Below are 72,089 nucleotides of genomic sequence, written 5' to 3' on the forward strand. Positions count from 1 at the left end.
TCCTGAGACTTACACTGTTCTCCTAGAAAGTTCAGAAACTTTCTTCCTTCTTTTTTACAGCAGTTATAATAAATGTCTCCTGTTCAAATATACATTAAAATGATTTCTTTTTCTTAACTTGAAACCATTTCTTCAAACTGTTGCTTAGCAAAATCACGATCTCAGAAAATCTGCCTTTAAGTTGGAAGCCAAGAAGCAATAACAATACGCATCAGCATGTTTCCCATTCAGTACAGATGCACCAGGAACATAATGCATACCCTCATCATTATTTTTATTCTCTTATACTGTGATCTCAGCAGATTTATTCTATATATCTATAATTACCAGAAACAATCTTTCAGTATAAATGCTCTTATACAAAGGTGTTTGAAGGTAAAAGAGTGATGATGGAAAGTAGAGGTGTTTAGTCAAAAGAATATTAATTTTAATATAGTCCCATTCTCTCCCATACTGATAGAGTGACTTACATGCAAAGGTAGTAGTTGTGTGCAGGCAACACTCCAAACTTCTGTGCATTTATCAGCCAAGTTAAGCAGCTGCATTCCTAAACAAGAAAGTGTGTTCATTCCCTCCTATACTCTCTTGATGCAGAAAGATTTTTGAACCTGCTGTCAATGGAGAACAGTTCAAAACAGAGGCGTCAAGGATTTCAGGGATTCACTCTTCATCTATGCACCCAACATATATTGACACAGTGACATAGAGAAGGTGCCTCAGATGCTTCCAATAGAGCCTGATCACCCTGGGTTCTTGCTCACCACCATACACTGCTGCTGCCTCATCCATGGGACTGCTGGTCTGGTTAGCCCCAGCCTAAACCAGCTCTTGCTTGGTTCATTCCAGTCCTTCTCTTTCAGGGGTGCTGGGACAAGGAGCGAAGACAGCAAACGCAAGTGAATGGACACCTCCCATGATATGAGCCCTTCTCTAACCTAAGGGGAGACAGCTGGTCTGGGTATCTTGCTCGTTGGCACAAACTCAAAGGCTTTTCACCACTTAACTCACTTCCAGAGTCCTCTTGCACATCGAGATCACCACAGGTCAGGAACTTTGGGATTACATCTGCACAGCTGCAGAATTAAGTCTTCCCTTCCCCATGCGTTTCTTGCTACAAATACCAACTCTTTTTGGAATATAAAGGGTCAGACTACAGATGACAGTATAGTCCTGTCAGTCTTGATTTCTCAGACTGAATTAAAACAAGAGATTAGAGGTGTTTCCAGGCAAGTTTCTTGTTGCTGTTTTGTAATCCTTAACATGTGTCTAGCTGTGCTGGAGATAGTCAGGACTCCCACAGCTTTTATTAGGTCTGATATTGCAAAAGCTGTATATTTCTTCAAGTTCTAAAATCAGGAAATAGGGGATTATAAGAGTCAACTTTATGGGAGAATGGAACATGAACATTTAAAGTTGTTTCAGGAAGAGAAGCTTTTCAACATAGAATAAACCAACAAGTGAAATTAGTGACCAGCTGTTTGTGCACTTTCCATTACCATACCAATACTCTGAAAACTTCTTCACATCCAAGGGGAGAATGAGTGGTCTCCTTGGCCCAGAGATCCTCAATAGAAAAATAATCTTTTCAACTTTGTGGTCCTTCTCACATGAGTATGAACTCTCTGCTTCCCAGCTAGTGGCTGATTTCTGTGCCTGATGAACACTTAAAATACACAGCTCACTTCCAGAACTGCACATAAGAAACAGTTCAAACACACAGGTGATCTCAAAGAATCACCTTGGGTTTTAATTCCTTTCCAACTTCCACATCCCTGCCCTACTTTAAACAATCTCTTACAAAAAAAAAGGATAGAAAGACACAGCACTTTGTATGGCTTCTATAATGCTCCTATTGATTCCTGTACTTCAGTTGCAGCTATTTTTCCACTTTCTCACCTCTTGCCTCCAATACTTTGCTGTAGAGAGTGACTTCTCTATTTCTTGCTTCATTTAATAATCCAAACCCATCGTGTCCCAATATCTTCTCTGTTTCTCCAGCAAGAAAATACTGCGTTCATCCAGCCTCGCCACAGGTTCCTGCAGTTTTAGCGAGCAACACTGGTGCAACACAATGACAACCTCTCCCTTTGAGCCAGATTTTCAGTCCCTGCTCTCTCTTAACATTCAACACAAAGATGTTATTAAAGCTACTTGCAAGCAGTACCAGAAAAAGCAGTACTTTTCTCAGAACTCTGTGCTGAGAGCACACTAATTTCTTCCTGTAGAAATGGACTCACTGCACCTCAACACTTAACTACTTTTTAGCATCTACAAATCAATTAGATACCTACGCAGTCAATTTCCACCCAAACACATGCTCAGTCATTCATCAGCGAACACATTTAAGGAGAACACAGCATAGGTTAAGTTCTGTTTAAAACCATGCCATTTAACTCTCCATTTAGCAAGCATTAGATTCAAGCGGATTTCCAGTTGTTATCTCTTCTTATAGAGCTTTCAAGGCTTTCACATTATCTGAAGTTCAGCTGAACAGATCTGCAACTGAACTACCTCCTGCACAAAATGCAACGTAGTCCTATTTCACATTTGACCTCTAGGTTTATATTAATCTTATAAAAGAGCTCTTCAAGCTCAAAAAAATGATTTAGAATTTTAACTGTCTGTTGTGCCAAGTGCTGACTATTGAATAAAATAAGTTACTCATACTAAGCAGCACTCTGAAGATGCATTTATAAACAAACATGAAAATATCAAAGCTATACCTAAATATGTAATTACAGAATTTGTTCCTAAAAGTTATTAGCTTCTTGTTGACTTATTGTTATTATTTACGAAATGCACAATGCACCAGCATTAAGACTGCATGGTACTTTGTGGTTGTTTAGGAGCTGGATGTGATCTCTGTGGATAAAAACTGTTAGAAACTGATTTTTAAAATCTTTCAGCTGTATCTGTATTGAATTTAATGACAGAAATTTGTTAGGGGATGGGACAGGGGCAGACAAGTGCCAAACACAGCCCCTAACACTCTTTACGCCAAATTCCCAGCCAGGATTCCTGGCAGATAGCCTGAAAGAAGGATTTGTGATCCCAGAACAGCTTCACTGCACAAACTAAGAATCAGTGTCTCTAAATTAATTCCCCTCCAGACCACCCTTAAAGGAGGATTTGTAGGGTGCAGGACTTGAGGACAACTTCTTTAGATGGCAGACCAGGGCACCATGTACCCTGTTATCATCTGGTAGCCACACCTCATCTTTCAGGCACAAGAGGGAAAGTCTTTGCAGTAACCATGTCCAGCCCTGACCTTAAAACCTTAAATTTCTGTCCAGCTGCCTACAGTCTCAGCTGCTCCTCAACCTAGACTCAGTATTGTTGCAAGGACTTCACTTCCTGGCTTTTATAACTTCTTTTACTTTGTTGTATCTCTTGGAGCTTCCAGTCTCCTGTCCTTTCTCCCAGCCTTCAATCATACATTTATCTGCAATTTAAACAAAAATTACCGTGAAAACTGTCCCTTCAGATTGCCTCTAGACATTGTTTTTCTCTGGCAGTAGTATCTAAGACAGTCTAGGAAGTTACTGTCACTCTACACTGATCCTGGTCAGAGTTTTCCACAAATGCTTACATTGAATTAACCTGTCCTTGATCATGTTTCTCATCTCCCTCAAAGTTTTGGATCTTAGAGTTGTAAAGTACTGAAATAAAACAAGGCAACAGAAAATATAGTGCTGCAAGCAGAAGTAGAATGAATTCACATTAGAAGAAATAAACAACTAATAATTCTAATTTACAAGGCCATTCAGGAAGATGCACTATAATAGATAGCTTCTGTTCTATATGGAAAGCACAGAGACAAAAGAGTGGCTAACAAAATCTTCAGCCACTGTTGGGTAATACCCTAGTATTAACATGTTAACTATATTATCCTGTCCAATGTCACAACAGACTTACAATACTAATCATTGCAAAGTCATTCATTGCAACCTATAGCAGACATGTTTTGACTTACATGAGCATTCCCTTTAGAGAACACAAAGCTATTCCAGCACATTAAACATTTTCTGAAACCTCTTAGCTAATATCAAAGCTAAAGCCCTGTAATTGACTGTCAAGACAGTTTTCTTGATCATGGCACTCAAAAGGTTTAGACTATGCAACAAAAAAAGTATCACCTGGATATACACGACTGGGAATTCTCTAGACTAAACTTAATACCCTTTAGGAAATTTCCAGCGATTGAAAACCATTTATTTCATGTTTACATGGAACAATGCAGTAAACAGGCAGAAAAGAGCTGCCATAAACTCCAGGTAATTTTGAACTGTTGGTGGCAGAACAAGTTAGCCCATGCAATACACCAAACAGAAGCAACTATACTGCTTGCTGTACCCAACATACCTCCCTTTCAAACTAGATTAAGTCCTCCTACATGGTTGTTCATACTTTCAGCTCTGGCAACTCGAGTGAAAGTAAGAACATGCTGTATAACCAAGACTTGCTGCCTTCAACACAAAGACATCTACCTTAATATCAAATCCTAGCAGAGACAAAGTCAGCCAAGATCAATCTAATTTGAGCTAAATCAAGGTCAGTCACTAGGAATGGCCATTTAATTTTACTTCCCTCAAGATATTGTTACGTAGGGCTTATTAGGGAAATGAGAGGGACCCAAAGTCACAGTATTTTTGCTGATCTTTGGCTGATCTATTTTGCATGGAAATGACAAGGTAGAACTCATTTCACCTTGTCTAACCTTGCCATCTAGATTCCTTTAACCTCCTCTAAAACACACCTTTAAAATCGGATCAGCCTATATACATTTACAGTGTTAAGAGTTTGGGAGAGCTTCATCTCGCCTAAGCATCAGACTGCTTACAAAGCTTCCAAAGCTTCACCACAAGCAGTGCTGAATTAAATTAAACCCCTTGTATTAGTACAAGGACACTTTGCATTTCAGAGCAGGCTTTTTTCCCCCCCTCCCCATTGCATGCCTGTTATTGTCCAACCAAAAGAAAGAAATAAAACCAGGATGTTCAAGTTCCCCTTTTCATCCTGTTTCGTAATTTGGCCTTCACAAGCACAGATACAATGACTAGAAACAGAGTACACTTAAGAGCATTTTCTGTGATTATTAGGAAGTTAAAAGCTAGAAGTGTAGGTTGTTTAAAACAGATATTTTCACTTTTCCCTAGAAAAGCTCTCCAAATTACAAGAAGAGTAAAACAAGTAGGCACTACAGAAGTGTAACAGATCCTAAAGGAAAAGTTATAACAACCTGCAGAATTTGTAAATATTATAATCTTATTTCTGTAACTTTTTCTTAAATCACCAAGGAGAACTGAAGGAATAATCATATCCCAGAGATTTTCAGTGTTGGCAGCAGACTGTCATTAATTTTACATGACAGCATAAAACCTGTCATAAATTAACATATTTCACTAACTCCTACTGGTCTTTTCCATAAAAACAGGTAAGCTTAGAAATAATTGATTTTGCAGCTTTTCTAAAGAGATCAAAAATGTGTTTATCATGAATGCGTACAATATTGGTGGTACTTAACTGTGTTTGATTTTCTGGTACTAAATGTCATCCCATTATACAACACATACAATTACAGTTGGATATAGCTTTATGTTCTTAAACATGTTTTGTGATTGCTACTGCAGCAGTATTAACTCACACAGACCAGCAAGGAGCCTGTGATACATAGGAAGACACTGCATGATGAATCAATTCAGGTGTTGAGGCACGAGCCTATTACCAAAGAGAGAAATTAAGATGCAGGGCAAGGGAGACAAAGATGTATCAGATGATCAGATTTGAAGAGATGGAAAGTTATTAAAGCAGAAACACAGAAGAAAACTAGAATATTTTTAGTACTATGGTGTTGATTAAATACTGTACTGAACATGAGAGCAATTCAGTGTTTTTCTTTTCCTAGATGGCATTCCCATCACAATTAAGCTGAAAAGATAAATGCTCTGCACTTCAGATGTGATGTGGTGCTCACTCAGTGAATTGCTGTGACCCGTAAAAGCAAAGCTCAGCTTCAAGCTCTGATCCCATGAGAAGCAAGTATAGGGTTCAAGGGTCAAAACTCTTGTCATTGGCAGAGCCTCAGTGATGCCAATGGGATCCTAAGCAAAAAACTGTGGCTTCAGACATGCACGACTACGTGCTTCCAGCAGGTGAGGTATCTTCTGACACAGCCCAGTCTAAATATTTGAATCAATCTATTAAATCTACAAAAAAGGGTATGTGTTAAGTTTTCATGGCTAGGAGACCAAGGCTTTTAGACTTAATCAAGAAAAAAAGATGCTTTTAACTGAAAGAGAAGTGACAGATCTAAAGAACAACAGAATATTTCATTGGAAGTGGCCTGCAACAATCTTCTAGTCCAACTGCCTGACTACTTCAGGGCTGATCAAAAATTAAAGCATGTTACTAAGGGCATTGTCCAAATTCCTCTTAAAACTGACAGGCATAAGGCATCAACCACCTCTTTAGGAAGCTTGTTCCAGTGTACCATAGGTCTGATTTTGTTCTTCAGCTGTAATAATTTTTACACTAACATTTTTCAGTGGGCTTATGTATCCTACAGATGCACTGATAGCTAATGCCTATTCAGCCCGATTTGGCTCTTCCCAGTTAAATTTCTCCATCTTCAGAGTAAAGCAGAGCTGTACTGACACTGGGCTGGTCCTTCTTGACCTTCCAAAGGGTGTCTGAGAAAGTTAAATGTACCAGCTTTCAGAGTGATAGGGAAGCCTTAAAAAGCACAGGTTTCTGATCACCCAAAGGCTCTCCTTTTATGTCCCTCACTTCTGCAAGCTCTGTATATTTGTGTAAATTCACAGATGTCTGAAATGCTACTAACTTGAGGCACATGCTCGTGAGCAAAATCAATTGTGCCACCAGGAAAGTAGTAGATGGGCAGCAGTTTACAGAGTCCATGAACCAGCAAATTGCTGTTTGTTGAGGAGCTACTTTCCTTTGCCCATGATGGATACCACAGCTTTATTAAGAAGCCACACACTCCAGCCTTGTTTCACAGCCCATAGAAGTTCTGCTTCAACACTAATTAGCTCTCATCAATCTGCAGTTCAAACAGCTGTGGTAAATGGGATTGTTCCTCAATTTACCACACTTCTGGCTGGTTACTGAACTCTCCACAGAAGGCTCTCCCTTCCTTCTTAAATGCTTAATGGTTCTCAGCATTTTTTTTTTCCCCTTGTTAAGAGCTTAGACAAATAACAAGTCAGAGGATTTGGGGTTCATTGCCCAGAAAACACATACGGAAGAAACTCAAGGAGTTCCCCAAAACAGAACTTACTAGAATATAGCAGTTCTGAGTTTATGTTTAACACTTTCTTTTGGTCTTCTCAGAGCAGTCCACTGCAATAAATTTGTAGGTATCTAACATACTAGCTTGCAATAGATGACAAGTAATAAGAGAAAGGCACTGAATTCTACCTGCAATGTGAGTTTTGGGCCCTCCTTTTGGTGTGACAAGAGGAGGATCCAAGCATGCAGATCTATAGCACAGTGGCCTGAACACAAAAATACAGTTAGAAATGACACGAGTTGTCCTCTTGAGATCACTGTAAGCAGCACAAGGCTGTTATTTACCCTTCCTGGTTGCTGTAAAATAATCCAATCCAGAAGAGAAGTTTTACACTTAAGCCATCTCATCAGGTGTCCCACAAGCAGATGATCCTGCCCGCTGTTACTGCCTCTGTTACTGGTGCTTCTCAGCAAGACACACACACACCAGCAAAGTACTTCAGACAGTGCTCCCATTAAAGATGAGGGTGACCCATCCTAGGCAGTCTCTCATCTGTCCATACATTCTTTCTATGGCACATACCAAAGCTTCATTGCCAGTGGTCTCCAGGCTTCACAGGCTCATGAACACTGCTGCATTGCCTGCAGCATGCCACACGCTTCTGTGCAAGTTTCCTATGCCTGGAAGCAATAACAGAAGGCCTAGAAGTCCTTTACTGGACAATCAGTAAAGCCAATATCATGGAGAAAACGTGATCCAGCTGGTCATGGATACTTTCTTTGGTGTGCTGGGTCAGGAGGCTTTGTTTCCATTAATGTTTCCTTTCTCATCAATTCTGAAATCATTAGAAGCAATATAGAGAGCTGAAGAAATAATTCATAAAATTTCAGCTCATCCCTGGAGATGTTATAGTGTTGCTGAAAAGGACGCTAACACACCAAGTGTAAGCCAACTGTCAGTTTCGGTGAAACTGCAGAGTTTAGAAAATCAGGGTTGCAGACCCTGATCTGCAGACAGTGCTTGTGTGTCAGGCACTTTACTCACTTGAAGATATTTAATTAATCCCATAAATAAGAGACAATTTTAAGAAGTACCAAATTCCAGACCAGACAATGCATCTTGTATCATGGAAAATAGAATTTTCTTTACCATCTTTGCCACTTATCTCCGGCAGAAGCAATAGAGGGTGCTGCCCCAAAAAAATGGAGAGCTGTCACTCAGTATTCCACAAACAGAAGAGATAAATCCCACTCCAAGAAGAGCATGCTATACTTGACAAAAGGATAATGTAACTATTCAAAGAGCAGAACTTAAATATGTGAAGTGAGCTTGTTTACTAGACAAGTAACTATTATTTTATAAGTATTTAATGAATTGCACTGCCCTGTGAGCATATAATTTGCTTCTAAATTATAAGGTCTGTGGTGAGGGTATGTTTGCCTGGCCCTTTCCCAGTTGAGTAGCATTGTATACAATTTTGACACTTTAGAAAGGACTAAGTAATAGTGATATAGTCCTGCCCTTTCCTACTCTCATTAGGAAAGGGAAAGCAGGGAAAAATAAAGAGCTTTTTATTCTGCCTCCCTATTCCCCAACCCCAAATTCCTGCTATCTACTTAGTTGTCATTCCAGCACAGGCTGTAGATGTGTCCACCAAAAGAAAAAAAAATCCTTAAGTGACATCATAACCAGCTCTAAAAGAGTAGTTAATATTCTTAGAATCTGACTGTGCAGTTGCTTCTCACTGATTAAATGCATTTAGAAAAGAGCTAAATTAGATAGGACTAATTTGCTTTATTAAAGAATATAAGCACTAAGGATCAGATCAGGAGTGAAATGCTAGTTTCCATCCATGATTACTCAAAGTGCTCAGAAAAGCACATATAAGCATTAATACCCATAAATTATATTTGCAAGTGTTTGCTATAGTAGTGGTAGGAAAATAGGTACTAACCTACATTCTTATAGTGGAATCAATAATGATGTGCAATGTTCTATCTCAACAAATAGCTGGAACCTTCACATTTTCTGGGTGAACTTACATGCTCCATAGCACCTATGGGTTATAGCACAGAAAAGGTTAATCATTTGCTTCAGGCAGAGTGCAAAAGAACAAACCCCTTTTTTCTTAAGAATATAGTTTACATAGGCTCTACACTTCCATTTAGTTGTCTTTTCAAGGATCTTGAAATGCTTGAAAATAAAGTGAATTAGGACATCATGTTTTGATAAGACCAAAATGTTTTGTTCAAATACCATTTTTTTGAAAAAACAAAAGATCACATTGGAGGAAAGAGTTCAAACCTTTCCCAAGTGGAAGTTCACCAAACGCAGGTTTCTCTGTGCTTCATTTTCCTCAGAATGGCATTTGACAACAGAAATTCATTCTCTCCAAGAGCTTCCAGCTAGCTCATACATCAAGGATTTCTTTTCTTTTTCCAATGTGACCAGGTGGATGATTTTCAAGTAAGGTCCAACTGCGAGTACAACCAGAGGCTGGGCAGGTATTCCACAGTTTCAGTAGCTTTGCAGATAGACAGCAGTCATTTCTAGGAATAAAATTAAACTTCAGAAATTCTTGGGGTCTTCCTTTGTTTCCTTCAGAATCCACAAAACAGGAATTTTAGCAGAATAGGACGTTTTTCAGAAATCAGCCTGAACATCTTCCAGTAGCTTCTCTGCAGACCCAGAAACCCAAGAACAATGAAACAATGACACCCCCAGACACTTTACCAAGAAACAGTTTTGGAAACATAGACTTAAATAAATCCTCTGAACTGTAGAAAAAGCATAGAAAGCATTTTGCTTGTAAACTTTTTATTCATGCCATAGAAATCTACTGAAGAGTATTTTTATTGGAGTCTGAATTCAACTAATATACGAGTTCAGTTCCATGCATTACTATCCCCACAAGTCTGACACAGCCCATTAACCTTCTAATACATTAAAAACACACTTTTCTAGTGTCCAGCTAGAACTGAAATATGTTTTTGTTTGTAATAAGTTTGCTACGTTCTCAGTTTTAAACATACTAGAAGATTGAGGGTGATCTGAGCAAAGTGATAATTTTACTACAGCTACTCAATAACAGTACTACTAAAAACTACATGTCCTTACCACAAATTTGCTACACTCACATGAAGGCAGCAAGTAATTTTTATGTTGTTTCCATAAATTTCATGTCACCTCATCTTACTGGTCACAACTGCTATTCGGCAGCAAGGCCACAGTGTAAGCACAAGCAACACAGGTCCAGGGAGGCACAGCAAGCCCTCAGTAAATACTGTATTGTGAGGTATAACCTCTGTGGAGTTGCGTACCAGTATGTTCCTCACTGAGGTAACGCCTCAAATTAAAGAATTTGTTTTTCTGTGGATTGTGCAAGCTGTTTGCTGTCAGAAATGTCTCTTAATACAAGGAGCATTTCAATATTACGACAAAATCTCTAGTCTCTTTACAAGTTTCAGTAGTAACCACTCATCAACATCTTCATCCCAACCTTCAACAGGTCAGATGGGCAAAAACATTTTAATCCTTTTAGTGGGACACGTGCCTAAGTAGTAAACACTTCCAGGTACTCAAGTTTTGGAATGTCTTTGCATTTCACAAGGTGACAACAGCAAAGTAGGAAAATTCGTGTATGAGTGATAAGTGTTATCAAAAGCTCACAAAGATTCATTTGTAATAGAGACATTCCTAACTCACAGTACCAACTCTCCCAGTTCTATTTACTTTGACTTATTTTCACAGTTTAAACCTGGCTGGCAGTCAAACACCACACAGCCACTAGCTCATCCTCCCACACCCAGGGCATGGGGAAGAGAATTGGAGGGGTGAAGGGAGACTCGTAGTTTGACATCAGAATAATTTAATAATTGAAATAAAACAATAACAGAAAGTACAAGCGAGTAATGCACGATGTGATTGCTCACCACCTGCCAACCAGTACCCAGCCCATTTCTGGCTAGAGATCCCGAAACACCAGGATCCTGCAATTGCAATCCCAGAAGCAAGAGAGAACCCCCTCCTTCCCAGGCATCTCTTCTTTATATATTGAGCATGACATTATATGATAAGGAATATTTCATTGACCAATTTGGGTGCAGTGCTCTGGCTGTGCTCCCTCCCAGCTTCTTGTACACCTGCGCATGGGCAGGGCACGGGGAGTTGGAGAGTCCTTGATTTCTTTAGCTAAAACTGTACACAGAAGTGTATTATCAGCATTCTTCTCATACCAAATCCCCATACTGAATCCAAACCACAGCACTATTCTAGCTACTAAGAAGAAAATATTAACTCTATCTCAGATGAAACCGGAACATTTATAAAGAGCCTCACCAAGATTTCTACATCTAGAAACCCATATTGTTTGGTTGGACCATGCATTAGAAGGAAAATAAAATCCACCTTATAGTTAATGACCGTTCTCCTCTTGAAGTCCTTTTATCACCATAGCAATAAAATGCTTTTAGAATTTGTACTAAGTGACAGGTATGTATTGCTAGGGGTTTTTCATAGGAAAATTTGCCATTTTCAGCTATATAGTCACAAAAATCTCACTTTTTGTATTTCTGAGTTTTTCTAGGAGGTTGTTTGAATCATTATTGTCAGGAAGTTATGCCTTATTCTCAGTCTGATAAACAAGCAATCTGTAAAGTGTAAGTTGCAGAGATCCAGTGTTGATAGAAAGACAGGCTGTTTATTTTCACCATTTCATTTTTACACAGTAAACAATACCACTTCAGGAAGGAAACACCAAACAGAAGTATTACTAAGTTGGGACTTTTTGACATAGGAGATCACTTCAAGTAGAAACTGGTGCAAGCGTTGTCTGCAGCTTTCAGCTGAAGGAGCACTGGAGTAATTCCTGACTGTTCTCAACAGAAGCAGGGAAAAGTAGCATTAAGGTATGAGCAAGCAAACTGCTGATAAAACGGATTAACTTGTAAAAGGCTTATTTCTGCAAAATCCTGTTGTTTGTTGTTGAACTCTTTGTGTGTTCGCCAAATTTATTCTCACATTCAGACCTGACACTTCAGCTTTTTCCTCCCTGCAGCGAAGAGGACTGTAGTAGGTGCACACGCCCAACAAAAATGGGGTTCTGGGCTGCTGAAGTGTGGCAGCCATTGAATTCTTTTTTTCTGTGCCTTGTTCCCAGGGCTTTATGGTAATTGAGGCACTCAGCCAGTAAGGGCTGATATTGACCACAGATCAGCCTGAGTGTAAATGGAGTCCCCTGGGGGAGCTATTTTGAGCTCGTCCCTCCTGGAGCAGCACAACGCAGTCAAGGACTCTCCCTTTGGGCCCGGACACCGCCCAAGAAAACTCCTTTAAGTTTTCCACTATGGGTCAGGATGCTGACCTCGGACATCCCCTGAGATTAAGATTTTGGTTTGTTTTGTTTCTTTTTTAGGTGAGCGAGGGTTTCGGGTTTCCATTAAACCCTAGGAGTTTGTGCAGTGATAGTTTTGTTCTCTCATGGGACATTTGACACCACCATTGATATGTTTGCAGAGTGCCAGTCAGTTGTGTTGAAAATAAATTTTCATTATTTATTTAGTTAAGAGTTCCCACAACAAGGACACAATAGTTTTGGTCTTATGCTATTCACTTCATGCATTTATTACAAAGCCAACTACTAATTTATTCCCTGTCTTTTTACTGTAGCCTCAAAGTACATCACAGCTATTGAAAATATACCATTCTGTAAAAACAACCACAGAATTGATGAAGTGATTACAAACTGCAGGAATTAAAAACTGAATCCAGTTCTCCTAGTCTAGTAGCCAATATTCCACTTCTAAGAATAGCTCTGTTTGCCTTTACATCTCTGCTCTCTTCTCATCATGAATAAAACTACCGTCTTGCCCCCTTTGCTTTAAAGCTACCATATGCAAGAGAAGAATGAGCTCCATGATCAGGCATCTTTTAACCACCCAGGGAGGACTACAGCTAGTCTTTACAGCAACATTAGGACACAGGTGCTGTAAGGTTCAAGTCCAAAAGAGCAATAGAGATGACAAACATTTTTGCATAACAAGGACTGAACAACTCAGCATCTTCTAGCAACCACTGTACAACAGCCTTTTCACATCAACCAAAAAATGCAGCATCAGCTGACAGCTACAAGTAATAAGATGAAGCCGTACACACTTCACCTGCTTCCCTAAAAAGCTGCAGCAGGAGTATGTGGTGGCACAAGTCCCCCTGTCTCTTGGGCAACTCTGTGCTTGGTACATTTTCCCCTTCCAAGCCACATCCCATCCTAAAATGAATTGGGAAAGGTATTGAACCGGAGAGTTAAGTAACTTCCTTTGCACACATAGTTCTTAACTCCTCTATTACTTGGGAACAGGTCACACGCCAGCTTAAGTTGGATTGGGAAAGGTAGTGGACCAGAGTATTAAGGCACTCCCTTAACACAGCTGGCTCCTGCTTCCCCTTTCACCGGGGAACATTAACAACAATCAGTCACATCCTGACAGCCCAATACATCTGTTCTTGGGCCATGGCCCAAAGGGGACAATATGAAAATTCCAGGATCTAGAAAGCTTTGGGCCTGCACAACTGGTAGAAAGTACCAGAATATTCTGTCATCTGAGTTGGACTGAAATGCAGAAGTACCCAACAAAAGTAAATTATCTCAGATCCTATTAAATAGCGATTTTAAGCAAAACCCTTTGAAGATTGTGACAGGCTGTGACCAGCATCTCCCCTGAGTTGGGACACCTCTCAGGCACAGACTCCTTGAGGTTTGAAGATTAACTGCCTACAAAAGCAAAAAGGCCAGGGTGAAGTCAGAACTCGAGCCTCAATTATTGCTCACTGAAGAATATCAATGCATTGCAAGTATTTACTCCAAATCCAAGAACAGAAATATTTTAACTATAGACTAGTCTTTTCCATCCACCTCTCTATCTATCTATATGTTTGAATACACACATTTGCCTTCACAAGTGTCGATGTCTGTTTCACAGGATACTGAAGTATTTGTCACTGTGTGCACATGTATTGTGCTTATATGTATATATATACACACACACACTTCAATTTAGGGTACCCTAAAATGAATGCCCTAATATGAATCTTGTCATTTAAAATCTGTAATTAAGTCACTATTTTAATCATAACATATTCTACCAAATCACCTTGTTAATGATTGATCAATTTAAAGATTAAGTGCTGCTAAAATGCAACTTTTGGCCTATCTTACACTATCAATAAACCTTAAAATGCTACTAAGTCATAACCATGTCAAAAATATTTCATCCATGACAGAATATAAGATGAAACTCTCCAGCTTCAAAAACATCCAAAAAGTCCCACACATCACACGCCTTCTGGGGATTACTGTTGGAATTAAGAATTTGAACTCATGATCAAAGGTGCAAAAGGTTTCAGACCTAAAGAGGGTGAAGAAAGCTCATGGGACTTTCACTAAGCCTGAGCATATTCCACTTCAGAGCTCCAGTGTCAGCACAGAAACCAAGGTCAGTGATCTTGATGCCACCTAATCTCATGAGTTTTGTAAGACCTTTGTGGTTCTGCAAGTTATCCAGTTTTGTTTGATAAAAATTTCTCTGCCACTGCAAGCTCATGAAGCACAGGAGGAATGTTCTCCTGAACCATTTCTGACAACACAAACATTTCACAACTGCTTCCAGTTTGGAGGGAAATTAGCTGAGTGGAGATCCATTGCCATTCTCTTCCTACAAAACCTGATAAAAAGGGACTAATCCAGTATTGCTCTGTTTCTGCTCTTGTAACTTCCATGTTACATAACTATGTGATGAGCCAGAGATGGATATTCTACAGTTGCGATTTTCTTTGCTCCGCATCAAACTTCTAGGAGAAACACCCACTGCATCTCCTGAATAAGCCTTCCCAAAATCTTGATCATCTCATGCTTTGTGGAAACTGCATTTGCAAAACTTTCACATTTGGAATCAATTCAGCCATGAATCAGTTTCTGTATCAAGACTCCCCACTACTGAACTGTGGTGATTCAGTAGAAGGCTTCAATACACTTTATTTTCCCCAAAGTGATTTGATATGAGCATGAATGTGTATGAGCAATGTCTTACCAAGAACACTTACATAATAGAAAAAAAAAAAAAAATCAAAGTAGTAGTTTTCCACCAAGCCTGCAACTCCAGTAGTTAGTTGTCAAGGATGGCAGAGCCTAGACCAGAGCAAGGTGCAGTCAAGTCAAAAAGTAAACTAGAAAAAAGAGTCAAGTTGCATTAGACTTCAAGCATACCTAGTTACCAAGCAACCACTACTTCCAGCTCATGACTGCTGCTCAAAGTTAAGTATATCTGTTCATACTTTACAAGTTATTACAGATCAGACCATACGTGTTTTTTCTTGATTTCTAGTGTACATAACATTAGAGTGGATGCAAAGAAGTAGCAGCTTGCAAGAGTAGTGGGAAAATGGAACCAGGCTGGTTGCCACTCTCCACTCAGTGGTATAGGTGCCAGACTCTCTAGGCACAGAAATCTCTCACCCCTGTAACACACACACACCCAGGGATGACTTCCAGAGGAGCAATCCTATTTAGCTTTGCTGAGTCTCAGACTGAAGAGACTAGTTATGCATCTTCATGTGGCATAGGATGTAGGTTCACAGGGTTTCTTCCCACTGCTATTCATGCCAGATTCTGCACATGTTCTGAAGTTTTACTGTAATGGTCAACAGAGTGAGGACTTGTGTGGCCAAATGGGGGGTAAAAACTTAATGGTGACATAGCCCTTAGCTTATTAGTATTAGAATATGACAAAAATGAGTGGTGAAAGTCCCACATGGGAGAGGGAGGGCTTTCAAAGTATAAAGGACATTGATGCAGGGAACCCTAGGCTAACTCCAGCTGACCTAGATCCAGAATGGGAAGCAGCAGGCTAGTGTTGGTGCCAGGATGCAGAGGAAACATATGGGCATCATCTCACTGGTGCCAGAAAAGCAATTTGGCAGGCTACCATTACCATGCATTCATTACCATCTGCCACCTGCAGATCATCCCTCCCTTCTATTTACACCACACTGATGCTCATTAAAAGTTTTCCTAGTCCTTGTCATTACAACTAGCTGACTAATACTGCTGCTGACAGTGGTTTGAGCTAAATTAGCTGGATTTGCTCTACTCAGTCCTCAGTGTGAGTCCTACCAGCTGTGGAGATGGTAGTTGCTCCAAGACCATCGGTAGGGATACTAATTATATTTTTTAATTAATTTTGAATCATTAAGGAACTATACTTTCTGACATGCTACAGAATAAGGAAGTTGCAGTTTTTAACAGTTAGCTATCATTTATTCTACTTTTAATATCTCAACTTGTATGCCTATTCCAAGATACTCACACTAATTTGGCCTCCACTGAAACATAATGCTCTTATGGGTCCTCTTTGCATCTCCTGGCTTGATTAGAATTACTCTTTATAACAAAAGCATGGATTTTTCTGCCAAAACTTTCCTCAAAATATTGTGATCACCAAATTCCAGCTACATCAATTAAAGTGTACTTTACAGGCCAAATAACATTAAAAATACTTCATTTTCATTCTTCTCCCTCGAAGGCTTACCACTGTCAATAAAATAAGAGCAATGGGGTTTATGTGATTCAAAACTGCATAGCAAGAAGAGTCAGAAAGAGAAAGAGATATCAAAACTAAGTTCATAGCCTAGAAAAACTTCTTAAATGGAAGAAAAAAAAAATCAACTGAACTGTGTTAGAACAAAATTGTAACTGAGTAAATGTAGAAGTTATACAACATCAGGGAAGCCTCAGCTGCAGAAAAATGTAGTTTTGCTGTATATTCTAGCCTTTTACCAGAGTGATCTTCAGAAGGGCTGACAGCTCTGCAGTTCCTCTACTTGCACAGTACTTGAAATTTGCTCCCACCTCATTAAGAACCTATGGGAAAGTCAGACTCCTTTTAAATTCTTTTTGTTTTAAGCCCTGGCTTCACATAGCTTCCAACCAGACTGGAATCCTTTATTGTAGCCAATATTATTTTGATAGCTGTAACGTGTGTACATATAGATACATACAAGCCTTTTGCTCTCTACATAGTGGAAGTTGATAGGAGCCACTTGTACACAGATAGGAAAGAAAGTAACATTCATTATAAGCAAACAATCCGGCTCAGCAGTTCAATCATAGCTCCCATCCTGGTTTCTTCCACCCCTCCACCAGTTCCTTAAGCCTTATAAGATAAAACAGCTTTGCCCTGTTTGCTTCTGGCTATCTTTTCAACACTACTTTGCCTTAGGTAAAGCATGCCTTTAAAACTTGAAAGAATAATCTTTCTTTATAGAGCCTTGAGGATAGACTTGCCTTTTCTTCAACTTCCTGTTAGCCAAACATTGCATATCTTTACAGACTTTATCACAAAATACCCTGAAAGTACTACTATCACCACTGGTGGGGGGAAAAAGAAAGAAATTAAGGTTTCAATTCCCATTTCACTTATTCTCCACTCTTACTTTAAGAATAAATTCTATATCAGGTTATACAAGAAAGACTTAATAACTTGGGCCTGAGGACTTCCCCCAGTGGTAGAACAAAGGGTTCTAAAGTTACATTCATGGTTTTCTATAAACAGCAAGATGACACTTCCTAGGAAGTAATCTGTGGTGGAGAGAAATATGGGAACGAGCACTAAAAACCTTTAGCAAGTGTGGAACAGAACTATCATTAAAACTACAAATTAAACATGGCTTTACTGGTCCTCCAAAAACCTGCTCTACTGCATCTTGGAATTGACTGATCAGGGCCATCATCCTCATGTGTGGGAACAGAAAAATTGTGTGTGCTCTATTAAGATTAATAGTGGACAAATTAATTTTAAAAAGCAAGCAGTAGTGAGGGTTTCCATAAACTCAGAGAGCTCCCATCTGAGGAAAGATCCAGAGGCTTGAAAATCTCTCCTTTCGCTTGATTATTAAAACCTTGTTTTCTAAAATTCTTCTAGATGAATTCACTACCTTCTACATATATCAAAAGATGAAGCCACGAATAAGTATCACTTATATCAGGGAAGTACTGCATCTACACTTTTATCTAGTTTCACCCACACCAAGATTGAAATGTAACTGTTTCAACAAGCCAAAAGCCTCCATGGCAATTGTTCTTTGGACTTTAAACTGGGAACTACAGAGGAAGGAAAGAGTTACCAGCAGCCCCATAAGGGAGTGATGGGCAACACTGGCAATCAAAGGGCTTGGGGGAAAGAATGAAAAGGAACACTAAACAACATAAGGCTTAATCATTGTTACCTCAAACATTTGTATATAAGCAAGGAAGTGCTTCTATAAGTACCTAAGCAGCAAAATGAATACTTGGATGAATTTGGTCCCACTGTTGAGTGGGGCAGGGCACTGTTGATACAAGATATGGAAAAGGCTGAGTTACCAAGTGATCTCTTTACTTACTACTGAGCAAGTAACATGACAGTATTCCCAATTACCTAATGTTAATTGAACGGTTAAAAAACAATCAATTTTACAAAAATCACTCTATATTCCTTAGAAAGGCCCAGGAACTCAAAACCGTAACATCAAGTGTTGTTCAGTAAGAACACTGCCATTGATCTCTAAGCATTGCTTCTGTTCTCTAGGTTACCTGGGAGAAGCAGGTGGTGAACATCAGAAAAAGTTTCCTCAAGGCACTTGTGGGTTTTCTATATCTACTGGTTGTGAGAGGGCAGCATGATCATCTTCCTGACATGTTCTTATTTCACAGACTTTTGTACAGTTGAGACTTAATAAGCACATTTCTAATATCAACAAGATGACAGAACTAGAATACCCCTGTGTCTATTATAGAGACTCTCAATTACCTATAAACATTCATAGCACAGTTCTGGTAATTAGTTTGAAAAGTTGTGATACAGCTGTAGATGTTCCAGGAACAGAAGTAGAGAGCCAGGACTGCCAGATGGATTATTTTCTCCAAGTTATTTGTTCAGCACACCATTGTAGAAGATTCAGATAGATGTAACACAGTAGGGACTGTATTACAATTATTCAAAATATCTGTATAGAAGAAATGACTTCCCTTTTGTAGCTCTACTGAACCATCCACATGCTTTTATAACCAAGTTATGGGAAAATTTTCTTTTTACTTCTCTAGCAAATTCTATCAGACAGTCCCCTGTAGGAAAATGCAGTAGGAAGTTTCAGAATTTTAAAGTTGATTCAATTCTCTTAGAATAAGAACATAAAGTATTTTTCTTTCTAACCACTTGAAGAAAATTCTAAAGTACAACTTTTTAAAAAAATCCCCTCACCTTTACCTACTAAGAGGTGAGATAGGAAAGAGGTTTTACATGCTGACATAGCCACATGGTACAGCCAAATCTAGCAATGAAAATTGCATCAAATCAATCAGTTCTTAAAATGGACACTTTTAATCCTGTCCATTGCCTTGTGCCTCCAGACATCACTCCTAGAGCCAAATTTCCACTTCCAATATAGCAAAGTGGTCTTAAAGCCAGCACTGTGTATCATCCAGAATCTTTAAAGCATCACAGTCCTAATAAAAAACCTCTTCCTACAAGGGAGGTAGATCAAGAGACAATCTCATTTTATACACATGGTCAGTATACGAAAGTGAAATCCCACATTAGCATTTCAATGGTCTAACAGCCATTGTACATTAAGGAACAGGAGTCTGATCTTTACCAGCTGTATTGTTTATCATTACAAATGCAGTATGGTGTATTAAGTCACATGGCCAGAGACCTAGAGTGCAGTGGTATCCTCAGCTTAATAAATTATCCCGTGGCACTGCTAAACCAGATATAAGAACATGACACCTACATTACAGCACTGATCAACAGCCAGCTACCATGACCTGAACCCATAAATCCAAATCCTAGGTAGCCACAGCACTTCATGCAGGAAAACTGAGCTAGAAAGCTCACTGAAAGTGTTAGACTGTAGGCTACACACAAGCCACCTCCAGAGGAACTGAGGTCATGCTTTCACCTGAAGTATTTGCTGCATGAGATGAACATGACTCAGTGGTTGTCCAGAAATCTCAATATTTCTAATAGAATAAAAAGCAAGTATCTTTCTCTGAGGACTGTGGGGGAGGAAAGCTTAAACCATACTCCATGTGTCATTAAAAGCAGAAGAAAGCAAGAATATTTAAAGTATAGAAACTGAGTATTAGTTACATTCCTAAATGTTTTAGATTAACAATGTTGTAGTTATACCACTCATATTGTTAACATTGGTTCTGTCTGCAATATTTTTTGCCAGTTTTATAGGATATGTCCAGTCTGCAATATCTGAAGTTACTTTGATATAAAAATTCAAGGCTAGTCACCAATTTCCAAGAGTACTTATTTCAGAGTAGTGACATTCAAGACCTCAAATACTTGCAAAAAGTATAATGAAAACAAGTCACAAATGATTCTAAATAAGTAGCAGTTATAGTGTGCTGAGAAAAAAAAATTTAAGGATTTAGAACAAATTGATGTTTTTGATAAAACCTGAGTACAAACTTAAAGCAATGCATGTTGAATTATGTGGTATACCTTGAGGTAACAATAAAAGGTTATGCAGGTGACTCCTTTCATGGTGGTTTAAATTTAGTATTTTATAAGATATCAACACCCCTTTAACCTCCTGCCTTGATTTGAGCAAGGTTCAGCATACCTTAGAGGCAGATAATGTATAGAATAACCTTATTTCCACTGAACAGGTCCTTAAGTTACTCATTTCAAAAAGGAGTTCCATCATAGTAAACTGAATCCCAAACAATGTTATCACTGCCAGCCTACATAACCCAGCTCAGTACATTGGACTTTTAGAGCAACAAGAAATACTATTCAGTACTTTAAGATTCAATTTATCTGCCTAGATTAATTTGATATGTATCTAAACAACTCATCCAGATTCTTTCCCTAACCTATGGAAATAGAAAAATATCTCTAGAGAGCAACTTGTTCCATTCTAAGTCTTTCTGGAGGTGTCACCTTGCCTCCATTGACTACAGTGAGAGCCTAGAAGCTTAGCTTAGGCTCTATGTCTAAACAAGACAGACTTCAACATTTGAGGTTTGATATTTGCATTAGTGGTACTCTTTTAGATACCAGTATGAAAATAAATTGCTTGATATACAGAGACAATAAGTTTAAGAATCATTTAATTCATATGAATATTTTAGTGGGTATATTACTAATAAACCTCCAAGGAGGGGGGGGGGGGGGGGGGGGGTGTGGGTGTAGAACTTGAAATGAAAGGTTATCATACTCTAAAAATCACGTCTCTAAAGGTTGACACTAGATTGCTTCCCTACAGATTCCTATTAGCATGATGCTAATGAAAAATTGCAAGTCCTCTCTTTTGTTGGGTACCTAATGAACCTGATCTGTTTCAGTCCGCAGCCTATGGCTCTATACAATTTTATCCTGCAACACTGAATGTCAAGTGCCACTCCCATCTCTCCCTGTGCTCCTAAAATCCAAGCCAACTCATCCTCTGGGAAAAAGGAAAATGCTAACAACTAAAATTACAAATACTTAATTGTCTTATTACAATATGCTTATTTACATAAATGCCCTCTATTCAGCTTATTGGATCAGCCTGACCAAAACAAAATTTGCATTTAAATAGTATCACTATAATTGACATCAAGTACCTGGACTTATTTTCATACTCTTATTTCCACACATAAGAGGCAGGGAAAAGCTTTCTCTACTCAGAGAACAAGAGATCAATATGAGATAATAAACAGAGCAATTCCTCATTTTTGTTTATATTTAAGTTTTCCAGGGACCCTGCGCTTTTCCCCACTTTAAAATATGTGGTAGCTAAAGAAACAGCAGAAAATCAGATTAATCTGGCCAAGGGAAAATGGATTCAGCTTGCATGATGTGTAACAGAGTTGCTTATAGATAGCATCCTTGATTAGAAGCATCACAGCCAAAAGGTACAACAGAGAACATTTGCCGTTGCTTGCCTTTTCTTTTTTTTTTTAAATCAGGGCAACTGTCATACTACCATTCATACACTGGGAAAAAGAAACACAGGTCTAAGGTTAAAAGATTTTGTTATCAGAGACTAGAGTTTCACTAGAAGGAAAGGTTACTTCAGAACTGAGAAAGATTACTCCAGGAAGAGTTACTGGAGCTTCTTTGAGTAACACTGCTGTAGAAAGGGGACTGGATTGCACTTCACAGATGATACAAGTGGTAGTCCTGTTCTCCACTGGGGGATAGTAGCCATGGGGGGACAAGTGGAACAAATAAGGATTAAACTCTACCAGCTATAAGAACTGAAACGGCCTCACAGAGCAGCTTTCTGCTTTCAGGCAGTTCAGGAATACCTCCTCTGAATCACGTCTTAAAGTAGATTAGTAGGTCTAGTACCTGAAAGCATCCCATAGACCTACATTTTGCTGCAGGAAGGACACCAATTAGCAATTCCTTTGTCATCTCAAAAGAAAGCCCAAAACAAGAGATAATGAAAGCTTCATTTCCACAACCCAAATCATTGCTTGAATGAAGAACAGCAGTACAGTAATAACTGTGGGATAATGATTGTTTGGGGTTGTTGCTGGCTTTTTCCCTGTGGTTCTCTTCTCATCCATAAATCCACAGAAGTGTCATTGCCACATGAGAAAGCTTCCAAATGAAGCATTTAAGTGAGGTGAAGATCTGAAGATCTATTAAGTTCTAAAGAGGGCAGAAAAATGTAGTAGTATACAACAGATAAAAGTTTGAAGAAAAGTTATATGCACAGAGCCTAACTGCTCCAACTAAAGCAACATTTGTCAAAGCATAGGCTGCAAAGCACCAAAAGGTTCACAAGAGACACCCCTCTTCAGACAAGGTGGCAGTTCACTTCTCCAAAGGATGAGACCAAACACAGCAGTTCCAGTTATGTGTCACAAGAGTTTCACAAGGAAGGGAAGGGTTACTTACCTCTAATTGCTAACACTCCAAGTCACAACAGATTTTAAACATTTCAGGTGCAGAGGGCAACCTCTGAAGGCAGAGTATACAAAGCCTTACACAGATGGCTGATACATATAACCTTTACAAAGCCCTCCTTTGTATTAGCCTCAGTGTTGCATGAGCACAGGTTTGCTGAACTGAGCGATCAGTTTGCTCAAATGCTTTGTGACTCTGACAGAAAGAGTCTCTGTGACATTTAAATAAATTCAGCTCACCCCTTACAATATCATCAGCATATGTTGTGTGTTTAAAAGTATAGAAAAATGAGAAATTAAGACAAAGAAAGTTTTTGGAAAAAAAGGGAAGCCAAAAATTCACAACTAAACACCCAGGCAGAAAAAAAATGTTTCAAAATATCATCCAAAACTAACATTTTTTTTTGCAAGGCATTTTTTTAAGTAATCAAGATTTGATGATGACAAGTAAAATACTTCCAGCCACTTTTCCAATCTCAACAGCATCTTTCTCTCTCAGTGCAACAGGAGCCACTGCAGGGCAGGTCTAAGACATGCCAATCTGTAATGGCCATTTAGGAGCTACTACCTCGGCTAAGTTCATTGGAACACACTACCTTTCCATCCCAGCACACCCATTGCGACAGAGACCTTTTAAAAGGCATCATTTGCTCATCATTTCACTCTCGCCAGGAAAATCAGCTGTACAGCTATTACAGTTTTCAGAGTGTCAGTTTAAGAAGCGAACTGTACTTCACTGGGAAGCACAGCAATTGAAAACTAATCAGAAGACGCTGCTCCTGTATAACTCTGCTCCAGTAAGAGTTGGAGTATCTTGGTTTTGTCCTGTTACTTTTATTACAAACCTGACACTAAATAGCTCCAGGATGGTAGACCTCAACATCCAAAATTCAATGCATCTTAAATATTACCAGGAATCTGATTCCAGTTCAGTGGAGGTAAAGGACCTGTCAGGCCCCCGTATAGAGTTATCTTTATCAAGAACAATATTATGCTCCATTTATTGTTACTCATTTACACAGTGTAAGTCCTTTCTTCTGAAACCAGACTTCAGAGACTTACTGTGTTGAATAGCAAAGCAAGAGTCCATTCCTGCATAAGGTTTTTGTCCAGCTCCTTTCATGTACATCTTGTCACAGTCATTGTGGCATAAATAATTTCCCAAAAGAATAATTTTCATAACAGATCAGGCAATATCTTATCCACACAAGTGTGCTTTAAAAAAGTTTTGTTGAGTGTTTGGTTTTTTGTTTTGCTTGTTTGTTGTGGCATTTTTTTAATAAATTGACTTGTGATGGGTTTTGCATCCATGAAGAGGAGAGTTATCCAGGCACTGACAAAGTATTGCAAACAGACAAATATAGGAATGCAAATATTTTACATTGCCTGAAGTGTTCTGCAGAATACAAGTTTTTATACAAAGGCATTTTTATGCTCTAAACTATAGCCAGTAAAGATCTTTTCAGCTTCCTTCCAGACATTCTGTAGGTAATTAAATGGATATATAACTAATCACAAGCCTTTTCAGCCAAATCAAGCACCATATCAAGACTTCCACTCATTTCAGATAACCACCAGGAAAACTCCCAAATATTCAAGCAGGTTACATTTTCTTTATGGCAGATGACACTGGTCTTCGAGAACACTACATTAACACAGACGTCAGTTGCAGACTTTTATTTGAACCTTTGTCTTCTTTAAACATGCTTTGAGCTGGAAGCTTGGTGGTGCTGTCTTCTCCAGAGCCCCAAGCCTATATTATTGTATGCTGTTTACATCCAGTACCTTCCTTTAAGGTCTTAATCCTATATTTCTCACCTGTGAAAATCAAGTGGGATGAATACAGGTTTTCAGAGCCCAGTTTCTAAAGCACACTACACAAGAATTCATAAGACTACATCCACCACGGCACAAACCCATCCCAGACAGTCTCAGAATACAAGTAAAACATTATGCATATTACCACCAGATATTTTAGTATTCATACAAGACTGTTCTCTGAAAGTGTACTGCTTGATCTCAGAATTGCTTGGGTACTTGGCTTACATACTTACTTTGTTAAATTCAAACCTGGTTTTGGATTGTTCCTCGTAACTTCAGGCAAAAGAAAGACTTCAGCTAGGAAACAGCCTTTGTTACAGATGATTACCAGTTCCATGTGTAAGCTCTGGAAAGTGTGCACATGTGGCAGGAAAAGGGAAATATCTCAAGTCCAGAGCACTCAAAGTTTTATGAATGACTTTCAAGAACCTCAGTCTCCAAATTCACCTGATCATGAACAAAGACATAAAAGTACTGATTTGTTAGCCTCTCAGATCATTGCCTCTTCAGAATCTAGCTCAAAAATTTGCAGAAGCATGGTTTGCAGCACACTGTACAAAATATTTAAAAATCCCTTTTCAATGTAATGGGGCTAATTAATCTTATTCCTCATGAAGAAATAGCACCCAGGACTCCAGTAACAGTAACTCAATCTCATTTAGGTATCATATGAAAAGTAGTAGACCACTTGTATTTAAATGAAATTTGGAGTCCACTAGTGAAAGTGTCAACGTTTCCCTTGCTTCCATATGAGTGTCTACTGCAGTTTTGCACCATTAACTTTACCAGCAACTTGAGCCAAAAGAGTGTGTTAATTCCATGTCCATTAAAAATCATCTTCGGGTCTTTTATCAATACCCTAATTTGTCAGGCACTGTATATCTTAAAGGTATCTAGTCCCTTAAATTGATGCAATTTCTACCAAAGTCAAAATGGCCACTTGCCAGTCTCCATTGCCTACAAACCTGTCAGTCCAGTGATCTACTAAATATTATGACAAAAATGAACATTCCTTTATATGACAAGTTCTTACACATCTTTTACAAAGTCTTTGTATGTTCCAACCGAGCTATTAATGGGTATAGGAAAATAAACTGCCCTGCTTCCCTGAGTTATTGCAGACCAATGTACTTGTCAGTTCTGACAAATACAGCAGCGATTATTTTTTTCTGCTGAAACATGGAAACCAGTTCCAAGTTGAACTGTTACTTTTTAAAGTCAAGTCCCCATCCTTATTCTAATCAGAATGAAATGATCCACTAATACATTCAACTATTTAAAGTTATAGATAGTAGAATGCTCAGTTCAGTATTGTAAGGAGGCATATCAAGAGCCTGCTTCATAGGGATAAGTTAACACATGCACTTTAAGTCGATGATTTTTCACTTTTGGTAGGGGAGTCAAGTTCTCTACAGAGTGATGACTATTTCACTTGAAGACCTCCACATGACACCATTACTTATTAGCTGGTTTTAAAAATTATTTTTAAAATAAACCTTAGTTGGTGTGCCCACATATCGAGCAATTAACTTCAAATTTACCTTCATGACCCAGTGAAATCAAGTGACAGACATTTGGCTGTGGGCACTCAGCTTTGTCATACCATGAGTTAAAAATGTGCAACCATGAAGATTCACATGAACTGCAGTGTCAGCATTGTATCAGGTAACTAATCTTCCACTTCCTGTTTCTCCTTCGTATCTGGTATTTATCCATTCAGGTCATCTTAATCTAGACATAAAACTGGTGGCTAAGTCACGTATCTGTGACCCAGTTGTTTCCCCCTGTACATCCTGCTTTGCATGCGAGATGGCACCTCACTCATTTTCATGCTGGGAAAGTCCCAAGAACTTTCAATCAAGTGTGACTGAATATCTCTATCCTGAGCATAGCAGGATACTGTACTGCTAGCACCCGCTGTTTTGCTCATCTCTTCTATAAAGCACATGAGTTTCAACCTGATGAAAAGCAAATCCCACCTCTAACTCAATAATCACACAGAAGTACATATCTTTTGACCTTTCAACTGAGTCAGCTGAGGCGCATCTAAGTTTCACAGAGAAACACCTTATGCTAGTCTATATGAGTCTATGGATATGAACTTTGAATATCCATAAACGAGGATTAAACCATTAGTGATATTTTTATAGCACTTTAATGCACTTCTTTTCTCACTCTCCCTCCTTCTAATTTTTTTGTGTCCTCAACATCTAAGGAGCATGTTTAGTTCCCAGGGAATAGCAAATTCTTAATGTAACTTGATCCCATTTGCAATTCTTCTTGTCCTTTCCCTTCAACTTTTATATCACCATTAATCGCCTTATTTTTTGTATTCTACTAAGTAATGTCTCTGTTCTTTTGTACCCTTCTAGTCCTCTTTTTCACTCTTCCACCTCCCACTTGACAACACCTCTCCCACTCTCCAACTATTTCCAATTTGATTTGCTAGGAAACACCACATCTCTTTCCTCAGGTGTTCCAAGTCGCTACAAGCTGTGAGAAACACCTTACAGGGACACAAGGGTCTTTTGCCAACTTTAGGTAGGAATTGTGGGTAAAAGATCCAGTAACAATGTTGAAAGACATCCTAAAAATATGATATCCAGTGATGTCCAGGCTGTAGTTCTTCCAAAAAGAAAAGCAACCAACACATCATACCCAGGACTTGGAAGCAGTGTCCAGATCAACACATTTGGATCAGATATTTGTCACCTGTTGTGGAGACAAGGGATCAAGACTATGGGGGGAGTTCAGCTCTATTGGGACCTTTTGGGTGAAGTGCTGGGCCCACAGGATATATAACCACATCTTTGTGAAGAACCAAGAGACTGGTCCCTGGACACAGGATGCCCAGTGCTGTGCCAGGCTGAGAAAGGCAGCTTCTTTTCCATAAGGCTGTTATAAAAGTTAAGGTGCAGCCAAGGTTGCCCTTCGCTGCACCTGTCCACATACCTGAGCATTCCCTGACCTGCTTCCATGCAAGAATCGGCTGGCTGACTTAAAAAGTCTGAGCCCAGAGATTCTCACTCAGGGCACAGACATCCCCCAGGAGTTTTGACATGCAGGTCTTGTCGATTTACCCTCCAAACTGCAGGCTTTCCTGAAAAACCTTAAGATGACCAATATCCACTACACTGTTGAGCAAACACAAGTTTCTGTAGCTCTGGTGTAAGATAGCATTTTCTAATGTAGAAAGCCAGAACTGTCAGAACTCATGCATTCCCAATCTCACCATAAAACTTGGTTTTGTTTCCTAAATATTTAGGGGGATGAAGCAAGTAGAGACAGTGACATGCACCTGGTAAAACCAATTCATGAGCACACTGATTGATTCCAGCTGGTTACACAAGGAGAGCACAGGGGAACATGCATAATATCTACCACACCCCAGGCTTAGCTACATAGCAGCAACATAGTTTATTTCCCATTTACACAGGAGCTGTATAGATGAACCTTGTAGTAAGAATTCAGTTGTGGTGCAAAGGAGTACTGGGTTTGAGAACAGAACCCCTAAAACTTGGGTTGATGTACTGCTAGCATGACAAGTGAGAGCATGAATGTGATTACAGACAGTAACATTTAACAGTGGAGTGCTCTCAGAAGAAAAAAAGTTCTAGAGAGCACAACTCTTACATTTAACTCTAAGGTCAGTTGGAACTGGACTGGTAGGAAATTCAAGTGTGCTACTGCTGAAAATTATGATTGCTTTTTCTGTCATTGCTAGAGTCAAACCATCTGGAAGAATGTTTCTTGAGGACTTATGCTGACCAGGTTATGGTCTTACAACACCATTGGTAATGATTTGACAGAAAATGCCCTGAAGTTGCATGATTACTACTACTAGAAAATTAATAGTAAGATTTTTAGTATAAAAGTTCAATTTTGTGATTGCTAGCTAGGCCTCCTGCTCTGCCAAAAGCAGTTAGGCTTTGCAAAACTGTCTTTTATAAAACTTTGAGTCAGAGAATATCCCTGTTATTCGAAGTTTAGTCTTTTTTATACAGGGTTTTATGGCTTCTTGTATTCTTTGTAATACATTTCCCGAAATAGTGAAAGAAAAATTCAGACAATGCATATTGATCTTTTCTAGATCACTTTTCAAGTTTGGAGCAGTTGCTGTAGTTTGCAACACTGGTATCAACTTATGTCTCAGATATGGACTATCTCCAGTCTGAAGCTTTTGAAAAACCCACCTAAATTCCTCATTTTCCTAAGTTATTTGACTCAAACAATCTCTTCTCTATACTGTTCGGTAAGGAGTCAAGCACAGTCATTATAGCTGTTTAACCGAAGCAAGAAAGCTTAAACTCAATCCTGATAAGCTCTTAGATGTAAGACTGACAATCAGAATAGTTGTCATACATGTAAACGATGAGTAACTGCCTACAGAAGACACTTTAGCATGGGAAGGTGTAAATAAATAGAAAATATATGCAATTTCTTCCTATACTAGAAAGAAAACATTCTCTTAGCTGACACCTCTCTATCAGTAAATTATGTAACAGAGACACTTCCCCCGTCACCATCACATTCATTCACAAGTACTTTTCTTCCAGAAGACTAAGTCAGATAAATTACAAGATCCATTCCACCAGCAGTGGCTAATTGTGTCAAATCTCCTTTTACATTCACTTATAGTACATCTGCCTGTTAGTGATATATCAGAAATTCTTTTTAGTTGACAGCTTGACAGATTTCAAAGTAAACATTTTGCAAACACTTTTTCTTAATTTTTATTTTTGAGAAAGTACACACTACTGAGGTACTTGGAGGTATTTGTTTCTTATAACATGCAATTGTGTATACATACATATATACACAGACACACACACACCCAAAGAAAAACAATCCCTGCCCTGAAGAGCCATTCTGGAGAGAGAGACTACAGAAAGGAAAGCCCCATCTGTAAGTTGGGCACAATGAGGAAGCTGTTGTGATGAAATTCAGTGACTGACAGCACCCTCACAGTACAGCTGAAGCATGTGACTGCTCACCAGCAAGCCAGTTCTGAGCAGATGCAGCACAGGTGGAAACACAGCATTCGCCCCAGGAGGACTGCCATATTACTGCAGTTGCATTATCTATTAAATACTTGAGTGAAGCAGTTTAAAACGAGTTCAAGTCTATTCCAGCTATAATATCACTTTGGGCTCTGCGGTCAGAGACAGCCTTACCCAAGGGCACATCATAAGTCACTAGCAGAGTGCAGTATTCAACCCAGCTCTCCTAGATTACAAGCAAGGAGTTCTTAACTCAATATCCATTTCTTCATACGATTGTTTCAGCACAACTTTGAACACCAAGAATAGAGACAGCTCAATCTTTTTAGAATATTATTTTGATTTTTTTTTTCTTTTGCTCTGCCATCACAGCAAGACTCCATGAGGTACTCACTAGGCATCCAGAAGTGCTGCTTAAATATTTGACTTCAGCAAAACAACTTTCTCACCTAATCAGAAGCAAGAGCTCCAGAAGTCAAAGGAAGAAGGTCCTTTCTGACATTTTGGTTGAAATTTGAAGAGCACTGACATCACCTAGGACAGCCACACAAGTGAGCCATACTGGCAAACTCAGCAACAACTTCACAGGCTCTGGAAATTTTGCAGTATGAGGGTGCAGAACAGTTTTTTATTGTTTTCCCCAATTTCTACTGCAGATCTTCTATCTCCCATTACAATCTTCACTGACCTATATCCATGTAGAAAGAGTAAAGCCTGAAGCTACTACAAGATCCTCTTGAATAGCTACCTGCAAGCAAGAGTCTGCTCAACCATTTCCCCTTTTATATTAAAAAAAAAGTCAGGCATCGAAAGAATCTGCATGCAGTCCTTAACTTGGGCCTGCAGTTGGAACATCAGATGAAGGTAAGCCAAGAAGAGAAGGTTAGATATACTTGATACAACTTTCAGTCTGCAATGTCAATTTTTGCCTTAGAATGACTAGAGGCATCAGTATGGGGCAACATGGCAAAACTCCACAAAGAGTATTTAGGTGAATTGCACACTAGAGCTGAGCTCTCCACCGTACACAGAGCCAAATTTGTTCATACATCTTTTCTATCAGGGTCTAAGTGGCAGATCTGCATCGTTTAAGCAAGCCAGTAGTGCATGTGAAGCAAGAGAGGCAGTAGCACAGGTCAGACAGCCTACTGAGTCACAATGTCTCATTGTACAGCTTGTTTCCTGCTTGTGCTCAGCAGTCTGATTCAGGCAGCTGTTTGTCAGCCCACTTACATGGGCCTTTATTCAGGAAGATACTAAAGCACATGATTATCACTATCTTAAAGCCAAGTACAATGAAAGCAATGGACTGTATCTGTATCTAATATTACACTTATTTTATGAAATCAAGGTTACATAAGCCATCCACTGAACACACATAACCCTGATGAAACATCTGCCTGCTCCCACAGGTTTCTCCGCTCGTTCTCCAACAACACATTCACCAAGATTAATCATTTTTTGCCCAGTAAAACCCCATACTTGAGCCCACACTGCTTCTGACACTCCAGCCTGAAGCACACGGTGAAGACATTAGTCTCTGCCTGTTCTGTTCCCTCCTGCCACTAACACCAGGGAAGAAATTAACTTTAGCAGACAGAGTAGCCAGTACAATTCTTACTTCAGTCAGGGAAAGCTTGATTTTATGTTTTCCTATCTCTATTACTAGGGAACCCTAAAGCCTTAGAAAAGTCATTGTTGATGGACCTGAATAAGTTTGTAAATCTATTATACCACATACCACCCTGACAAGTTGTTTTCTCGGGATCTGTCTTGCATTGTTAGTCAAGGAAACTGGGGCAGTGTGAAGGGGGTCTGGAGGGAGAAAGAAAGCCCTTTCGGCCTGATACTTAAATCATAGATAATGTCAGAGAACAAGAGACATCCATTTTCTGTGTAGAATCCAATCCCCAGGGACTATCTCCTTGCCTCCTCCTTACCTATCCTAAGTTTCATACTAGAAGAGTGCAGTTTCATCAATAAGCAAAATGATTCAAGAGAAAAACAATCTTTGAAATCTATACATTGAAATGAAGCAACTTTAAAATTACTTGCTTTGATCATGTTTGACTAAAAATGATTTTAAAGTGCTCACTTAAAGCTCAGTGATAAATTTTCCCACAAGGACAATGACAAAGTTTCAAAACTGATGCTTTTATTTTGAAAAATGAAACAATTAAGGTAGTTGTTTTTAAGAATGCTTCCTTATCCCAGTTCATGATGGATATGGCAATACAAGAGAGGTATGCTTTCCACACAGGAAAAAGTGATTTTTACCCCTGTGTGCATTGGCTGTGAACAGAAAAGGCAGGGTTCGCATGGGAGATAATATTACAGTTTGCTTTTCCACAGGTTGTTGGGAAATAGTGGCAGCTACTGAGCCTTACAGACCTCTTGTGTACAAGGCAGTGGCTATTCCACAAAGGGAATGACAGCTCTCCACCCAGCTCAGGGAGAGGGAGCAACTAATGCATTGCTGTTTTGTCTTGTTCCCTGAGACAAGGTATTAGCTATTATTTGAAATTTACACCAAGATAAAAGGAGGCTCCATCCCTTAGATACCACCCTAATTTTACTGTCTTTCCCTTTATTTCCACAGCTGAAAATACTATCCAAAATGGGTTCAACGCTTCAACTTTTATTAAGTCGCTTTACTTTTCCTTGTTTCCCTGCTAAGAAATTTTCTCCTCACTCAAGATATATGCAAGACTTTGCATGTTGTTCCATTTACAAGGGGGCAAGAAAGAGGAGAAAAAGGGGAGACAGGAAAAAGAGAAGATGCTCGCTGAAGTCAATATCAATATAAGCAATGCTTCACCTCCTCTCCAATCCCATTGTGTTTCACCTCAACTGTCTTTCTTAAACCATAACTAACAAGTAACAACAAAAAAACCTATCCTAAAAGCAAAGCCTGCAGCCGTATTTCTGCTGTGGTATCAGGTAGCAAAGTTCATAGGGCCCCACGGCTATCCCTAAGACTCCAGACAAACCCACAAACTCCCTTTCCAATTTATTCCTTGTCAGTCAAAACCTAAGGCCTCTGTTCAAATTTTGTACTCTAGATTTACACAGAGGTAAAATCCCACCAACTCCAGAGTTGGTTGCTTCATTAGAAGCTGAGTAAAAACAACTTTGTCAGCAGTTGACAACTTCAGACAGGAAGGGACTAATCAGAAGTGAGGAAGGTTTCTGACTAAACCAAGTTACTACATAAAATACATAAAGTCAGGTCAGCTAAGTGGAAAAAGTAGTTTTGATAGGAAAAAATGTAACTCCTTATTCTGCCATTGAAAGAGATGGGGCTTATTCCTAACGGTAAAACATTAGCTAAGGGATCACAAGAGCTTGGTTCAAATCCTGGGTGCATTTTCTTAATGTAAGGGCCTCTCCAAATCGTTATTATGGAAATTTTATTAAAATATATGCACATTTTCTTAGCTTGGCTCATGTCTTGGTGGGTCTGGAGGGAACTGCAAGATGTACTCCAAGACACAACAGGAAACATTGCCAAGATAATAAAAAAAAGGAAGAAGCATGCATGCTAGAAAGGCTTTGATTTGCAAAACAAGTCACAAGATGTAATTCAGTCAACAAAAAATAGCTGCATTCTCAGACTATCCAGGTGAAAGATTCCCTTGGAGTTCTCACCTGATGTGTTCTCCCCAATTCACAAGTCATATATCCTTTGCTGCTTAGAAGAAATTCTATTTGTTAATGAAGCATGCAAGTTCATATATAACATTGGCTGCTTCCCTGTAGAAGGCACAAGGGCACCTTAAAACTATAAGTGTTAGTAAAACAGACAGCAGAGTTTCAGGTCTTCAGATCTTAAATTCTGCATCTGACTTTCCAACTCAAAAAAAAAAAGTAGTTACAGCAGAAGCTAGATGTCAACACCTGGATGATTTATTCAGTTCAGCATAAACTTCTGGGCCACAGAGCTCTGCTCTAGTGCAGTCCATAGAAGTTCCAGATTCACTTCTTAGACAACCATGAGAGCACTGTGCAGATCTAAGTTATTTCTTTTCTCCAGCCTTTTGTTTATAGACTAGAATAATTCTATTTTCTCTACATGGGACAATACCACAGGAAAATTTTGTATGTGGACCTGAGTCTGCTCTGGAAGAGATGGGGTAGAAAGAGGTATAAAAATAGAGTTAATTTACCTTATAGCAAGTATGTCAGGAGCCTAGGCAGTCCTCTAGTGCCCTAAGCCACAGGCTCAGCTATGGTTTTAATGCTGGTGGTCATCATGAGATGGCAAGCCCCTCCCTGCTCCACTGTTTCTTGCTTGGTCTTTGTAGGCAGAAGAAAGGAGGAATAGGGTAAGGAATTGTTCAGGAGAAAGAAGGGATAGTCTTTGAGACATAGTGCTTCACAAGGCCACCTGTTCTGCAGGGAGATGATCCTCAGACGTGGCTGCAACTGCCAAAGAGGACTTCAGTCATATTGAACTTGCCCCACAAATTCTTCACTAAATGCTTACTTCACTTTCATGCTATGCAAGTGTATGGGAGGACCTAATTTTAAAACTAAACCATTTTCTACTGTGATGCACTACAAGAAATATAGATACAAGACTGTTCTTGCTCACTAGTCTTGAGGCATTTCAATGTGCAAGGCAAGAGGCAGGTTAGATCCTCTGCAACAGCAACTAATATGATCAGCTGCACAATTATTTAGTTATTAAAAATCGATTGTCATTATAGCAACAGGAGCATCTACCAGATTTGATTTCTCCAAGACACAGAACGCTTCTTGAGAGGGCACAAGTGGACTGACAAGTTAGAGCTTTTCACAGGGTCTCCTAGGAAATATTTTCACTTGTTTTCCATTGCAGAAACTTTGCTGCATACCAGTCATGTTTTGATTGGCTTCATGAACTCCACTCCATGTATCCTCAAAAAAAAAAAAAAAAAGAAGGTTCAGAGGGAAGTTACTGCCTAGAGTAATAAGGCTACAATGAGACTTGGGCACCTGTGGGACCAAATCCCAGGCAAGAGCAGTCTGTGCCCCTTTTCAGGGCTAAGTTCCACTGTCCTAATTTCAACTCAGCTTCCTTCCAGCTCACATCACCCTTTTGGAGCCAGGGCTCCAGCCCCAGACCTCTGCACCCTTCTAAGGGCTGAAACTCACTTTTAGCAAAGTATCAAGCCCCCGTTCCAATTCATTATGCAACACCGGGGAAAACTCTTCCAAATACAATCAAGGGGCCAAAACAATTAGCAGATTAAGTAGCAGTATGGCAAACGATGCAGACTGATGGGAGACTAAGATAACCGATTCTGTCCTTATCTTCATGTTTCTGTCTCCTCCTTGTGCTGAATATAGGGAGCCTGTGGATACAAGGCTGATCAAACTAATCTAACCCCCTTAAAAACAAGTTAGTTCTTAAATCAGCTGGCTGTTTGAACCTTGCTGAGGCCACAGGTTTCTTTCTGATTCAAGGGACTGGATCATAGCATAGAAGCAGCCCAAAGTTACACTGAATACAAAGTCAAGCCCTAATATCTACCTTCAGGCACCTGAAGCTACAGATATACCTTAAGTCACTATGACAATGTTTCAGACTCCCATTGGCCAGTAACAATAACCCTGAGACACTTCACTGCTTTACAGCTGTGTCAGATTTGAGCACAGAATCACCAACTTCAAAACTATGTTCTGGAGTATTGCAGTAGCAAAAGTCTGCAACAGTCCCTCAAGAAAAAGCAGACACTCTATTTGCAGAAAGCCAACTGACAACACAGACTTCAATATTTATTGCTGAAAAGTAAACACAATTTCTATTTTCAAATTACAAGAGCACTAAATATACATTAAGACACATCATAAACAGAAAAAATGCATGCAGTCACACTATGTTTGCCTACAAGTTTCCTATTTGAAGCCCACAGGAACTCGGTCCAAAGTTCCCTAAGAAAACTGAATATTTTACAACAGTACTAGAAAATAAGTAAAGCCCAAGAAGAACCTAGGCCTTCCCAGGATCCTTGAGATCAGCACATTTGAGAGTAATCAACAGTAAACCAGAATAGCAACTCAAACCCTGTGCTGGGCCTAGAAACAAGTAGTATTTCACAGAATAATAGAAGGGTGCCTGAAAAATTGTATCTAAGATAGAAGTTAAAAGGAAAAGTTTCCCCACTTATTTTCCCTACTTTGATTTAAAAGAAGTTAGAAAAGTGTGTTGCCCCTTGAAATTGCCTGTTATTTATGATCTCTATCAGGTTACATATCTCTGTAACCTAGTATTTCTAATGATAATTCTGCTCTACCATTCTTGTGTTTTGTGGCATTTTTCTGGAAGAGAGACATTCCATAAGTCTCATAAAAGTGTTCTGGTTCAAGAAGAGAGCAGATATTCATACTTCAGCCTCTCCAACTCTGCCCCAATAACAATTTTGCTAAGGATGGAGAACAAAAGATTTTTTTCATATTAAGGAAAAACAAGTAACAGAAGTGACTTCTTAAAATCATGCTTTTAAATTTCTTTACCTTTTTAGCTTTCCTCAGAACCCAGCCAGTAGTTCAAGGATGACAGAGGCAAGAACTATCTACACCTGCAGCAAGCTCCCAACACATACTTGTGAGCTATACTGTTGACAGAGACCAAAACAGACCTTAAGGGCTTTGAAGCACTAACCCAAACATGGTTTGCTTACCCCTTCTGAAGAAATACCTCCTTGCCTGATTTGCCTACTTCATGAGGTAATATTAAAGCATCTTGCAGACTCTTCTTGCTACTTGCTGCTCTTTTCACAGAAGAGGAAAAGAAAGAAGAGACAGCCAAGTGGTTCACTTCTCACCTCAGGACAGCCCCCTAGCCCTTTCGGGCTTGGGCAGGACCTGGAGGAGGCAGGTGGAGCCTAGGTAACCGAGAAGATCAAAGCAATGGAGCAGCTGGAGGTCTTGGAGGCAGGAAAGGAAATACACTAAATATAGAGTATATATAGTATATAATATATAGTATATTATGTATACACTAAATATATATAACATGGAGGACCACAAGCTATTTGGAGAGTGCAAAATAGAAACCACTGGGCTACAAGACAGAGGAACAAGAATGCCTGTAGCAGCAGAGCCAAATGCAGATCCTTTAATATATGAAGACATCAGTGCTAGTCATCACAGAAACAGGCAAATCCTAAAGAGCGAGGCATAGATGCCTCCAAGAGTACAAGGAAATGAAGATGTTTGAAAGTCATAATGCAAGGGGCCAGACACTAGAGGCCCAGACTCACACCATTTGGTCTGACACACTGCATGGTAGGGATTGAAATTGTTCCTTAGATTTATAAGTTAGCAATATTGTTCTGGAGACACTTCTTTCATATGAAAGATGAGACTATTACATCCTGCAGGGTGCTGTAACATTGTACAGCACTGATCTGACACAAAACATTTTGTGAACTCATCCACCAAGACAGACTTCTTGTTCTTATTTTGAAGGATTCTGCTGCACCATACCCCACTGTTACGGATGCTCTCAAATAAACAACCAACAACCAAAAATTAAAAAAAATATATATTGTTAACACAGGTAACTAGCTCTCCATAAATTACAGGTTCGAATGTCTGTGAGAGAACAGAACAGCTTTCTAGGGTTTAACGGCAACCCAGAATGCATAACAAAGAACTCTATAGGGTTTAACCACAACCCCAAACACTTTATCACTCACCTGACAAGTGAGGGCTCTCACCCTCGAGGACCTGCTCAGGGCAGCATCCCGACCCAAAGCCCCTCAAGGAGTTTCCTTGGGCCACATCCTGACCAAGGGGAGAGTCCTTGACCACAGCTGCTGCTCCAGGGGACACCCCCAGGGGCCTCCATTTATACCCGGGCCCAATACGACCTGTAGTCAGTAGCAGCTCCCATTGCCCCAAGGCCCCAGTTACCACGAGGCCCTGAGAATGCAGGCAGCCCCGAGCTGCTGCCCTTCAGCAGCCAAGAAGCTCTGCTCTCATCGGGCTGGTGCACCTGCCACACCAACTCAATTTCTCCCCACACATATTCCTATGCCCCTCCAATCTGAGATGTTTTAGGTAAGAAGCACCTTCTTATCAGTATTACTTTATTTTTGCAATACTGTATGTGGAAACTTATGTCAATGCCCATCCATCTCCTGATGGAAAATGTGGATGTGCCTTCCCACATTTGTTCCCAAGGACTAGCCACAACCTTGTTTATCTTTCTGCTTCCAACAGCTCCAGTTAAAAAGCAGTTCCATGTTAAGAAACTGACAGACATCTGGAACCAAAAGCAGCCTCTAACCTCTGGTCTACAGGCTCCCAGGGTCTCCTGTGCTGTACAGAAGCACTCCTGCTTCCACAGTTTGCTCAACAACCACATTAGCAGGCACCTACCTTTGCCAGTCAACTTTGAAAGCAGAATTAATGGCCTCGGGATTTGCATGTTCTTCCTAGCTTTCAACTCCATAGTTGTTTTTGTTGGGACAGGTTGGGTAGAACAAAACAAAAGTTTGTGTTTGTTTGGATTTTTTTAATCAATTCAACCAAAAACATTAAGGGATGTTCAGGTCTAGGAGTCACAGTCTTCCTTCTTGGTCAACAGGATGTTGAATATACAAAATTTCCACTAGAAATTATGTAGAGAGGAATTCACTGAGTAATATAGACAGAGAGAAGCCATTCCCAGCTCAGGAAGTTCTCTGGGATGAAAAACAAAGTACAGGAGGGCACTCAAGGCAAATCATTACTCTTCTCTAAGCATTCACTCAGACCTTTGCTGTAGTCAGTATGGTGCTAGAGGGACCCTTAATATGGTCATTATTCATCAGGGCCTGGCATGACAGAGCTGATGCAGCTCAGTGCAGTTTGCTTGAACAGATGTTCCTTCACAGGACAAAACAGATGTCACTGCACCAGTTGAGACTAGCGATGAGCTTCCAGAAGTTGCTGCTCTTGCATAAATCTTTAAAATTTTGTCTTAGGAGCTTAGTGGCCCCATGTTTAGGGGATATAAGTGAAGCCAGAAAACACTGTCCTCTTTCTCACAGGTCACCTACAGCAGCCCCACCACTCATACAGCTGAAAATGAGGTATTTCCCTGGGGCAAGATTTTACATGTAGATGCCACCAATTCCACCCTCCCTTCCATATAACCAACAACCCCTTTAGACCCAAGGCTGTCAGGCTACATGATTAAAGGCCAGGAGTGAACACAGACTGGCTGGGGATCAGAAGCAGCGCAGTAAGAGCTGGAGAACACCAAGAAACATACACTCTAAAGACAAAGGAAAATTATTAGACCAGTGTCTTTGTGTGAAACCCACAAGGACGAGCCAAGGAAAGAAGATCTCCCTTGAAAGTCCTGGAAAATGAAAGGAGTTATCAACAGGAGCAGGTCTTTTTAGGAGGCTGGGTGAACTGTATTTTGGCACTGTGCAAAACTTATTATGAAGTGTTCAGGTGAAGGACTCTAGAACCTACCCAGGAGAAAAAGAAAACAAGCAAGTTATAAGAAAACTTCAGGTGGGAATTTGTATCTCATTAGATATCATAGAAAGCCATAGATAACAACCTCAGGTTGCTCTGAGATCAACAGATCTAATTTTAATTCCTTTCAGTAGGAAAATTCTAGCAGAAAACACAGCACAAATTTGACTAGAAAGTAGTTAAAGTAGAAAGAGTAAATAAAATAATCAAGTGTCACAGCCTAACTTAAATCACTGGGGGTATGAAAATAATTGTTTTGTAGAAGCACTATTATACACTTTGGTCTAGGTTTTCGGTGTTATTTACCCCAGGTCCCTTCTTTACATGCAATCAAGTAATAACTAAATCTCAGTACTCTATGCACAATGAAAGTGCCTTACAATTTTCTGTGTGCTTAATTAAAATTATTTATAGACAAAAATGGCAGCTATGGATATAAAAGCAGTGTGTCAGCATTAAGTTTAATATCAGCAGATGGAAAAATAATTGGTTAATGGGCATGTAGAATTTTTCTTAAAGGGCAAAAGCATTAATTGCTATTTCTTCTATTTTTAATTGCTCTAATAGTCAGATTCTCCCAGAGTACCTCTAAAGATCTCTTTCAGTTCAGGTATTGTTTTATACAACTGCAATTCAGGCTTAAAATTAGCCATCTCCCAGGGAATTGGCAATGACTATTATTCCTAGTGCTTTTTTTCCTTGAGAAATAAATCCCATATTCTTGAGTAACTCACAAAAGGTATTAGTGATTCTGCACTGTAGTTTTCAGCAGATGTACTAATTCACTTAATTCAGCAGTCATCTCCAAAGAAGGTTTTTTTAAAGTGTCCCTGACCATCCCATGAACATTCATTCACACTGCTGAGTACACACTACAGAACTGTCTCAGTGTGAGAGCCAACTTGTAGCTCCCCAAAACAGGACTGAGACAAACAGCCTGACAACAACAAGACTTGGTGAAGATAAGGGATGGAGGGAGAGCAGAGGCACGTCTCAAACACTCACAAGTAGTGAAACTACAGTCATGGGGTGAATAGTGTGGAGTCTGGAGCTGATAAGGCTGCCTGGGTAGCACAGAATGCAGCTGGAAGGAAGCAGGACAGTTCTGCTCTGGTGCATCTTGTAAAGTTTCAAGAGCCATCTGCCTGATGAATGATCTTTATTTCATTATCCACAAAATTCACTTTAAAGTTGACACCCCTGAATACTCTAGTGAAGACTAACAAGATCATGCTAGTTACATCATCTCATAAAGCACCTCACCCCTCCCCATACATGTGACATGTAGATCAGTAGGTTGACCTAGGGGAAGGACCCAAGGAAAGTGTGTATAATTTGAGGGGGAGCAAGAAGCGAAAGAAAGTGGAGATGATATGCATCCCTGATGAACTCTGAGAGGACCAACACAGGAACCCAGACCAGTGTTCTCTATTCCTGCCTGTCTCTATCTCTCTTTTTCTTTTACCCTTTTTCCTTATTATCATTAGGCAGCACAAGGCATACTATATCTCTTGCTGTAATCTGTTATATTTAGTCAATTATCACATTTCCAATTATACCATTGTGGGAAATTAATATACTTCTGAACTTTGAGACTTGTCTCAACATTGTCCACTCCACTGGGGATTTACAAATCTAAGTCACTTGTCTCCCTTGGTTGAGCGAGGTGTGACGCTCAGCAATTTATAGGATTAAGTTCAGTAGAAGTTTACTCAAAGAAAAATAATTATCTTCATGCAGAGACAGAGCACACAGATCAACAACAAAGCTTCAGACAGGTCATGGAATGACAATAAGGGAGTTGCACTCTTTCCAATTTCAGCACTGTGGATTCTATCCACTATTTCACCCAGGAAATACATGCTTGACAGAAGCCATTTTTCATATGGAAAACTTTTATGAAAGTCACACACATAGCAAAAATTATATTGTGACAATCCAAGGCCAGCAGGAAGAAATAGTGGCCTTTCCAGGAGAAGGTACTTCCAGGAGAAATAATGACTTCACATCACTTTAGGCAAGAAGAGCTTCTAGCATTACAATTTTGGAGTTACTCTAAAATTTCATTATGTCTAGCTTGTTTCCTGGCATCCCCGATGAACAGCTCCGTATGCTAAGCCTCAGTGGCATTAGTCAGTAGCAGGGCTGTACTTGTCACCCAACACCATCTTGTAGCTCACACACAAAGCCTCTGAGCTCTGAAGCTTCCGCAGGAAGCTTCCACAGGACAAAACCTACCACCAAACAGGAGCTCTGATGCTCCAAATACCACACGTGGCATGACTTGGTGCCCGTAAGCTATATGATATCCCTCACCCCTCAATTCCCCGCCCTTTGCCAAGGTCACCGTTACCACAAGGCAGTTCTCAGAGGAGCCTCTGAATACACCACCCCCTACCAAGCCATAAGCTTTATTTGGAAACATCCCAGGTGACCCCCGCTAGGAAATTCAAGTTCCCACTGTGCCCTCAGCTGTTCTTACAAAAAGATGATGCTGATTTCTAGAACTCTAGCTGCACTTAGAGTGCAAAATGCTTTCAATGGCACAGCTGCAGTGTTTAAAGGAGGAAGGTATAGTGGTAAATCTAGTTATCTAGCTGCCAGAAAAAACACTATTCCCATCAGCAGAGCAAGGAAAGAGTTGTTAGAAACAAGTTCTTGTATCTTATTCACATTCTGCATTGCCACCAGCCTTCCATGTACATATATACAAACTGAAAGCCTTGTTTTCTCCTTCAGAGGCTATTAAGTATTCCCTGCATCATTTCCCATGCAAGAGTCTAATAAGGTGTATAAACATCAATACTGATTCATACTTGCTAAAGACTTCTTCATTGTCACCTAATTGTTGTTTGTACTAATTAAAATACAGTATACAGATAGAGTCAACACTGTAAGCAACTCTAGATTGAAAACATCAAAGCAATTCATCATATTGCTAAAATATGCAGGCATGTTTCTCAGCACCAGAACATCTCCTTTCTAATTTAAAAGTGAATTAGGCATTGCTGTAAGTTTGTGACTCAAAGATAATTGCAAGACACTTTTTCTGGCTTCTTGTGTTTTCAATTTGTGATTGCTGCAAGAAGTTTAATAGTAGCTGTAATCCTCTGTGTCACCCCAGAAATCCCCAAGGGGCTGGCCACAATGCCAGTTTCTCAGAAGTAAGCCATTACATTTGCTTGCTATAAAGATCAGGATGTAGAATAAATGTGAAATGAAACATAATTAAGAACTCTTTCACCAAGAGCTATTTCCTTCAGGACATTATTTGGAAAGTCTGAGTGTTTTGATGAAAACCAGTGAAGACCAATCCCCTGGCCAGGTAGCGAGGGCTACCTCTCATGATAATTACTTTCTTAAAAATTAAGAATCCATATCAGTTGTCTGCTCACTGTAGATTAGGCTGAAACACGAAGTTTACCAAGTTGCTTAAAGTGAAGTAAACGATGTGACTCAACAACAGACAAGTACCTAAATTCCCCATGAGGCAGGATAGAATAAGGAAAGACAAATAGGCTTTTCAGAACATAGTCCATTGGCCAATTTCTCATACTGAAGGACTAAAAAAAAAATAATCCAAAGAGTTTGTTGTTTTTTGTTTGGTTGGTTTTTTTAACAAAAAGATTCTACCTGTAGAGCTTAATAGGCTTGAGCAGCTGTTTCCAGTCACATGAAGGGAAAAAGGAAGAAATCCTCCATTTTGTGATACAATTGAAAACAGTTAAAGAACAGCAGAAGACTGCAAGTAAGATCTTGGTACTGAAGTGCTGTACATCTGTAACAAACTCATCTAACTGGGATCAAAATGTAGCAAAACCCACTTAACCCTATTGAAGTTAAAACACAAAAACCATCAAAAACCAGCTAGTCAATAAGAGAAGATTCTAAGCAGCAGAACTCCATCAGTTCAGCCCACAATTCAGAATTTCCTATTGTAACCTTGTACTGAGCACCCAGACCGCAATTCTCAAGTTCTGTTAAATGGGGGGAGCACACCCACATAATCTCTTAACAAACCCCCACACTGAATCCCTTCAGCTTTGAAACAAGCCAGCACAGAAAGTATTGAAAAGGTATCAGTTCACACTGCCTTCACATTCCACTGAGTCAGAAAAACTCAGCACCTCACCCAGGAACAGCTGGGTTATCATAATTGCTGGCTGATCATCTCTCTTCAGACATAAAGCTGCATTGTAAGGAATAATAAAAGTATTTACCTGCTTATCGGATGAGGGAAAGGCCATGAATGTTGTCTACCTTGACTATAGTAAGGCATTTGACACTATTTCCCCACAACATTCTCCTGGCAAAACTGGCTGCTCGAGGCTTGGATAGGCACACACTTCACTGGGTTAAAAACTGTCTGGATGGCCGGGCCCAAAGAGTTGTGGTGAACGGAGTTAAATCCAGCTGGCGGCCGGTCACGAGTGGTGTCCCCCAGGGCTCGGTTTTGGGGCCACTCCTGTTTAACATCTTTACTGATGATCTAGACAAGGGGATGGAGTGCACCCTCAGTCAGTTTGCAGGTGACACCCAGTTGGGTGGGAGTGTTGATCTGCTCGAGGGTGGGGAGGCTCTGCAGAGAGACCTGGACAGGCTGGAGCCATGGGCTGAGCCCAACTGGGGGAGTTTCAATAAGGGCAAATGCCGGGGGCTGCCCTTGGGCCACAACAACCCCCAGCAGCGCTACAGGCTTGGGGAGGAGTGGCTGGAGAGCTGCCAGTCAGAGAGGGACCTGGGGGGTGATTGACAGCCGGCTGAACAGGAGCCAGCAGTGTGCCCAGGGGGCCAAGAAGGCCAAGGGCATCCTGGCTTGTGTCAGCAATAGCGTGGCCAGCAGGGACAGGGAAGGGATCTCACCCCTGTACTCGGCACTGTTGAGGCTGCACCTCGATTCCTGTGTTCAGTTTTGGGCCCCTCACTACAAAAAGGACATTGAATGACTCGAGCGTGTCCAGAGAAGGGCAACGGAGCTGGTGCAGGGTCTGGAGCACAGGTCGTACGGGGAGCGGCTGAGGGAACTGGGGGGGTTTAGTCTGGAAAAGAGGAGGCTGAGGGGAGACCTCATCGCCCTCTACAGCTCCCTGAAAGGAGGGTGCAGAGAGCTGGGGATGAGTCTCTTTAATGAAGTAGCAAGTGATAGGACAAGAGGGAATGGCCTCAAGTTTCACCAGGGGAGGTTTAGACTGGATATTAGGAAGCATTTCTTTACAGAAGGGGTTGTTGGGTGTTGGAATGGGCTGCCCAGGGAGGTGGTGGAGTCCCCATCCCTGGAGGTGTTCAAGAGTCGGGTTGACATAGCGCTGAGGGATCTGGTGTAGCTGGGAACTATCAGTGTTAGGTTAGTGGTTGGACTGGATGTCAAGGTCTTTTCCAAACTAGATGATTCTGTGATGGTTCTATTTTAAGTGGCATTCCTGACCATCACATCACAAGTTTATTGTATTCAATCGTGCCGAGGTATTAGAGAGAATTCCAAATCACCTTCCAACAAATACTTCCATAACTTTTCATCTTATCACTGCCTACACAGCCACCACCATTAGCTATTCCTCCAGCCTGAAATTCTTTATAGTACATATTCCATTAAATACACAATAAGGTTTTGTCATACATTAGAAAGCACACATCCCAAACCCCTGCCATCAGAATATTGGAGTATTTATAGATCATTTGTGACTCAGATTAAAGACACTAAGAGATGAACAAGCAAAAACAGCTCTTGAAGTCAAGACGAACATTTAGAGGGCAGAAAACAAGGAGGGAAAAATGAAGCCCACAGAGGAATACAACAGAATTATACATCAAACATCCCATCAGTGCAGGCAGAGCATGAACATTCACTTCCAACACCACCACATGCTGCCTCCCAGCTGTAATGAAATCACCTAAAGCATACTCAAGTAGAAATATATTCTGCAGCTTCTCAAAACACAATGCAAAGCTTAAGGGTCCCAGACACAGACAAATATGAAACCCAAATTTGGGGCTTAAGGTCATTCAAGATTAATGCCGTATGAGAAAAATAGGGTTCTGGAGAGCCCAAAACTAAGAAAAGAAGAATAATGAGGGCATGCTATTTTAAAAGACAATAAAAATATTACAGAGCACATTAACCTGTTCTAAAGCCTATTCTCATCTTTCTACACCCCAAACTTCACATCAGCTGAACAAATAAGAGCAGAGTTCTCTCACAAGTCAGTCCATGGTCTTTGTCTCCATATGCATCCATAATACAGCACTTTTTTATAAGGGGGAAGGAGTGTATTATAGCTCATCTGCACAAGGGCTCTAACAGCTAGCAGGCAACAGTCACCTTTGTTTTCAGCATCCTGGGCAAGAAGTCTCCCATAATGAAGATGACCATTCAAGATAGAAACAAACCTATACAGCACTGCTGGGAATTCTCAAAGGTGCGGAACAGAGAGCTACCATTTCCTAACAACAAAGCAATGAGGAAAACACAGGTGCTTCTACTGTTCCAGCTAGATTTGCAGGCTCTTTGGAATGGCCTAAATGACTGCAGAAATATGCACCACCCTAATGACATTTTTCATGAGCATGCACTAAGAATAATTTTGATCAACAAGTTTTGAAATGCTGGAATTTAACAGTAGAGATTTGGACGTACTTGAAGAGAACTTGTACCCAGACTGCCGCAGACACTTTGGGGAATGTTGAGTTGAACCTTCCAGTCACAAGAAACTCATACAGGGTGGCTGTCACTGCAGCATCATTTTATCAGGGTTTGAGATAACTAATGCATTGGAACAGAGACCCACAGTTAAACTGAGCATCAGCACTACATTTGGAGTTGAGACTCTCTTGCAGCTTGTCTTTCCATTATTAGGCTGGACCTCATGAGTCACCACTGATAAGTTTATTTTATATGCAAGCTGATGCTTTACACTCACTTAAGGAGGACCGTCAAAATCCTTCAGAGTGCTTTTGCCTGTGCTTTAAGAGTAAAAGATATAATATTCCACTGGAAAGAATAAAAAGCAATAAAAAGCTTTCCTCCTCCGTCTGTGAAAGAGCCTGAAGAACATCAGATGGAAGCAGCTACACAGATGGCATGTATTATTAGAGAATAAAGGAGATGCAATTAACTTAACAGGCTGACCCTTAGTTTATTAGGAGATCTACACAAGGCAAGGAATTCAGTCCGAGCCTCCCGCAGCTCTGGAAGAATTTGAGTAACTGTGATTAACATACACACACACTGTACTTCTAAAGCAAGGGCATTTAGTATGATATGGTTTAATGAATGAGAACTGAACAGAGCACTCATTACTGCAGTCACTTTTCAGGTTTACTGAACAATTGAGGGTAGAAACACAGAAGAGTGAGACCATATTAAGCAAATGTTTGCCAGAGGGAGAGAAAAAAAACCTAAAACATTTCTTAAAGGAATAGTCAGTTGAGCACATGTTCAGAAATCACATTTGAGATGCATGGAAAAATAAAGACAACTTTTTATTTTTTTCCCATACAACAGGTTTATAAACAGGGTGAAAAATTATGTTCAGCAAGTTAAAGTCAGCCCTTCCAGAGAAAAGGAACACACACCTGCATTTAACACAATGAGACTGGAAGAACCTACCAAGATAAAAAAGAGGATATCCATGATTGCCAGATATTTCCTTTTGAGATGACACAACCCACTGTCACCTGCTACATTCTGCTAACTTTAACCGGCTGCATTTTCCCAACAGATTCCTGCCAAACCCCCACAAAAGTCAACTATTCCCTGCACAAGACCTCTAGCTTGTGTCTGCAAGTACCACAGATGTTTCATTCCCTCCCAAATAAAAAACTGTACCCTCAGTCAGTTTGCAGGTGACACCCAGTTGGGTGGGAGTGTTGATCTGCTCGAGGGTGGGGAGGCTCTGCAGAGAGACCTGGACAGGCTGGAGCCATGGGCTGAGCCCAACTGGGGGAGTTTCAATAAGGGCAAATGCCGGGGGCTGCCCTTGGGCCACAACAACCCCCAGCAGCGCTACAGGCTTGGGGAGGAGTGGCTGGAGAGCTGCCAGTCAGAGAGGGACCTGGGGGGTGATTGACAGCTGGCTGAACAGGAGCCAGCAGTGTGCCCAGGGGGCCAAGAAGGCCAAGGGCATCCTGGCTTGTGTCAGCAATAGCGTGGCCAGCAGGGACAGGGAAGGGATCTCACCCCTGTACTCGGCACTGGTGAGGCCGCCCCTCGATTCCTGTGTTCAGTTTTGGGCCCCTCACTACAAAAAGGACATTGAATGACTCGAGCGTGTCCAGAGAAGGGCAACGGAGCTGGTGCAGGCTCTGGAGCACAGGTCGTAGGAGGAGCGGCTGAGGGAACTGGGGGGGTTTAGTCTGGAGAAGAGGAGGCTGAGGGGAGACCTCATCGCCCTCTACAGCTCCCTGAAAGGAGGGTGCAGAGACCTGGGGATGAGCCTCTTTAACCAAGTAACAAGAAATAGGACAAGAGAGAATGGCCTCATGTTGCACCAGGGAAGGTTTAGACTGGATATTAGGAAGCATTTCTTTACAGAAGGGGTTGTTGGGCATTGGAATGGGCTGCCCAGGGAGGTGGTGGAGTCCCCATCCCTGGAGGTGTTCAAGAGTCAGGTTGAACTAGTGCTTAGGGATCTGGTGTAGTTGGGAACTGTCAGTGTTAGGTTAATGGTTGGACTGGATGATCTTCAAGGTCCCTTTCAACCAAGTTAATTCTGTGAAATACACACAACTAAACAAATAGGTATTGCAAGATGCATTCACCGTCTTCACTTTATTATTTGGGCCTAAGTTAAAATACCCATGAAGACCTTTTCTTCAACACTCAGTGCACTGATGTGCACTCAGCAGGCTATCATTAGCACATATCTCTCTGAAACAGAGATGTCTCTGCCCAAATTTGCTCCCCTTCCATCTACTCACATATATAACAGCTCTGGTGAACACTAATTTAGATAAACTAGAAAAAAAAAAAAACGAGGTACAGATTTATACTGTTTGACAGGAGAGGGGAGAGATGCAGGTATACTCCTCCACAGAGATCTGTGAGGACTACATTCCCAGAAGATCCACAAGCCCCCTATTCATACTTAAATAACTGCCAAGATTCCTGTTAAGTCCAACAGCCATATCCACACACATCCACTCCTTCATGCACCACACTTGTTAAGTTTTGCCTGCTATTTACCTATTTGCTCAACCTTTCAAAGTCTCCTTGCTGAATAAAGTCTTCACCTAGTCAAACACCATTACTCACACAACAGTGTTTGTTAGAAACCAAAACAACATATTATTCATACTGAGTTCTTCCATTCAGTCAGCCTCACCCCCCCAACACCTCAATTTTTCCTTATTTAGCCTAGGACTGCATTTTCCTGAAATTGGGCCTAAGGCTGATATTCTTTCAGGATTTACCAATTTACTTATTTTTGAAGCCACTAGATATGTACTAGATTAAAAGCACCCCTAGCACATACACACAAGAAAATGGCCTTATTTCCCCTCACTTTCATTGTGTCGTTTTTTCTCTCTGAGGAGGACCCGCTCCCCGCTGGGTAACATGCTCCATTTATCATAGCATGCAGAGAACCCTCTTACAGGACTTGGCTGTATGTTGCAGCACCCCACTGTCTGCTCTGCACGTTACAGAGCAGTGAGAGTACATAAATAATTATACCTAAAGTTTAACATACCGCCTTCAATCTATTAATCACCTGAATAGTCAAACTGAACCAACTTGGAATACATCTGTGACATTTCACTAAATTAAACTTTGATGCAAGTTTTGGCTCCTCATACTAAACAAAATCTTCTGGATTCTACTATAACTAACATGCTGATAAAACAAAGGGTTTATTTGCTTATAAATTAATGATTCACAAATACATTTACAAGAAAGTCATTTAGTATACAAGATGGAAAAATTATTAACACCACAAAATACAAAATTCCTTATTCATACAATAGACATTCTATCACTAATTAAGCAATTTGCACTAATTGACTTCTGCCCTCACTTTTTGAAAAGTAGTTTGATGCATTCTTTGTCCTTCATGTCCTAATCTAAGTTTTACAGCCACCTCTTTGAAACTAGAATAAATCTCAGGCTGCCAAGCTCAGTGGATAGCATATAACAACTCAGTTCATTTGCCAAACTCCAGCTCAGTGTTCATCCTTTATCTTCCAACATCTTATTCCTTCCAAGCAAAGGTTTCAAATCACAACTGAAGTGCAAATTTAACAATTAAAACCAGATATACTTATGATGAAAGTAAGGCTTACATCCCTGGACAGCACAACTTCTGCATCACAAACCACAGATAAACCAGACCTTTAGCACAATTTTTTTAACAGTTTATTTTCCCTTATGAGAGAATAAAAGCATGAGGGACAACAAGAACTTTCCATGATATACCTAGCATGTGTTTTGCAGATGAACAATTTGATTCATTGCCTTTATTAAAAGTCCTATCTAGGTGAATGTTCCCTTCCAGGAGCACTGATGCACCATCCTAACTGGAGGGTCTGAACAACCTAATACTGGATGGTAACCCACATTGTGAGATTTACCCAAAACTATCTCCAGTGAACTTGCACGTTGCTGAGGCTCAGTACTACGCCAAGAAATCCTATAAAAATAAAGATATAAATACTCTTACTGGAATAAGTTAGGGTTTTTTCCAGGGGAAAGCCTAGAGATCCCTTGAGTCATTGCAGGTTTTAGTCACTATTTTCAAACTATATAAGAAAGAAAGAAAACACGATGTTTGCAACATTTGAAACCTTTCAGGCTTGCCTAGAACTGCTACAGGCATCGACAACTATGAGAGAAAGTTAGCCTCCAGTACCTGCTATCCAAAGCAAGCAGGACTCCAAAACAGGTGCTACAGCCTATTAGTTAGAACAGCTTCTGTAGAAATGGCTCTTTTAATAAGGGGGAAAAAAGAACCAGATCTCCTGTATTCAGGAGGGTAGGAAGAATACATGCATTTGTAGAATTTTACCATTTACTCTTTCGACACTGGATATAGAGCTTCCGAACCAACCCTTTAAAGGGACTCCATAGCAAGATCTAGCATTTTATTTTCCCAGGACTAATTATGAATTTGCTGTAATTCATCACCATCACCTAACCAAGGCACAATATTTACATCTATGCTATTCAGCAATACTTCACAAACAGATTGCATATCTCAAGAAATCAGTAGCTATTAAGAGCATTAAGATTTATAATGCATTTAAGCACCAAAAATTTAGCCATATAACAATTTTAGACAACTGTTTTTTTTCTTTTGGTCAGCAGGATCTCATAAAGCACTTACCTTCAACCAGACCATATCCAAATAGGACCATCTTCCCTCAAAAGCTCATAGAAAAGAAGTGTTCACGCTCTCATGACCTAAAATTCAGTTTCTTTCTTCAGATTTTATCTCTTTGGTCTACCGGTTTACTAAGCCAGGAACTCAGCTTCACCTGGAGCAGGTGGGAGGAGGCTTCATTTTGCAGGTGAGAGCAATTAGGCAATCTGGGAGACCAAGCCTCACAAACAATGGGAAGGATGAAGTACATTGGAAGGTGATTTTAGGAGAAAAGGACTGGGTCAATTAGTGTTAATAGTTGTCTCACTTAAGATGTATGAATTAGATATAGATATGCTCTTCCCAAGAAGTACAAGATTAACTGAAGTATAGGACTGGACTAAAGGGAAAGAAGTCCTCAGACAAGCTAATCTCTCAAAAACTGACACAAGAAAGATTTGTATTTTCTTTCTCTGCAGGAAAGGTATTATTTAGAATAAGTTAACAGCTAAACCAGAGTAATGTCATAATACTGGCTGATCAGATGGAATTTATGGTCTTAATAAGGATAGCTGGATGACAGAGATCAGGTTAGGTGATCTGATGATACTTTCGTTCTTAAAGCTCAGGCATGAGAGGAAACAAGTAGTGGGTGGACTGTGCTTCACCTGTGTAAATCCTTATTCCCCAGGTTTATTTCCAACAGTTAGCTATTCATAGTTAGCTGCATGCTTTCCTTTTATGTGCCATGAATGTATTTTGTAGAAGAAATATTTTAGTTGTCTTTCTGAGTCCACTACAGACAGGACAAGCATTTTCACAGACTTTCCTTGGCCTTAGTCCCAAATAAACCATGAGGATTTCTGAGCTGTATTTTACTTTACCTCTTCTGGGAACTCAAACTCCTCTGAAAGTTATTCAGTTTTTCTGGGACCCTGCAACCTCTACGAACTCATGCCCCATCTGATACCAGTGGGATCTCAGATTAAGGCTCAAATTCTCTACCTGCGAGAGTGATAACAGTTCTTTCTCTTAGCATCCACCAGTATGTTTTTTTTCTTACTTATGAGTAAAGAATAACTCAAGCATTTTCATATCAGACTGAAATTGGTTTTGGTTATGACTGATCTCCACGTATTACACACAGAAGATCTTACCATAGCAATAGAATCCTAAAGTGCCCTAAAATATCGTTACCAATTTTTTCTCCTCTGGATTCAACCCACCCAACTCTTCCATTTACTTTCCCCTCTAAGTTTTCCTCTATCTCCTTATCTCAGCTTCATGTGTCCTTTCCTTGTCATTATCTAACAGTAATTAAATGTTTCATCTTTGTCTCTTAGCCAGAATTAATAGTTTTATGTTCCACACAGTGTATTTCCTTTGATTAATTAAAACGCACACACATGAAGCTATACAGTAATTTTATTGCTGTTTTCTACTAAATAGCATTTTATGTTCTGGATATTATCAGGCAAAAGTGTGGTTTGCTTAAGAACTATGAAACAGAATTGAAAGTTAATATAAACTAATTAATATTGTAGCAAAACTAACACCAGTGCCATCAGTTATATGGAAAATCATGGCACACTATGCATTATTCGAGGAATTTGACTTTTTTGTCTGTTATTACTGCTACAGAATTAAAATATGGTGCATTGTTTTGATGACATAGTAGAAATGCCTCAGGGTGCCTACACGTTGCCTGAGTTGATATGATATAATGGATAAATACGATAGAATCGATAAATTTAAATCCTGTGTGCATTGTTACTCTACATGCAGCAGGTCAAACCATAAATAACAGACCACAGCATACCTAAGCCTTGCAGCATTTGAAATACAGCTGAAGACTCAAATCTTTCCGGCTGAGTCTGCTTCTAGGAAAGACTTATCATAGAGCATAGGCTATCATACATCACACATTGGTGATTATGATCACTTTTCCCCACGTGGGCAAAAAAATGTCTTTTTCCTTTTGGATGTAGATAGGCCCCACACTCATCACCTTTAAACTTGACAACTGCAATGCCCTCAACCATATATGCCACAGCTTGCAGCAGGCATTTTAGGCATGAAAACAAACCTCTGTGCTCTAACAGCAGCTTGTGCTTCCTTTCCCTTGCTTCCTCGCCTTGGGAAGGGACTAATTTCAGCAAGTGTATTACTCATCCTTTGCCTAGTTTTGATCACTCAGGGTCTGCATGGAGTCATCCCTGCCCCGTGGCTTCACAGACCAGCTTTCTGGAACCAGTCTTCCTCCAGAGCTGTTTCTTCTGGTCACTACCAGTCTTCTATGCCTTGAAACTCACCTCTGGATAAGAAAAATTGAAGAATTTATAAAACAAAACCAGTCACAAGAGCCTGGTTTTGACTGTAAGGTCCATGCATCTTTCAAACTTCAAGTTTCGTCCCCAGAAAGAAAATAAAAGCAGCTCCTAAGCCAAGATCAGTGTGAGCCAGAGGCTCAGATACCATAAGATATATGGCTGTCCAAACTCAGATTGCATGCACAGATACAGAGCTAATTTATTCTAAAAGTACTCAATAGGTGTATGTTAAATTCATTGCACCTGGTGTTTCAGGCCAAAATCAAGAAAGTTAAGGTCTTTTCTGTTTAATCTTTCAGTGTCGAGTGCCACTGTTAGTTTAATCTTTCAGTGACCACTGCTGCTTATTAAAACAACACTAGGATTGATTTGATGCTTTAAATATCATGGACAAATCTTCAATCACCATTCCTATCCCCGCTATTTTCTAGATGGTATTGAAAACAATTGCCTTTTTATTTTCCCAGTAAAGTATGAAAATGTTTTCAAAAGTAATTAGCACATTGTGCAGCAAGTAGGAATTAATATAGCAATTGACATCACAAAAACCCTAGTAGTCCACAAGAGAATGGATTTTGAAACAAATTGCCTAAATCTTCATAAGCTCTGGGACCCAAAGTGGCAGAGAAAATTACCACAGATATTAAGTGTAAGCTCACTCTAAAGTATTAAGTCATATGTGGGGATCTACTGTAATTAAATTAAAAGTAAAGATTATTTTTCTTTTCTATGAAATGATAACAAGTAGCCTGTGGTGACAAAGATACACAGTCTAATTCTTCTGTACCTGTAATTTTCCCCTTAACGGAAAATAAGAGAAAACTCAGAGATATTTCCAACAGCTGCAAGGCAGACAGCAAACAAACTTGTATTTCTCCACCCTGCTAATACAGGGGCCATCAGCTGGGTTTGTATCCAAGAGAAGTTCTCAAACATCTTAGGAAAGCCATGCAAGTGACTGCCTGGTACTGAGTAAGAAGACATGTTGTCAGATGTGTTTCAACATTAATTATACCATGGAAGAAAAAGCTGCTTTTGATGTGCAGTGTTTCACTAACAATTAAATGAAGTTTTAGTGTGAAAAAAAACAAGAACTAAATAAATTTTCCTTCCTCTCATTCTTCTTAAAGTTACTTCATTTTGTCACAGCTTCTGGAAACATTGCCATTTTTTTGTGTGGAAGTCACTTTTTAATTAACTTGCTGCTCTTCTGAAGTTCCCAAGTAAAATGTTTATTTGACTATTTCCCTCTCTTTCCTTTAAATTTAAGATATTTTTAAAACTTCATATTCTTTTCAGATACTACAGGTGTCTTCAATAGGGAAGCATACGCTTGGCCTTCCAGTCACTGTAACTGAGGAGAGCTCCCTTGACAAATTATCTCCCCAGAGCCCAGCTGAAAACTCAAATACTACCAAACATTTGGAAAAATCCCATCCAGAAGTGGCTTTATCAAAGCACCCACCATTCATCTCAAGGGGAGAATGTGAACAACCTGGCCTGGGCAGTTTCTTGCTGCAGGGTGTCAGGATCCCACCACCTCTCCAAGGGGTGCAAGGGGTGGTCAGAAGCTCCCCTCCACTCAACCCCTGAGCAGGTACAGCTGTGCTTCATGGGTCTTTTTCATCACCTGAGTTTGCTACAAACTGTCTAGAACTGTTCAGCAACTGATTTATTTCCCCAACACTTGGAAACTTTGACAATATCTCTTTCTAATCCCTGCTTACTTATCTGCGCCACTGTTTCCCATCCCAAGTGATCTTACTGTCTCTCCATAACGAACCCATAATGACCTCTAAGTGTTGGCTGTGTCTTTCCTTCCACAGCACTTAAGAGCATCTGCTCCATAGCATTTTAGCCCAAAAAGTGCAAAACAGAAGGCAGCAACCATCCCAGGAAGCACTGGAGGTACAGTTTAGTGGACTTCTTCTACATCTAGGATATGGCAGTAGTGGCCATTTCAGAAAGATGGGACTAGAGGCAAGGCTATGAGATATTCGCAAGGGTCCATCCAGGAGGCAGGCTACCTACGGTGCAGGTCCAGGTCTATCCAGGAGGCAGGGTTACAAAAAGGCACATCTACAGACCGGAACTGATGGCCATCAGCTGAGTTGAAATGGGTCTCCTGGGCCATGGGCAGGGGTGGGGGAAGTCAGGCAGAGACACAAATGGCCATTATTGCCCTCAGGGGCCTGACAGTATGACCCATCCCATTCATTTGAAAGATGACATTTGCAAATGTAATTTTTAATATAAAAGCCAAAAAACAAATTACCTTCAATTTTATGATCTCAGCAGCTTTCTGTGAGGTTCTCCTCAACTACATGAACACTTGCTGGGATTAAATTTTTTTCACACTTAGCTTTTTCATATATATTGGTAGACAATTATTGTCAGTACCAGATTAAATGATTCGCTTAGTAGCTCACAAATGTAGGGAGTCTTCCTCAATCATGATTAGCGCACAGTTCACCAGCTGGCTGAATTATTGCTTGTAAATACTTTTGGATTGATTAGGCTTTGCAGGGTATTTTGAGCTGTTTTAATCAATGTACATTAATTTCTGGATCTTAAATTGTAAGCCATCAGAGTATTTGGCTCATAGAAATGCTTTATTCTATCATATTTTTTACTCTTTACATCATTTACATGGCTACTTCTGACCCCTAGCTGGAGTGAAACACATATTTCAAAGTAGCCATATCCCATTATATAGGGGTAATTAAAGCACAATTAGATCACTGGCACCTCTAAAATTTTCTCAGAACTGGGAGGTCAATCCAAATTATGCTGATTTTCTTTTCCCCTGTTCTACATCAGGTTTTTTATTGAAAATCTTATTTAAGATTTACAAAGCTGGGAGAAGTTCCCTTTGATTTGTGTGAGAGAATGTATGCTTGAGAATGCAAAGTCTTTAGTGAGTTAACATGCAAAACATCAAATCTGCATTTTCCAGATGTAGACTTTGTGAACAGGCTAACATATACTATGGTTTTTGGCCAGTATCAGGCTTACGTAAAGATTTCCTCAGAGCTGGCAGACCTGTATGGGTCAGGGTTTAGAAGCTACAATAGCTTGTTTCCATTCTCCGCCTGTGACTTTCCAGGCATCCTCGGGCCTTTCTTGCACCTCTGAATACACTGACTTCATTTACCATTGCCTATCATGTGGTGTCATGGTTTGAGCCCAGAGGACAACTGAGAATCATGCAGCCACTTGCTCACTCCTTACCGCTGAGGGACAGGGAGGACAAAATAAAACCAAAGGCTTGGGGATCAAGACAAGGACAGAGAGGGTTTACCCATTACGGTCATGGGCAAATGACAGACTCATCTGGGGAAGAAAAGGAACATTCATTTAATTTGAGCACCACCATCACTTCATTCACCAATCAAAAAGAATAGGACAGCGGGAAGTATTATCACATCTTAAAAACACCTTTCCCCCACCCCTCCCTTCTTCCCAGGCTCAGCTCTGCTCCTGATTTCTCTACCTCCTCCCCTGCACCACCAGCACAGAGGGGCAGGGGATGGGGGTTGTGCTCAGTTCATCACCAGTTGTCCCTACCGCTCCTTCCTCCTCAGGGGGAGGACACCTCACACTCTTGCCCTGCTCCAGCGTGGGGTCCCTCTCACAGGAGACAGTCCTCCACAAACTTCTTCTGACATGAGTCCTTCCCATGGGCTGCAGCTCTTCACAAACTGTTCGGTGCAGGTCCCTGCTGTGGGCTGCAGTCCTCCCAGGTTCCCCTCCTTAAATACCTTATTGCAGAGGCTCAGCCACCGTCATTAATTGTCTCGGCCTTGGCCAGAGGCAGGGCCAGCCTGGAGCCAGGAAAGCTTGAGAAGCTTCTCACAGGGGCCACCGCTGTACACACCTCCCCTGCTACCAAAACCCGTCACACACACAGACCCAAAAGACGTGGGAATCAAAATATTTAGCAACGTATTACAGGGACATGACAATCTTACAGAACATTTTTCAAACCTAGCATAAAAAATACAAAAGAAATAGCAAATATTATTATTTAATTCTAATTCTGCAGAATGCAAAGTTACCAGCTATTGGGCTGATTTTATGCAGTACATCACAGCGTGCTTGCTTCTTTCAAATTGTTCATCAGTGTTTTGATGGAGAAAAATTGTGTCTAACGCTGTGGGAATAACACTGTAAGATTTCCCAGAAGACAGCTGCACCAGGGAATATTGTCTCTGGTATGATAAGGCAGATTTGCACGGATGAAAAAATCCACTGTTTTAAAAAGTCCTATTTAGACCCTGACATTGGCAGCATGATCCATCCTAGGGCTGTTGCACTTTTCTGCTTCTGGATTTTCTGGAAGTAGCAAATCTGGATTTTCTAGAAATAGCAAAAAGAAACAATTTTATTTTTAAAACCTCAAATGATGGAAGATCAATATGAAATTTGCAGAAATACAATCTTTCGCAGTCATAATACAAGCTTTTTCAAGAATATGTTCAAAATACACCTCTCAGACCAGCTATTAAAACAAATATATTTCAGCTTGGAGAGGAAAGTCCACGATTTTTGCCGAGTTTTCCCAACATATATTCTGCTGTTTCTACTGTGCTACAATGAGTTGTTCTGAACATTATGTTTCTTATTGCAGCAGCCTCCAGCGGTGGAAACTGGACAAGACACAATCTGTTCAGCCACATCTTCAAAGCAGGCATCACAATGAACATGCAGTACTGCCACTTCACATGGAACAAGCTGGAGTATTTAATATTAACCAACGTTGTGGACATTTAAGTAGATTTCACAAAAGCTACAAGAAAATTGACAATTGGTACCCAAATATTCCCAGTCTGAGTTCTCATTCGAAAGTTTACATGAAACGTGGTCTTAGTAATTGTCCACTGCTTCTTATGACAGTAATGCCCCCAGCTGGGACTAGATCTTTCAGACCACAGTTACTACCATGAGCACCATTTTTTTGCAAACACTCTCTGCAGTGCAGACAAGGTGGGCTTGGGGTGAAAAAGCACTGCTGAAGTTAAAAATAGAAGGTTTGGTCCTCAAACAAAGTCACATAGCAGACAACCAAAGGGACGTGTATAACCCAGAGCAGCTGACAGGTGGGAAAAGTGTCATTGAAAGGTAATTACCTAGTTAATTAATCGAAGACTTCATATGAGCATATGAAACTGGAGACTTGCAAGTGCCATTGAAAATTTGTAACTGTTGTGGTTTCGCAGCTATGAAAGTGAAACATTTCATATACATATGAAGGAGCACGTCCTCCTTCTTGCTGGCTGATGGTATTCCCAAATCACCCGAGGTGCCGCCACTGCTCACTCTTTGGGGTTTGTGTCGAACTTCAGGAGTTTAAATATTAGTCAAGCGGGATGTTCAAAGCCACATAAGGGATTTACAGACCCAAATTCCATTAATTTTAGAAGGAATTGAATGCTCCCAAACCTTAGGGACCATCAAGCATTTTACCCTCGTTTCCTTGCCTAAAATTTCCTTTCAGGGAAAGCTTTTGGTAAGAAATGCCATGAGGAAAGCACTGATTTGCAGCTATTGCTGGAGAGAACTGATTATTACAAGCAATGATTACATGAATTTTCTGTGTGGTTTCTTGTTAGTCCTGTGTCCTGTTTGTAGAGGTGCTTTTTATATCACTTTTGGGCTCTCCGTTGCAAGTGACAGCTGTAAGGTGGGGTGAAGAAGGATGATCTGTGCAAAATGTGCTAGCAGGAGCTGAGGGATAAAAGTTTTAAATCACTTACTTATGACAAGCAGAAGGACTCTGTGGTTAAGGTTTACTGACATGGCAATTTATCACTTTTGGCCATTTTCTTTCTCTGCTTGCTTCCACCAGGTAAAGTGTTAGTAGAGATTAAACAAATGACAGCACAAGCTCACACGCATATTTTATTATTGGTGGACCTAAGGCACTACCACAACCTTCAGATATTTATCCTGATGATTCAAGGAGCATAAGTGATTATTTCATCTTATTCTTATCCACGTCAGCATCACTTGCTGTTGAGTTACCAGGACAGTCATAAGAGAATTTTACAGGAATTTACTAGGACCATGGTACTTTTGTCAGTCCCATTGCAGAAGCAGAGAGATGATTCCGACATAACACAGGTCTTTCTGAAGTACTGTAAAGTCTGGCACACTAAAGAGACTCATGGCGGGGGGGGGGGTTGGGGGGTGCTCCTGCATTACAGCTCTGCACAAGTAAGTCTGAAGGCCATCATTCTGCCATGCCTCCCCTCCAACCCTGTGGTCCTGCTCTGGGGTAATTTTACCTCTGCACTCAGGGATAGAGCACCTTATTGGTGCCAGCAGTCACAAGAGCCTCATTAGAGGACACAACTTTTACATGATTCAATTAGGTGGGTTTTAATATTCTACAGAAGAGCAAACTTGAGATGTGGTTTGAAGCATTCGTTAACCTTAACAGAGAGGTATTGTAAAGTCCTGGTGGCAGTAACCTTACCTCCTGCCCTCTTCCTCACCCAAGTGACAAGAAATCTGCTCCCATGTCTTTCCTCTCAGGGTCATTTCACCTGGTACTTTCAGATGGTTCCCTACATGAGCAATATTGAAAAAAATATATAAACCCCCTTTCTTCATGAAACATCTAAACAGGGATTTATTATGGAACAAATAGTAACAACAAAGCTCTGTCTTCCTGTCACATAAGTTCTTTCACAGGAAAAAGGGTTCGAGGCAGCTCCAATGCCCTGGGTGGTTTGCAGAGTTCTCTGCATGGCCAGTTACAGTTATTGAACATGTGAGTTCAGTGACCAAGCTAGGAAGATAACCCAAGTGCCTAGTGTCTGAACAGTGGGGAGAAAAAACCTTTCAGGCATTTAGAACAGTATTACAATCAGTGGGAGGGATGCACTCACAGTGTGCATCTGACAGCACTGTGGCCTTACACCAGAGAAAGATCTGACCCAGCAACTCTTGCTGGTGGTCCGCTGTTGGGAAGGAGTACAGGGACTTCTGCAGCCTGTTAGATCAATGAAACACTCATCAGGTGTTTCTGAGGGGAGGCTAGAGGGTAATAAAATGATGACACAACAACATATTTCTGAATTCAAACTTTGATTTTGGAAAGAAGTCCTAATTCCTTCCTTAATCTGGCAGCAGATAATAATGCTGCTTTATGAAAGCAAAAGCGTAACATCACCCAGGTTTATGGGCTCACACTACAGCCTGCTGAAGGGGGATTAGGAGGGACTGTTCATTCCTGCGCACACAAAGCTGTCATATGCAGGGCACATCCATGCTGCCCAAATCTCATCATTGAGCATGAGTTGATTCCTATTACACTCCCTTTGACTGACTGAGTCTCACTTCCTAACATTACTTAAAGCCTTCTCTATTGCAGAAGTAAAGGATAGTACTGGCATTTGCTTAAAAATATTCCTGCAGCAATCTGAGATAGTGTATGATCCTGTGCCCCCCAAATCAGAGGCAGCCTGGAAGATTTGACTATCCGAAACAATAAACCACAATAAACTTCACTATTGGAAACAATAAACAATAAACTTCACAACTATATAGACGACCAAAAATCCTATTCCATGCCAAATATCTCTTTCACATACACTGATGGGGGCATCCCAGCATCTAATCCAAAGGATCAGCTGCAGAGCAGGAATAGCCGTTAGAAGAGGGAGAGATACAGTAGTAAAAAGAGGTAAAATATCAAGTGGCATATGGAAAGGGAAATAGAGCTCTCCTACATATATCCTTACGAAAGGAAGGAGATAATCTTGTTAATGTGAATTGGGAACCCGTTGCAAGCTGGCCAGAGGAAATGCACGTCAGTTTGTCCGGGCAGGAGCAATTCACGCAAACGCTAATGAACCTTTGAAACTCATGGCATCATTTGATGCCACAGCACTGGGGGATACAGAAGATCACACAATAAAATCTGTCCTGTATTTCAGCCCGTGTTCTCAGACATGAACTTGGAGATCTGGCAGTAAACTTCCCCTTTGGGTGAGTTATTAACTGTGGGGTTTCTTGGACTTTGTGTCTTAGCACATGCCCCTGGCAGCTGTCAAAGGCAGGATGACACAGACCCAGTTTTCATTCAGCAGGACAAATCCAGCATTTCTATGCTTCATGGAAACTAAACAGACATGTTAATAGTTGTGTTTATTAACTCTACAATACCCCAGATAATTTGCTTTGTTTCAGCTCTTCTGAGCGAACGAAAATCCTGGGTTCCTGCCCTTCTTCTGGAAACCTGATTCCCTCAACCACTTTGGAGAGATACACTGCAGAATTAAAATCCTCCCTGGGGAGCTTTTGCAGGTACAGTAACACTGTTTAAAGATCCCTGCCAGCAGCTCAGGTCATTCAAAATCCTTCCTGAAATGTTTAAAACACACAGACTGGAGAGGTTGAAGTAAGGGAAATGTGAGAGTTGTGCAAGTATACAAGGTATGCAATAACCTTTCTGAGAGTCCAAAGAATGTGTTGATTATCTGAGTCAAGAATCAATTTCTAGAGCAGCAGAAACAGCAAGATTTCTTTCTAATTTGTAACAAGCAGAAATAAAGCTATAAAGAAACCTTGATAACAAATTTATAATAATCTCTATAAGAAATTCACTAATAAAGTGTATTAAAAACATGTTTAATAAAGTTTTGTGGTGGAGATTCAACGGACTGAATTCAAGAGCTGGAGGAGAGCCTAACATTTTTATGAATTTGTAAAATGTTTTATGGGATCTCATGGGCAAAACCCTAGAAACCAAATTTAAAGTCTGAAGCAAATTTTTTAGAGTTCATATATAAAAGCAGAACCAGAGGTTTTTAATGACAATGCTGGCACATTGTTAACTATAAGGGGAGCTGGTAATGTTAAAAACAAAAAGGGGAGAGGAGAGGAGAGGGAGAGGAGAAGGGAGAGGAGGAGGGAGAGGGAGAGGGAGAGGGAGAGGGAGAGGGAGAGGGAGAGGGAGAGGAGAGGAGAGGAGAGGAGAGGAGAGGAGAGGAGAGGAGAGGAGAGGAGAGGAGAGGAGAGGAGAGGAGAGGAGAGGAGAGGAGAGGAGAGAAGAGAAGAGAAGAGAAGAGAAGAGAAGAGAAGAGAAGAGAAGAGAAGAGAAGAGAAGAGAAGAGAAGAGAAGAGAAGAGAAGAGAAGAGAAGAGAAGAGAAGAGAAGAGAAGAGAAGAGAGAAAAGAATTAATAGGTACTGTGGGTACATGTATGTTGTCTGTTATTTCACGTGGAAGCAAAATCATTAGTTGAAACAAAGGCAAATGGTGAAATCACTGCTGAAATCCTCCCTCATGACACTGGAAACTAATTGTACTCTTCAGAAACTCCTGTGGATGAGGACAGTTATAACCCACCTGAGAAGTTCCCAGCACTGTGTTTTACCATGAGTGCCATTTGCTTCCTTGCAATGTACTTCCATACTGCTTTTTTTTCCTGACTGGAAATGCAAGAGGTTAGTGTTTATTTGATGCTAATTATGTAGTATAGCTATACACACACAAAAAAGAAAAGCAACAAAAAACCTTCCCAGGATATACAGATCCTACAGAGGATGAACACAGATAAATCTACCTAATAATTTTGTTTTCACTTAGTCAAGTATTGTTAGTTTTCCTACACAATTACTGTGTGTAGGAAAACAACTTCTGTAAAATTAAATGCATTAAGACAGTGTCAATCCTCTTATTTCACAGAGCCAGTCACTGATTGGGTTATCGTGCCAAGAATGTAGAGAATTCATTGAACTGGGACCATTTAAATAGAATTAAATTCACTTTCACCTCCTTCCTCCTTCATTAATCTTGTAGTGTGCCTTGCATGAGCTAATAACAGATTCATTGCAGCCCTGCTGTAACTGATTACTATAACTTTGCATATTTTTCCAATGTATATTAAGAGGTACTACCAAAACTCTCAGGATTAACAGATCTACACTTTGAATTACCTTTCATTTCCATTCAAAGTCCGTGCAATTCTTCACAAGGGCTCGTCAAAAGAAGTTCAGTAGAAAACAAAGCCAAAAAATTCACAGATTAAAACCCAGTAGGGATTAATTCATATGTGGTGAAGAAAGGAATTAAAATAAGATAAACAGTTCCACTTTTACATTTTAAAAAAAGCAGAACAATCAGGACCTTACAACGATCATAATTCTTACAGCAACACAAACCTTTGTGTCTCAAAGGCTGTTTATGTCTGTTAATTTGTCTAAGTATGGACTAGAGAGCTAAAAAATCTAGATTCCACAGGGCTGCTCCAGTTACCAATAGGAACAAAATAATTGAATGATTTTAGACTGGGAGGAACCTCTGGAAGTCAAGTGGTCCAACACCCCCCCACCCTGACTCGAAGCAGGACCAGCTTAGGACAGGTTGCTCAGCACATTCTCCAGTCTGGTGTTTGACATCTCTGATGACAGAGACCCAGGGGCCTTTCTGATCCTTTGCAGGGTTCCACTGCCCTCACTGTGGACTTTTTTCCTGGCATCTAATAGGAATTGCCCTTTTTTTGGGGGGGTGGGGGGTGGAAATTTGACACATTATTCCAGATGTGGCTTCTTAAGTGTTCAGTAGAGGGGAAGAGGCACATAGGCTCTAGCTAACACAGCTTATGCTCCAGTTGGCCTTTATGGCCCGGGCAAGCATTATTGATGCATGTGCAGCTTGATGCCCACCATGCCATGCAGGTCATTTTCCATAATTAATTTCTGTGTGAAAGGTCAGTTAGTAGCACTGAGAAAAAAAATAACATCTCTAGCATGTCTTCTGTAGTCACTGAAATTTTAGAACATTCCAAGATTGCCTTGGAGTATCTCGTATACTGCAAAAAATATCCCCGAATTTTCCAACATGAACAATTTTTTGCACTGTACTTTTATTTTTTCCTGGTCTGCAGTCATCTTACTAGAAACCATTGATCCAGAGTGGCTTTAGAAGACACATCTGGAGAAGTCCAGCTGGAGAAACATTTAATCCAGTGCCTTTGTCAGTTATTTGAAAGAGAAAATGAGAATAATTTCAGTAAGAGATAAGAAATTTGAGTAACTTACTGCCTCTCTGCATTCATTAAGTATGAGGCTCTACTTTGACTTAAACTTTTTAATGAATTGGAGTCCAAACCTAAATTATTCTGCTGGGTGTGGTAAGTAATTTATCTAACACCTGATATATAACTGGCAGGCAGTTTGCTCTTAGATCACCTCTTTGGGTGAGCCTCTGTCATCCTAATGACTGGGAATAATCTTGAAATTCCTTCGCAAACAGGCAGCATCCCCTGCATACCGATACTATGTGGACAAACCTTTAAATCACTCTGTTCTGCTGTCTGATGAGATTTCCACATCATGCCTGGCTTCTACGGTCCTGCTTCCAGCTCCACGCTGCTCCACGGGGTTCCCTTAACCACAGTACTCCACCAGCACCTCCAAACTTTTGGTCTAGTCCTCTCTTCCAGCAGTTCCCAGTGTCAGCATCTGTCAGCCATAAATAACATCCTGGGGTTGAGAGAGAGACTGAGGATTTTATGAGCATTTTCCCTTTAGGTTACTTTCTTTCCAAAACCCTCATCTTAGATGAAGTTTACCCAGGGAGACATGATTTTCCCCCAGAGCAAAAGGAAAGACAAAAGGATGGTGTGGGAAGAGAGGTCCCGGTGTAGCCCTTCATGATCCAATGCTACATTTTTGTACGGCGGAAAGATATAGCTCAGTCACTTAAATTTTTCTCCTGCCCAGAAGTTTCAAAGGGGTGTTCTTATTCACTGAGTTGGTGTCATTTAATGCTGTGTCAAATTGTTAAGCATCTTCTGGATCCTCTCTTCTGATGGATGAGGCAATTCTGTCTTTGCGTAATTCAGAGAAGCCTCATGAGACTTAATTAATATTTATAAAGCATTCAGGACGCTCTGTTGAAAAGGGTGATGATATAAAACCTCTACAAAAACACTCACAATTTTTCAAATTCTCTGATGTTGCAGGTCATTTTTCCCCTTCATTTTCCTACAGCAATTCTGTCCCCTATGGGTTGTATAGAAACACTGCCCAGAAGCCAGTAACAGGGCATTTAAAAAGAGAAGCTAACCTATTTATACTTGTAAAGACTGGCATCCCATGAACAGCAAAACCAATGAAACGTTATTTCCTGTGAATTTGTGTCCTGTCTCCTCTAACCAACCACCTTGTCGTACATCTTCCTGTGGCCCTTACATCTCCCATGGGGCACACGATGGTACAAACAGTAGCTGAGCCGAAAAGGTGGAGGGGCCGGGCAGCTGGTACATGCTGTTCGGATACACAACTGCTGCATCTTGAACAGCGAAGAAGTTGAACTGCGTAGTGATGATGATATAGCTTGTTAGTACACCTGCAATTACCTCGACTTGTGCAAGTTGGTTGAAATTGTCTGGAAAAGAAGACAAACATCCCAGCTGTCTGAAGAACCTCATTTCTTAAAATTGCCAAGCACAGTCTCAAGCAGAGCAGAGCAGAGCAGACTGAGGCTCTCAAGGCCTCTCAGTGATATCTAGTTTCTACCTATGCCTCACTCTTGCAAACAGCTATTGGTGCCAGCAAAAAAAAATTTTAAAAATGCTAAGTGAGGCTGGAGAAGAGTTGAAACGGTCCCAACCTGCTCCAGGGCAATACCAAAGAGATGCAATAGGGATCACAGTGACACAGCAAAGCCATTGGACTGGAAGGGATGTGTTACAGCTGACAAACAAAAGCACCAGTTAGAGGAACAGCGTAGCCCATAGGGAAACATGTGTGTTTATTTTTTCAGGTCTCATCTACCACACAGAGGAAAATTATAGAGAAAGAGAGTGTTTGTGCATGTTTGTATCTCCACTCAACTGTGCTGGAAAAAGGAAATCATCCAGAGCACAGATTTGATAATGTGGAATGACTTATTGGCACTTGGCGTAATTCAGCGAGTAACCTGAGGCGATCTCTCTGCAGCAGCCCAGCGGTGAGGTGCTGTCATCCTCCCCCTGCACCGGCCGGGCTCCTCAGGGATACAGCTGCTTCTCCCCAGCCACCTCCTATTGCTTGGTCCAAACGCTGCTCCCACCCCTCGTGGGGAGCTGAGGGGTGGCGAAGCTGCTGCTCCTAAAATGGTAAGTTGGAAGTTGTTTTATTTCTTAAGGTCAATACCTACAGCTGCTTCCCAGAGACATTAAAAGGATCATGTCCCTGATCTGTATCAAGTCAAGGAATAGCTGGGACCAAGCTCCTGAACCGCAGTGCCTCAGCACCATGCTCCAATCAAACTGTTGGCACATTTTGCCTTCCCTTTCCTCCCCTGGTACCAGCTCCAGTGTGTTTCTGGTCCAGCGCTGGGCTACTTCAGCACGGGGAGCTGGCAGAGGAGTCTCCGCTGTTTTGTTTTGCTGGGTTTGTTTTCACACCCTGTCAAGTCCATCTTCTTGTCCCAGTCTGTGTGCCTCCCCAGAACATTCCTTCCCTGCTGTACCCACAAAAGCAGACTGCCCGTCAGCTGAGACCCCTGCCTGTCCCAACACCAGTATCGTCCTGCTGTTGGTAACTGGTTTCACTGGCCAGTCCTCTCTGCTGCTGTTGGCTCTGCCGCTGTTCAGAATCTCCTGCCAGGCTGTAATGTGCCGCAGCCAGTCTTCACCATGTCATGCATGATGTTTGTGTCGCCCTTTTCACTGTGGGGACCCATTCAGCCCCCTGAAAAGCAGCTTTGGAGCTGTAAAAGGCTTTTCCATATTGCCCATGTGCTCAACACCCTGTCAGGTTACAGAGCAAGCATCTCTAGCAGGAGCAGCAGAGAGAATTGGTGCACAGACCGAGTGGCAGATGCTTGGAGATGGGGGAAGAATAGTCATTTGTCCAAACCGGTGTCACCTGTAGCATCAGCTGCACTGCTGCTGACTGGCAGGTGAGCAGAGGGAGCTGCTGTTCTGGATGCTTGAAAAGCTCCTAGATCTAAGAATAATGGAGTGAGAGGAAAGGGAAGGTAGGAAAGCAAAAAGGAAACGTTTGCTCACAACAAGATAAGCCTGAAGTAAATAATTCGTGGACAGATTAGTTGTTACAAGGGCAGTTGTGAGTTTTACAGCTGCCCTCCAGTGGCTGTGTTAGTATCCATAAATCTCCTCCAGGCTTGATTAGCTAATATTTCAGATGTGGAAGAAATCCTTTTAGTTTCACTTGTGCCAGAGTGACCACTTCTCTCACAAGCAGTTTAAGATAGAGGAATTGATTCCTTGTCATTTTGACTAAAGGAACCAAATTCTGATCCCAAACAGTTTAGTGGCAGAATAATAAAAATAGTATTGCTACTAAAACCGTCAGCAGGCCAGGCTGCAGAGGACAGGCACAGGGAGTAAAATGCAGCCTCTTCCAGCTCAGAGCACATCATTGGATTTATGATTTCTGGGTTGGCAGCCAGAACCATGGTCCTTCTCAATTTTAAACCATCTCTAAGGCAATTGCTCTTTTCTCAGATCCAGGCCTAGATGTGAGCTCTGCTCTGCACATCATCTGGGAGGACCAAAGGGACCTAAGGATCCTGTCGTTGTTGCTTCAGTCCCTACACCTTGCTTTTTAGGCTAGCTGGAAATTGCTTGAATTGACACAGAAACTAAAAGCCTTAAGGGTAAAATGCCCTTAAATTTCTGGTGTAAAGCATTCCAGCCCTCCTTTCAACCTCTCTGCATCATGTGTTCCTGTCACCAGCTTGGATCCCTCCACCATGCTGATGGTGGCCAGTGAGGCTTCCAAAGAGCCAGACAGCAACTCCAACCCGCCTGAAAAATAATCCAGAAGAAAAGGGGATGGAGGGGGAGAAAGCTGCAGAACTTCATTCAGCTGTGCTCCCAGCAAAGCCTCAAACCACCTGCCTAGGAACAGGGAATGCAGGCACTGGGGAGGAACTAAGCAAGGACATGGAAGGGGAAAGACCAGGATTTGGTAATATCAATACTGTTGTCAAGAAAGGCACATGAACCACATCTCCTGGACTTCACAAAGCCATCCGGACACCAGGACAGAGGTGTTCATCAGGGCATCAGCCATCTCCCTGTCCAGACCACGTGCTGTGCAGTAGTGGACTGTGCTGTCTCCCCTACCCCAAAGGATTTCATAAATTCAGTGGACTCAGTTTTTATTTAGGGCAGGTTCAAACCTGCTTTGCACTGGTGGGTGCATCAGGAGCATTTTGAGTAAAAAACAGTGTGTGATGATGAATTAGACTGCTCACTGGTGTTTTAATGACTCTTCTTCCTAGGACACTTGAGTTCAAAAAGGTTATCTTTGCAACGAAAAGCCTGCAGAATATTTTAAAATTGTTTGTACTGCTTTGCAGAATATTTAGGAGGTGTAGTGACGCTGTGAGGACACCTTGTACCCACATTCAGCCAAAGTCTTGGAGTTGCCCTCTAGCTGGCAGCCCTGCCAGGCTGTCTGAAACACCCCAAGGACACAGCCTCTCCTTTCCACCTACCTTGCAGAAGGTCCAGTCCTCTGCCTTCCACAGCTGCAGAGAAGCATCACTTTGCATGAGATGGGAGGGTGGGGGGATCCGATATGGGTCTGTAACCCGTAAGTCTGGTCTCGCATCTGGGACACTTCCAAACTTGAGGCATGCTTAGGTCTGGACTTGGAGTGATGGCTTTGTTTCTTTAAAATGCCTGTCGGGACCAGAGGTTGCAGGCAGGAGGGGAGAGGAAGAGCGTCTTTCCAAATGCAAACTTTCTCTTGAAGCAGCATAAACACCCCTCCATGCCCACGGGCATTAAAGATGGTCTTTCAAGGTGGTAGTGCTTGTGTCAGGTGCCAAACACAGCCTGACTCCTGCAACTATAAAAATCAATCACAGCCACAAATAAAACCAGCTCCAAACGAAGTGCTTTCCATGTTAAACAAATATTGCATGTGGCCGCCAAGGAAATGGTGTTTTGTTTCTAATGGACAGCCTGGGGGCTGAGGTATGGGAACCGTGGTGTCCAGGCCCTCAGCTGGAACTGCAGCTGTAGATGAAACTCCACCACCATCTGCTGGACACACTGGAGATGGAGCTGGGCTCATCTATGTTTTGTCTATTAGCAAAATGACAAAGTCCTTCTAAAGAAAAGGTTTTAAATGCTGAGACTAATGTCCTTAATCCGCTGTTTTCCAGCCATCTGGGAATTTTTCTACCCATGGACACAGTAGCAACTAAACATCTCCTTTGGAAAGTCAGTTTTCATTTCATTTTTTCGTAGCCCTGATAGATCTGAGAGGCAATTCTTACCTCACGAAGTAGAGTTTCAATGCAAAAGCAGGCAAAGAGTGGGGAGTGTTTTCTTAGGCAATTTAAACAAAAACCCTTTTGTGGTTTACACAGTAGGGAGCAGTCAGACTCAAGGTTAACCCCCTATATGAGAATGAGTTGGGAGAAAGAAATCACTGTACCAGAGCCCATGTGGACAGTGGAAATTGCTATAGTGACATAGCAGTAACAGGGAGAACTGAATTTTTTGTATTAAAGAAGAAAATCACTCTGAGCTAGTTGGACCTAGTCGGTCTGACTGTGCCTCCCCTCCCCTCATTTACTCCTACTTGCCATGCTGCTGCTGGGCGGCCGGGACCTGCCCGGGCTGGCAGCCCTCTGTGCACGCCAAAGGCTCCATCCCTGCCGTGCAGATGCTGAGCAGGTGCCGCTTGTCCCGCCCCGAGGCAGGGATGGGGCAGAGCTCCCCAACGCAGAGATGCACCTCGGGGTTGCCAGCACAGTACAGCACAGCACCATGCACGTTATCACCCGTGGAACTGTGGAGGCATCCATCCATCCATCCTCCAGCCCTGCTCCCAGGACCAGGGAACTGCAGGGCACCACGTCATTACCTCCTGGGCACTGAAAGACTTTCTGACAAACATAGAGCATTAAGTGGTCTTCCCAGGCTCACATTTGGAGACCATTTCAGAGCCGAGTGCCATATCTCCATGTATCAGAGCAACATCCCTCTAATCCTCCTCCAGCGCACAGCCCTCCTGACTCTCCCTGCCCTCTCAGCTCTTCCCCTCTTCACATGAGGTCACCTCCCCAAGAAGGTGACAAAGCTATCTCCAGGAGATCCCACACACCCAAAATTTCCTGCTCCAAACCCACCTTCCAGTTTATGTCAAGTCTGCAGCACAGCATTGTAACAGCAACATCTCAAGCCTGATGCATCATTTAGATGTGATTCTTTAATAAATAAGTGAGGCTTTAATAAGAGATAAGGGAGCTGCAGACTGCCTTGCTCAAACTAATCTTTTAATGATTGAAAATGATAGACAAGCTGCTCCATTTTCTTGTCTAACATTTTGCTTTGAATTAGTAATAACCAATTTGTACTTAATTTACTTTGTTCGGAAAATTAACTACATGTGTCACTGGTTCCAACATTTTTCATTTTTACTGCCTTCGACATCAGCAAAGGGATAAATTCATATAAACCAATTAAAGGACAAAAATGCACACACAACCTCCTGCCCTGGTTTGCTCTCCTAACTCTCTAGAGTACACCCAGAAATACCAGCTCCTAATATTTCTACGCTTCTTTGCTTCTCATTTCCTTAAACTACAACTTGGGCTAATGATTACAGCTGGTAAAGGGATAGAGTTTCTCCTAAAATAGTTTTCCCAGAGTCTTGGACAAAAAGAAACATTTTGGGGTAAAAGGGACCAAATCTGCAGTTTTGAGGGAAGAGTGGAGGAGTTCTAAAGCCTAGCACCAGAATTAGTTCACATTATAGCTAAGTATTACAAAAATGTAAACACAAGACACGTCTAAACTTCTTCATCTCCTAGAGACAGGGAACATTCACTTTATTACATGTAATGACTTCTTCTGGGGATTTAAAAAATATTTTTCAAGGAATATGCCCTGTGGTATCGCTTCCTCAAAACATAATTTCTTTTTATAGAACATATTATTCTGCAGCACAGCATTAAAAGTTCATCTAATTGAGTCAGGCTGATCATTTTCAAAAATAATAAGTAACATTTATTCAGGAAAACAAATATTACTGGATTAATCAGGCTAGTCTCCAAAAAGAAGAGAAGATGAATAATATTGCAATGACAGCTGAATGAAACATCACAACATTTCAAATCCAAACGTTTTGTTTAAAGTTTTGTTGGAAAACTTTTGAGAAAAATCTACCTTCACTTTCAGAACCTCCAACTGAACAAAGCCACTACTTCAATGCAGTCTTTCTTCAGATTTAATTCTTTCACAAACATCTTGCCAAAATAAGGAAGCACAGAGAGACATATACCTGCCTTTTAACACATTGATTTCTAAGGAAGCGGCATTTTCTTATAGGAAAAAAAAAGATTAAAAATATTCATTAATTTTAATTACCATGTCTCACTTTGAAATGAACTTGTTTTTATATCCTGGGGGCTCTGTTTGAATGAGAAAGCTGAGTCATGCAACCAAAGAGCTGCTGTTAAGAAGGTCGATGAGCAGCACCTGGGAACAGGAAGAGTCACGAGGATGACGAGTGTCTAAACCTGCAGCACACAGGAAGAAGAAACTGGAGGCTATAAATGGCCAGCCAGCCAGCGAGACAAAGGGAGAGATTTGTAGGCAAAGGTGCCGAATTATGATAATTAAGTTTAATGAAGGGGAAATAGCAACAGTGAAAAAGGGCTTTTACAGTTTTCCAACAGGTAGTAGTTTAATTGGCCTTCTCTATCCTGCAGAGACGAGAGGAAGGCTGATTCAAAAAGCCTAGCATCACTGCTAAAATTAGGCTGCAGCTAAATTTAGAGAACACATGTATTAACGTGGCCATAAGGTAAAACTTTCCACAGATATGCAAAATGCTTAACTGGGGAACAAAACCAATCTACCAAAACTTCCTTAGCCTCATCTGAAGGAGAACAACAAATCAAAGGTGAGACATGGGTTTTACAGACATGCCCCAGCTAGCTGTTAACAAGCCATCCTGGGTACCAATTACACAGCAGCCATCACACAGCACAGAGCTCACTTAAA

Source organism: Athene noctua, chromosome 5, assembly GCF_965140245.1.
Source record: "Athene noctua chromosome 5, bAthNoc1.hap1.1, whole genome shotgun sequence".
Lineage (NCBI taxonomy): Eukaryota > Metazoa > Chordata > Aves > Strigiformes > Strigidae > Athene > Athene noctua.